We start from the raw sequence: 72089 nt of genomic DNA on the forward strand, positions 1-72089 counted from the left end.
CATACCAGGAAAACTGAAAGAATTCACAGATCCTTTGAAAGAAGTGGCAGGATGCTGTAAACTCCTTGAGACAGGCAACAAACCGTGCATTCCCAAAGAGTGAGCGGGAAAAACCTGCCTCTGAATACATGTTCCCACTGGAGATCCTGAAAACTCAAATCATGAGGAAAGGACTTAACCTTACCTAGAGATTAAACAGATTTAGCATAAAATATAAAAGTTGAAGCAGCAGGGGGAAGAGGCTTGTAGGCACTCTCCTTTTCCAGCTTGAGCCCGGAGAAGCAATCCCTGACTATATCTCACAGAGAACCTTGGGGAAGGCAGCTGGCAAAATTTGTGAGGGGTCACAGGGTGAAAGGAGCTTCCAACTGAACTTTGTAATAATTTTGATGGTGCAAGCTTTCTTGAGCAGGATTTGAGGTTGAACAGGAATTGCCTCAAAGAGTAGAGCAGGAGTTGAGGCAGACAGTGAGGGCAGACAGGAAGGGGCATGGCCTAAAAGTCCTGCTTGCTTTCTCAGTGGAGAAGCTTATAGCCTGGGTCAAACTCTGAGTCCTGTGGACAGGCTGCCTGGAGACAAACTTAGCGCTGTTAGCAGGGCACAGTGGGAAAGATACCAGTCTCATCAACACATGGGAGCTGGGCAAGGCCTATCCCTAACGCCTTTCCACCACTTCCTGAGCCACGGAGGCAGCCATAATTCCCTCTGGAACATAACCCTATTGGCCTAAGAACTATCCCCCATCCCCCACAGTGGCCACAACAAGCCCCACTCAAGGGTCTGAGCTCAGACTCACCTAACCCTGCTCCCACCTGATGGTATTTCTCTACCTGCCCTGGTAGCATATCACAAAATATAAACTCTTGGGAGCTTTATGACCCTTCCCATTGCCTGAGAAACCCAGATACTTACCCTGGTCAACTTAGAGCAAGCTTATATCCGCCTTCTACTATCGTAGCTGGTGCCCTCTTGAAAGCACCACCTCCTGACTGGAGGCCGACCAACTCAGATCATTATAGCAACTCATGACAAAATAAGCCTGATCCCAGGAAGAAGAAGAAAACAGCTAATTCCACTGCCCGCAATATCCTGGCTAACCAGAGGTCCTGAGTGTGTCCATGTAACAACTTCACTGCTAGTGTAACCAGTATTTGAGTAAGCCAGCACACTAAAAATATCTACAACCAAGGACTATCACGGAGTCTGCTTCGCTCCCCTGCCACCTCCACCAGAGCAGGTGCTGGTATCCATGACGGAGAGACCTGAAGATAGATCACATCACAGGACTCTTTGGAGACATTATCCAGTACCAGCCCAGAGCTCAATAGCCCAAATGGGTGGCTAGACAAAGAAGAGCAATCAGAATCACTGCAGTCTGGCTAACAGGAAGCCCTATCCCTAGGGGAAGGGGAAGCACACCACACCAAGGGACCACTTCATGGGACAAAAGAATCTGAACAGTAGCCCTTGAGTTCCAGACTTTTGTGCAGAAATAGTCTACCCAAATGAGAAGGAATCCAAAAAGTTATGCTGGTAATGTGACAAAACAAGGTTCTATAACATCTCCAAAAGGCCACACTACTTAGCAGTGGATCCCAACCAAGAAGAAAGCTCTGAATTGCCAAAGAATTCAGAAGGTTAATTATTAAGCTACTCAAGGAGATAACAGAGAAAGGTGGAGACTAACTTAAATAAATTTAAAAAAAAACACCAGGATATGGATGAAAAATGCTCCAGATATATATATAGATAGATATATAGATATAAATATATCTATATATCTATCTATCTTCTGGTAATGAAAGACAGACTTAGAGAAATACAAAATGCAGTGGAAAGTTTCAACAATAGAATCAAACAAGTAAAAGAAAGAACTTCAGAGCTCAAATATAAGGCTTTTCAAATTAATTCAATTAGACAAAAACAAAGAAGAGGGAATTTTGTAAAATGAACAAAGCCTCCAAGAAATTTGGAATTATGTTAAATGGCCAAATCTAAGAATATTGGTGTTCCTGAGGAAGAAGATAAATCTAAAAGTTTGGAAAACATATTTGAGGGAATAATTGAGGAAAATGTCCCTGGCCTTGCAAGAGATCTAGACATCCAAATACAAGAAGCTCAAAGAACACCTGTGAAATTCATCGCAGAAAGGTAGTAATCCTAGGCACATAATAATCAGGTTATAGAAAGTCAAAACAAAGGAAAGATTGTTAAGAGCTGTGAGACAAAAAGCATTAAGTAACCTACAAAAGAAAACCTATCAGATGAATAACAGATTTCTTAGCAGAAATCCTACAAGCCAAAAGGGATTGGGGTCATATCTTTAGCCTCCTCAAACAAAATAATTGTCAGCCAAGAATTTTGGCTCCAGCAAAACTAAGTTTCATAAATGAAGGAGAGATAAAGTCTTTTTGAGACACACAAATACTGAGAGAACTCACCACTAACAATCTAGTGCTACAAGAAATGCTAAAAGGAGTTCTAAATGTTGAAACAAATCCTCAAAATATACCAAAATAGAACCTATTTAAAGCATGAATCTCGCAGGGCCTAGAAAACAAAACGCAATTAAAAAAAAAAAAAAAAAAAGGTATTTAGGCAACAAGTAGTAAAAATGAATACCAGAGTACCTCACATCACAATACTAACGATGAATGTAAATGACTTAAATGCCCCACTTAAAAGATACAGAATGGCAGAATGGAGAAAAATCTACCAATCAAGTATCTGCTGTCTTCATCTAATGCACATAGACTCACATAAACTTAAGGTAATGAGTGGAAAAAGATATTCCATGAAAATGGAAACCACACCATGAAAATGGAAACCAAAGGTGAATCTTGTACCAGACAAAACAGACTTTAAAGCAACAACAGTTAAAAAAAAAAAAGACAAAGAGGGACATTATATAATAATAAAAGGATCAGTCCAGCAGGAAAACATCACAATCCTAAATATATATGCACCTAACATGGGTGGTCCCAAATTTATAAAACCATTATTACTAGACATATGAAATGAGATAGATGGCAGCACAATAACAGTGGTGGACTTCAATACTCTACTGACAGCACTAGACAGATCACCAAGACAGAAAGCCAACAAAGAAACAATGGACTTAAACTATACCCTACAACAAAATGGACTTAATAAATATTTACAGAGCATTCTATGCAACAGATGCAGAACATACATTCTTTTCACCAGAACATGGAACATTCTCAGAGATAGACCACATTATAGGCCACAAAACAAGTCTGAATAAATCTAAGATAATTGAAATTATATCAAGTACCCTCTCAGACCATAGTGGGATAAAATCAGAAATTAACTCCAAGATGAACCCTCAAGAGCATAAAATACATGGAAATTAAATAATCTGCTCCTGAATGACCATTGGGGTCAACAATGAAATCAAGATGGGTCAACAATGAAATCAAGATGGAAATTTAAAAAGTCTTTGAACTCAACAATAATAGTGACACAACCTAACAAAACCTCTAGGATACAGCAAATGTTGTGCTAAGGAGAAAGTTCATAGCATAAAATGCCTACATAAAACAACCTGAAAGAGCACAAATAGACAGTCTAAGGTCACACCTCAAGGAACTAGAGAAACAAGAAGAAATCAAACACAAACCAAGCAGAAGAAAAGAAATAACAAAGATCACAGCAGAACTAAATGAAACTGAGACAAAAAATATAAAAGATAAATGAAACAAAAAGCTGGTTCTTTGAAAACATAAATAAAATTGATAGACCATTAGCAAGATTAACCAAGAAAAGAAGAGAGAAGAACTAAATAAGTTCAATTAGAAACAAAACAGGAGATATTATAACTGATACCACAGAAATACAAAAGATCATCATTCAAGGCTACTATGAACACCTTTATATGATAAACTAAAAAACCTAGAGGAGATGGATAAATTCCTGAAAATATACAATGCTCCTAGATTAAACTAGGAAGAAATAGAAAGTCTGAACACACCAACAACAAGTAGCAAGATTGAAATGGTAATTTTAAAATTGCCAACGACAAAAGGTCTAGGACCCAATGGATTCACAACTGAATTCTATCAGACATTTAAAGAAGAATTTGTATCAGTCTTATTGACACTATTCCAAAAGATAGAGAAAGAGGGAATCCTCCCTAAATGATTCCTTGAAATCACCCTAATACCCAAACCAGGAAAAGGCATAACAAGAAAACTACAGACCAATATCCCTGATGAACATAAAAAACAAAACAAAAAACAAAAAAAACAAAACACATTATCAAATGAATTTCATATCAGGGAGGCAGGGATGGTTTAACATACACAGTCAATAAATGTGATATACCACATAAATAGAATTAAAAATGAAAATCACAGAATCATCTCAATAGATGCAGGAAAAGCATTTGACAAAATCCAGCATCTCTCTATGATTAAAACCTTCAGCAAAATTGGCATAGAAGGGACCTACCTTAATGTAATAAAAGTCATTTATGACAAACCCATAGCCAATGTAATTCTGAATGTGGAAAAGTTGAACGCATTTTCCCTGAGAACTGGAAGAAGACAAGGATGCCCACTTTCACCACTTCTATTCAGCATAGTGCTGGAAGTCCTAGCCAGATAATCAGACAAGAGAAAGAAATAAAGGGCATCCAAATTGGTAAAGAGAAGTCAAGCTGTCACTGTTCACTGATTATATGATTGCATATCTAGAAAACCCTGAAGACTCATCCAAAAAGCTCCTAGATCTGATAAATGAATTCAGTAAAGTTTTGGGAAACAAAACCAATATTCACAAATCAGTAGCACTGGTATATACCAACAGTGACCAAGCTGAGAATTGAATCAAGAACTCAACCCCTTTTACAACGGCTGGAAAAAAAAAATACTTAGGCATATACCTAACCAAGGACATGAAAGAAAACTACAAAATATTGCTGAAACAAATAATGGATTTCTTTCAAATCCTCCCATGCTCATGGATAAGTAGAGTCAATATTGTGAAATGACCATACTGCCAAAAGCAATCTACAAATTCAATGCAACTGCCATCAAAATACCTTCATCGTTCTGCACAGAACTAGAAAATATAATTCTAAATTCATATGGAACCAAAAAAGAGCCTGCAGAGCCAAAGCAAGACTAAACAAAAAGAACAAATCTGGAGGCATTACATTATCCAACTTCAAATTACACTTCAAGGCCATAATTTCCAAAACAGCATGGTACTGGCATAAAAATAGGCACATAGACCAGTGGGACAGAATAGAGAACCCAGAAATAAAGCCAACTGATCCTCAACAAGGCAAACAAAAACATAAAGTGGGAAAAGGACACCATATTCAACAAATGGTGCTAGGATAACTGGTAAACCACATCTAAAAGAATGAAGCTAGATCCTTATCTCTCATCTTATACAAAAATCAACTCAAGATGGATCAAAGACTTAAATCCAAGACCTGAAACCATAAAAACCTGGAAGATAACTACAGAAAAACTCTTCTAGACATTGGCTTAGGCAAGGAGTTCATGACCAAGAACCCAAAAGCAAATGCAGCAGAAACAGAAACAAATAGATCGGACTTCATTAAACTAAAAAGCTTCTGCACTGCCAAAGAAATAATTGACAGGGTAAACAGACAACCCACAGAGTGGGAAAAAATATTAACAAACTATGCATTTGAGAAAGGACCAGTATTCAGAATCTGTAAGGAACTCAAACAAATCAGCAAGAAAAAAGCAAATAATCCCATAAAAAAGTGGGCAAAGGACATAAGTAGACAATTCTCAAAAGAAGGTACACGAATGGCCAAAAAACATATGAAAAAATGCTCAGCATCACTAGTTATCAGGGAAATGCAAATCCAGATCACAATGAGGTACCACCTTACTTCTGCAAGAATGGCCATAATTTAAAAATTTAAAAATAACAGATGTTGGTGTGGATGTGGAGATTCCTTAAATAACTAAAAGTAGAACTAGTTTGATCCAGGAATCCCAATATTGGGTATCTCCCAGAAGAAAAGAAGTCATTATGTGAAAAAGACACTTGCACACACATTTATAGCAGCACAATTCACAACTGCAAAAATATGGAACCAGCCAAATGTCCATCAACCAAGTGAATAAAGAAAATATGGTATACATACACCACAGAATACTACTCAGCCATAAAAAGAAATGAAATAATGGCATTTGCAGCAACTTGGATGGAGTTGGAGACCATTATTCTAAGCAAAGTAACTCAGGAATGAAAAATCACACATTATATCTTCTCATTTATAAGTGAGAGCTAAGCTATGAGGATGCATAAGCATAAAAATGATATAATGGACTTTGGGGACTTAGGGGGAAGGCTAGAAAGGGGATGAGGGATAAAAGACTATACATTGAGTACACTGTACACTGCTCAGGTGATGGGTGCACCAAAATCTCAGAAATCATCAGTAAAGAACTTTTCTGTGCAGTCAAACACCATCTGTTCTCCCAAAACTATTGAAATTAAAATTAAAATTTTAAAAAAACTTTTGAAAGATGAAAGAAATACAACAAAGCTGGAGGCCTCACACTACCTGAGAAAACAGGATTCCACATTCAAAAAATGAAATTGGACCCTTATCACATACCATATGCAAAAATAAACTAAAAATGGATTACAAATTTGAATGTATGTCTGAACCTGTAAAACTACTAGACAAAATATAGGGAAAAAAGTGTTTTGACGTTGGCCTGGGAAATGATTTTTTGGATATGACCCCAAAAGCATGAGCACCAACAGGAAAGATAGACAAATGGGACTGCATCAAACTAAAAAGTTTCTGCACGGCAAAGAAAACAGTGAACAGAGTGAAAAGATTAGGAGAAATTATTTTCAAACCATACATTTGACGAAGTGTTGATATCCAAAATATATAGAAACTCCAACAACTAATAACAAGAGAAAAAAAAATTTTCAAAAGGGCAAAAGGCTTGATAGATATTTCTAAAAAGAAGACATGCTGGTAGTCAGTAGGGGTATATAAAAGTGCTAAAAATCATGAACCATCAGGAAAATGCAAATCAACGCCAGACTGAGATATCACCTCTTATCTGTTAGAATAATTAGTATCAAGAAAAGAAGGATAACAAATGTTGATGAGGACGAAGAGAAAAAAGAAAACCCTTGCACACTGTTGGTAGATACATAATATGGTATAGCCATAATGGAAAACAGTGTAGAAGTTCCTCCAAAAAATTAAAAATGGAACTACTATATGATGAAGCAATCGAACTTCTGGGCATATATTGAAAGCAAATCAGTATGTCAAAGAGACATCTGCACTCCCATGTTTACTGCAGCATTATTTACATTAGTCAAGATATAGAATCAATCTAAGTGTCAATGGATATACAAAATGGAATATTATTCAGCCATAAAAAGGAAGGAAATCCTGTCATTTACAACAACACAGATGAATGTAGAGAACATCATGCTAAGTGAAATAAGCCAGGCACAGAAACATAAACAGTAACATGATCTCACTTACATGTGGAATATGTAAAAGTCAACCTCATGGAAGCAGAGAGTAGCATTGTGGTACTGGAGGCTAGGGGATGAGGCAAAGGGAAGGATGTTGGTCAGCATGTTCAAAGTTTAGTTATGCAGAATGAAAGTTCCAGAGATCTAATGGACAGCATGGTGACTATAGTTAGTAATACCATATTGTACACTTGAAATTTGCTAAGAGAGTAGATTTTAAATATTCTTCCTATACATACACATACACAAAATGCTAACCATGTGAGGGGATGGATATGCTAACTAGCTTGACTATAGTAATTATTTCACAATGTGAATATATATGAAAACATTACATAGTGCACCATAAATATATACAATTTTTATTTGTTAATTATACTTCAATAAAGCTGGAAGAAAGTAAAAAAGAACAATAATAAACCCTTTACATTTTAACATAAATAATGATTTTTACAAGAAATAATTATGTTTTCCCAAACATAAAAATTAGTTATGAGTGATATGGTCTACAAATTTTGTAATCTCTTTTATGTTTGACCTAGAAGATAGCTGGATTCTCACATCTGTTTATTTCCAATCTGCTGTGATATACTGTGTTAGATAAATACATGAAGATAATTTGGCCTCATGCAGATGTATAGCTGAAAAAGGGAGGAATATTTTAATGGCCTTTTTAAATAATTGTGAGTATTTTTTGATATGACATCAAACTGTTTAAGTACTAGTTTACTAAAGGTTTGCTATAATACAGAAACAGAAATGGTGTCAATGAACTTTTGGTACTCTGTACATTTGGGTGTATGGAAGTGAAAAATTCAGGTCATGTCTTATATTATGAAAATAGCTTTGACATCATGGACTTTCTGAAAGGATCTATTTGAGAACCATAATTGCTACTATAGACCAAAAATAATAATAGTTTTTTACATGCACCTAGCAGGAGTAGGACATCCTCTTAAATTTTGGTCTGAGGAAGACTCATGAAAATTGATTGAGATGAGGCATCATTTAACGAGACCTGCAATCTTAAAGGGTCATATAGGAAGATTGTAAGAAATGGGAAGGGTAACTAGGCAGACAGATTTAGCTTTATAATTCCTCCAGAAACCAAAGTCTTTCTGAACAGAAACCAACTCAAGGATACAGCTTACCCACAGCATCCCTATGCAGCAGAGGGGATTTAAGGAAAAACCTAAAGACAGACATCAAAGGATCCTACCCTGAGCTCACACAGTCCCTGCCCTGCAGTTCACCTCTGTCATTCTCAAGATTTTTGTTGTTTCACATTCAAACAAAACCTGCACCAAACGGTTGCGTAAATTGAGACTCAGACTCGGGATTTATCATAAGACTCTGTTGCTTATGAAAATTGTACCATAGGAAGGAAGGAGGAGTACACATTAGTCAGAGACTGAGGATCACCCTAATGAACCATTTTAGGCTAATCAAGAGAAAACTATAGTTGCTGAAAAAGTTTGAGCTGAGTTATAATGAAAGCTATCCTTGGACCACATTCTGCCATGTATATAAGAAGCCATGAAATAGTTTATTTGACATTCGCTATTAGCTTGATGAAGCCCAAGCTCTCCATTCTTTAAGGTGCTCTGAACACCACCTTACACGAAAGGTTCTTTCAGGATAAATGCAAAAATATTTCAGAGTCATGATGTGGTGCCCTTAGACAAAACATCAGTCAATCAGAAACTGAAACCAATGGCTGATCCCAGGACTGTTTAGAGATCGGACTTAGGTGCTGTCCCTATGGGTACAAGCTGGAAGGCTCACGAGATTCACAGTTCTTTTGAAATGGTTTTTGTCCAGTCTCCAACAAATTGCTCATTTTCTAGTCCAATGATAAAATTTTAGTTTTATTCTTTCTTGGTCCCAGTTTGATGCTATTGACCTATCCTAAAACTATTGAAACACTTTCCTCCATTGCTTCTAGTTCACCACTCTATGGGAATCTACTCTGGCTCCTGCGCTTACACTTTCATGGTATATTTGGTTGATCATTCTTTCCTTACTTATCATTCTCTCCTTACTCCTAAAATACTGTCATCTCCAAGGCCTGCCCTTTAATTTCTACTTCTTTTGCTCTTGCAGAATGATTGTTTTTACTCTTTAAATATGCTGATGATCCTGAAAATCTGCCATTTCTGCACAATTATTATGTGCCAGGAACTGTTTATCTCTTTATACATTTTATTGATTTAAAATTTTACAACAACCTAATGGTTATTTTTAGCATCCCTGTTTTGCATGAGGATCAAAAAAGTGGCATGTCTTGTTCAAGTCACAACTTGGAAGAGCTGGGATTTTATCTTAGATCTGACTACAAAATGGTTGCCTTAAACTTGGCATATGCCACCCAACATATTGCCTACCCAGATTTCCATCTTGAACCTGAGACCAGGTCTTCACACATTTGGAGCACATTAGACATATCAGTAAAAATGCTTTTAAATACAGTCTTTGTCCCTCCTGATTCTCAGAAGATAAAAATCTTGGCAGATGGTTTGATGCATGGATCTTTATATTCAGCTTTCTATTAGAACATCACCAGGATGCTTCCCAGGAACTTTGATTTTAGCCTGAACAAAACTGAATCCACATTCTCCCAAATCTCCCCTTGTAGTTCTTATATTGCTAAAATGTCATCATTCACACAAAGATAGACATTTAGGAGTCATCCAAGAGCCCTTCTCCTCTCTCACTCTTCTTATCCTTTTGGCTCCAACTCCTATAAAATTCATCCCAGAGATGTCTGGACATCCCCACCGGTACTGCCATCATCTGTCACCTCCTAACCAACCTCCTTATTTCTAGTCTCTCCATACTCTAAGTGTGTCCTGCATCTTGCTGCTAAGGCCATTTTAGTTTTTCTAAGAAGTGTCTTTGGGTGACCATGTTAATAATTCTTTTATTATTTTCCACAAGGAAAATGAGGCAGAAAGAGGTTCAATGTCTGGTCAAAATATCATAAAGTGAAAGCATCATGGCAGTTTAATGGCACATTGGCCATTCTTGAATTTTACCTCAGGTATTTCGCCTTTTGAACTATAGTTAGGATTTGAGTAGATACAGGTGATACTTCATACACAGATAGGGAAACGGAGGGATAAATAAATGATTTCTGTTTTTCCCATTTTGAATTTTAATGTTTGAAAGTAGAATTCCTAGAGTAATGTTCTGAAATGAAGAGAAACAAGGAATCAGTCATCTGGACTACATGTTAATTTAAAAATAAATTTTAAATAGTGGGCTTCACTACAAAAGCATAAACATTTGGGGATACATACACATTAATTGGTAATCTAATTGTGTTTTTCAACTTGTGAGGCATGGATCCTGAATGGTTTAGGAATTATATAGCAAGGAGTTGGTGAATCTGAATGTTGCTGTCTCATTGTCTATAAATCGGAAAAAAGGTAACTGATACATCTATGAAAATGATTTTTCAGATGTATAGAATGACAAATGAAATACAAACTTAAAAGTGCAATAAAAGTCATAGTAGGTCGTTTCATTATGAGTTTTTCTATCAGTGGATACCCAATTACAACACTTCTCAAGTAAGCAATTTGTTTGCTATTTTGATGTTGGGAATGGGCCTCACATACCTGAAAAGGTTAAGATGTATTGCTTTTCTGACCAAAAAAAAAAAAAAAAAAAAAAAAAAAAAAAAAAAGCAATGGGGAAAAGACTTCCTATTCAATAAACGGTGCTTGCATAGGTGGCTAGTCATACGCAGAAGATTGAAGCTGGACCCCTTCCTTACACCATATACAAAAATCAACTCAAAATGAGTTAAAGACCTAAATGTGTAACCAAAACCTGAAAACTCTAGGATAAAATCTAGGTAAAACCATTCAGGACATAGGCATGGGCAAAGATTTTATGATGAAAACACCAAAAGCAGTTGCAACAAAAACAAAATTTGACAAATGGGATCTATTTAAACTAAAGAGTTTCTGCACAGCAAAAGAAACTATCAACAGAGTGAAGAGACAACCTACAAAATGGGAGAAAATTTTTTCAATCTATCTGTCTGACAAACGTCTGATATCAGAATCTACAAGGAACTTAAATTTACGAGAGAAAAACAAACAACCCCATTAGAAAGCATGCAAAGGACATGAACAGACACTTCTCAAAAGAAGACATGCCTGCAGCCAACGAACATATGAAAAAAAGCTCGACATCACTGATCATTAAAGAAATGCACATCAAAACCACAGTGAGATACCATCTCACTGCAGTCAGAATGGCTTTTACTAAAAAGTCGAAAAACCTACGATGCTGGCAAAGTTGCAGAGAAAAAGGAACACTTTTACCCTGTTGGAGTATAAATTAGTTCAACCATGAAAAACAGTGTGACAATTCCTGAAAGACCTGGAGGCAGAGATACCATTTGACCCAGCAATCCCATTACTGGGTATATAACCAAAGGAATATAAATCATTCTACTATAAAGATACATGCATGTGTATGTTTATTGTAGCATTCACAATAGCAAAGACATGGAATCAATCTAAATGTCCATCAACAAGAGACTGGATAAAGAAAATGTTGTACATATACACCATGGAATACTATGCAGTCATAAAAAGGAATGAGATCATGTCCTTTGCAAGGATATGGATGGATCTGGAAGCCATTATCCACAGCAAACTAACACAGGAACAGAAAACCAAAGGCCGCATGTTCTCACTTATAAGTGGGAGCTGAATGATAAGAACACATGAACACATGGCAAGGAACAACACAGTAGGGCCTGTTGACAGTGCAGGGGCAGGGAGAACATCAAGAAGAATTGTTTATGGATGCTGGGCTTAATACCTAAGCAGTGGTATGATCTGTACAACCAACCACATGGCACACATTTACCTATGTAACAAACCTGCACGTCCTGTACACGTACCCTTGAACTTAAAAGAAAAGTTGGAGAATAAATAAATATTTAAAAAGATGGATTAAGGACTTAAAAGTAAAACCCAAAACTATAAAAACCCTTGGAAGGCAACCTAGGCAATACCATCCGGGATCTAGTAATGGGCAAAGATTTCATGACAAAGACACCAAAAGCAAACACAACAAAAGTAAAATATTACAAATGAAATCTAATTAAACTTAAGAGCTTCTGCACAGTGAAAGGAACTATCAACAGAGTAAGTAAATAACCTACAGAGTGAGAGAAAATATTTGCCAGCTATGTATTCAACATAGGTCTAATATCCAGCATCTATAAGGAACTGACATTTATAAGAGAAAAACAAGGTTGGGCATGGTGGCTCATGCCTGTAATCCCAGCACTTTGGGACGCCGAGGTGGGCAGATCACCTGAGGTCAGGAGTTCAAGACCAGCCTGACCAACGTGGAGAAACCCCTTATCTACTAAAAATACAAAAAATTAGCCGGGTGTGGTGGTGCATGCCTGTAATCCCAGCTACTTGGGAGGATGAGGCAGGAGAATCACTTGAACCCAGGAGGCAGAGGTTGCAGTGAGCCAAGATTGCACCATTGCACTTCAACCTGGGCAACAAGAGTGAAACTCCGTCTCAAAAAAAAAAAAAAAAAAAGCAACCACCTTAAAAAGTGGGGGCAAAGGACATGAACAGTCACTTTTCAAAAGAAGACATACATGTGGCCAATGAACATATGAAAAAAAGCTCAATATCACTGATCATTAGAGAAATGCAAATCAAAACCACAACGAGATACCATCCCACACCAGTCAGAATGGCTGTTACTAAAAAGAGAAAAAATAACAGATGCCGGTGAGGTTGCAGAGAAAAGGGAATCTTTACACACTGTTGGTGGGAGAGTAAATTAGTTCAACTATTGTGGAAAGCAGTATGGTGATTCCTCAGAGAGCTAAAAGCAGAATTACAATTCGACACAACAATCCCATTACTTGGTGTATACCCAGAGGAATATAAAACAGTCTACCATAAAGACATGTGAATGGGAATGTTCATTGCAGCACTATTCACAATAGCAAAGACATGAAATCAACCTAACTGCCCATCAACAACAGACTGGATAAAGAAAATGTAATACATATACACCATGGAATATTATGCAACCATTAAAAAAGAACGAGATCATGTCTCTTGTAGGAATATGGATGGAGCTGGAGGCTATCATCTATAGAAAACTATCAGAGGAACAGAAAACCAAATACCGCATGTTCTCACTTATAAGGGGGAGCTAAATGATAAGAACTTATGAACACAAAGAAGGAAACAACAGACCCTGGAGTTTACTTGAAGGGGCAGGGTGGGAGGAGGGAGAGGAGCAGAAAAGATAGCTATTGGATTCTGAGCTTAATACCATGATGATATAATAATATGTACAACATGTGTTTATCCATGTAACAAACCTTCACATGTACCCTCAAACCTAAAATAAAAATTAAAAGAGATGATGTATTGCTTTTGTTGATATTTATTTTTTAAACGCACAGTTTTAAAAAAAGGGGTTTCAAATAAAAATCTTAAAATGAAGATGGATGTAGTAGTTTGGAGTTTCTGGAAAGTTCTAGGCTTAAAATACAAATTTAGGAGTTACCAGCATATAATTTTTTTTGTCACAAGATTGGATTAGATTGTTGAGTGAGAAGTGTAGATTTAAAATATATATTGGAGAAGTCTAAGGACTGAGCTTAGGGTTCTTCGATATTAAGAGGTCAAGATGATAAAAGGGAACAAGGAAAGGAGGCTCAGAGAGTGGCTGATGAAAAAAGAGGAAAGTCAAGAGAATGTGCATTCTGGAAACTAAATGAATCAAATATTTAAAGAAAAGAGGTGATTAGCTGTATCAAATGTTGCTAATCAGGCAACTAAGATGAGGACTGAGAATTAGCCATTGGATTTTTCAGTATGGAAGTCCTTGGTGACTCTGACAAGAGTTTTGCTGGAATGTCAGAGAGAAGCCATTTTGGAGTAAGTGTAAGAGACAATATTAAAAAATTGGAAATGGGGAATTTAGACCAAGCACTGGAAGCGTTTTGCTGTGAAGGTAAAGAGAGAAATGGAGTAGAAGTAGAATAGAGAAAGTAGAGCTGCAGAGTTGTAAAGTTAAGAGATTTTTTTTTTGTTATTGTGTTGCTTGGTTTTGTTTTTACTTTTTTAAGATGGGAGAAATACTAGCATGATCACACAATGAGGGGAAGGTTCCTGAGGAGATCCACTTCAGCAGTGTTAATATTAGTGATTAGTCCCTGCCTGGTTTTTTAGCTAGATCATATTCACTCTTTTAGAATTATATGGCTATTTTAATAATTAAGCTTTCAGACTGGTAGGAAAGCTGAATACTGTATCTGTGCACTGCCTCTACCCTATCTTTCTTCAAATTGCTCTTTGTTCAGGTCAAGAAAGACATCCTCATTGACAGATCTAATGGTTAATTTTCTGCTGCTTATCTGCTAAATATGATTCTGACCATCCTCCTACTCATTGCAACTCTTTCTTTCACTGGCTTCCAGGTTATCATGCAATTCTGATTCTCCTTCCCCCGTCTCTGTGTGTTCTTAGTCTGTTTTGCCTGCTCCAGCTCTGCCTGCCCCTCCTGGGTTGGCATCCCCAAGGTCCTGTCTTTGATTCTCCTGTCTCACATACTTCAGGGTTATCAGCTTCCATCCTGGCTTCAATTCCTACTCTATTCATGACTCAATAACCTATGTAATAGTAACAGCATCTAACATTTACTGAACATTTACTATAGTACTCATGCCAGGCACTTTGCTAACTTTTGTACCTGCCTTGTCTCCCCAAATCATACCGAATACTCTTCTGAGAATTACCATCTTCATTCTAAAATGAAGAAGGGTATGCTCAGTAAGGCCCCAAATTTTGTCTAATCCCATGGCAGAACTTTGATTGAACTCATTGTCTATTTGACTTTGAAGCTGTTGTTACATAACTACTTTATTTCATTAGCTTCTAAACCTCTAACTCAGATCTCCTTCATTTTAGACTGTGACATCCAACTACCTACTGGATGTAGCTCAGGCACTTCTGCCTTAGTAGGTATTAAACTAAATTCATATTACTTGTCCCTCATTTCAACCCCTTTTCTACCCTCCAGTTGTCCCTATTTCAACACCTCCTTCTCCGATATTTCTTATCAGGGTTTCTCCTTTAGACCATCCCTTAAGAACACGTTGGATTTTCTCTCTCCATCATCATTTCTGCTGGTCTCCAAGTCACCACAGAGGTGTCTCTACATCCCAGCACAGCTGGCATTCTCCTCTGCTTCCTAATTGATCTCTGAGCTGCTGGGTTACCAACTGCAGTTGGTTCTCCCTACAGCTGTCAAGGTTAGCTTTTCAAAAAGTCAATCTCATCATTCCACTCCACCTAAAAATCTCCCATGGCCCTTGTCATGTACAGAGTCATTTGTGTTCTTAGAGAATTTCTTGTGTTCTTAGAGGATTTATAGATATAAATGGCCTTGCCTTCCTTGCCTGTCAGTCACATCATGAACATATATGAATAATTATATTTTAAGATATATGTAGATACTTCTTATGCTGAAGAAAACAAGTTTCAAAATCTTTACTAAATTTTAAATACATTCATTAAATTAAAAATAAATTATCTACCTGGTGTGGTGACTCACACCTGGAATCCCAGCACTTTGAAAGGCTAAGGCAGGAAGATTGCTTGAGCCCAGGAGTTCAAGACCAGCCTGGGCAACATGACAAAACCCCATCTCTTAAAAAATACAAAAAATTAGCTGGGCATGGTGGCACAGGGCTATAGTCCCAGCTACTGGGGAAGCTGAGTTGGGAGGATCACCTGAGCCTGGGATGTCAAGGCTGCAGTGAGCCAAGATCATGCCACTGCACTCCACCCTGGGTGACAGAGCAAGACCCTGTCTCAAAAAAAAGGAAAAAAAAAATCACTCATTTCTTTCTCAATGGGTAACTAAATGCACAACGATTGTCATATGAGTTTGTTCAATTTTTTTGACATTAAAAAAGATACTCATGCATAACTACATACCGATTTGATTATTTTTAAGTAAAAGCTTTCATTTTAACTAATACTCTTTGACATATCTGTTTTCTGGCTGTGGACCTTGCGGCTAGGTCGTGTTAATTCTGCATAATAAACTTTGGTAATGTATGAGTGACAGAGTGGAAATAGGTAATTGGTGTAGGGGAAGATGGGGATACTGACACTAGAGTCTTTTCGAAACTGGAATGGAATAAATTCCACATTCTAAAAAGCTCAATTAAAGTAAATAAAAATTCCCTGTGGTCTTTTATTAACTTCCAAAAGAGGCATTCCGGTGAAGCCTGAATATACAGTATAGTAATATAATGCTATATGCATCTGGGACTAGACCTCAATATTCTAGCCTCCTAACCTGCCATTGTTAACATGGCTTGAAGGGGCCAGTAGGACCTCACAGCCTAGTAGTAGACTCATACCTCAACTCAGTTTCTAATCTTAAAAGCTGGGACATCAGCTGTGGAAGCTTCAGGAAAAAAAGAATGTATTTTCCTGGGAACCACAAGAAAAGCTTCATCAAATCTTTTATAGTAAAAGGAAAACATTTTACATTTCTTACATTTTCCACTTCAACTCTTCACTTAATAATTCAACAGGTAATTATGTGGTAACAACTCAGACAGGTAGTGTTGGAGTTGATCTGAAAAGTCAGAGTTTACAATCAAAAGGAGGAGGGAGAAATGAAATGTAGAGGAGGATAATAACAAGTAGTAATTATATCCCTCAAAGAAATACAAACAAATCCAGAAGCATCTTCTTTTACATAATGGCAAACTGGGCAAACTCCAAATAGCCAGAGATGAGGTTCCATCTCCTACCCTATGAAATGAAGAACCTAGTAAGAACATATTTTCTTTCATTAAAATTCAGTCCTTTTTTTTCTGTCTGGCTCACAGATGTAGCTTTAATACTTCCCTTTATTTCTGCCACCCAATTCCCTTTCTCCCCGCCTCTTTTGACCGGTGTGAGATGATATCTCATTGTGGTTTTGATTTGCATTTCTCTAATGGTTGGTGATGTTGAACATTTTTTCACATGCTTGTTGGCTGCACCAGTGTCTGTTTTTGAAGTCATTGTTCATGTTATTTGCCCACTTTTTAATGGGGTTGTTTGTTCTTTGCTTGCAAATCTAGTAAGATTTTGCCTTAGGTGAAATCTTCCTGGAAGCAGCAAGCCCTTTCAGAAATGAGGTACTGTGCAGTCTACATTCATATACCAGTTACAAGCAGACTTGGAGGTCGGGGGGAAGATGGGTTGGGGTGGAAGTGGGGTGGGTGGTGGGTGGTGTGAGGGGAGGAGGTCAAAGGGAAAGCTGGAGACAACCGAGCATTGGAGCTTTGTCTGCTGCACCCTGACTGTTCCTCTATAGCCTCTCTCCTCCAGACCTCACAGCATTCGGCTTCACTGAAGGGCCTCAGTCATCCCGGAAAGTTCATATCCCCACTGCCCACCTCCCATCAGGACACAAAGGGATGCTGAGCTGTGCTTGGGGACCCTTTTTTTTCTTTTAATGAGTTTCACAACTACTTTATTTTTTAAACTTTTATTTTAGGTTCAGGGGCACGTGTGCAGGTTTGTTAAATAGGTAAATTGCATGTTGCAATGGAGGGGTGGTTAGTGTACAGATTATTTCATCACCCAGGTAATGAGCATAGTACCTGATAGATAGTTTTTCAATTCTCAACTTCCTCTCACCCTCCACCTTCAAGTAGGCACCAATGCCTATTGTTCCCCTCTTTGTATCCATATGTACTCAACGTTTAACTTCCACCTACAAGTGAGAACATGGGGTATTTGGTTTTCTGTTCCTGTCTGTGTTAGTTTGCTTAGGATAATGGCCTCTGGCTACATCTATGTTGATCCATGTTGCTACAAAGGACATATCTCATTATTTTTATGGCTGTATAGTATTCCATGGTATATATGTACCACATTATCTATATACAGTCTATCATTGATGGACATTTAGGTGGATTCCATGTCTTTGCTCTTGTGAAGAGTGCTGCAATGAATATAGGTGTGCCTATGTCTTTACGGTGGAATGATTTATATTCCTTTGGGTATATACCCAATAATGAGATTGCTGGGTCAGATGGTAATTCTCATATAAGTTCTTTGAGAAATCACCAAACTGCTTTCCACAGTGGTTGAACTAATTTACCTTCCCACCAACAATGTATAAGCATTCGGTTTTCTGTGTAGCCACACCAGCATCTTTGTGGCTGGGCATCGGGACACAAGCCTGTTATCCCAGCACTTTGGAAGGCTGAGGTGGGCAGGTTACTTGAGGTCAGTAGTTCGAGACCAGCCTGGCCAACATGGCGAAACTCCATCTCTACTAAAAACACAAAAATTAGCCAGGTGTGGTGGCGCACACCTGTAGTCCCAGCTACTTAGGAGGCTGAGGGATGACAATTGCCTGAACTCAGAAGGTGGAGGTTTCAGTGAGCTGAGATAGCACCACTGCACTCCAGCCTGGGTGACAGAGTGAGACTTTGTCTAAATAATAATAATAATAACAATAATAGCCATTGTGACTGGTGTGAGATGGTATCTCATTGTAGTTTTGATTTGCATTTCTCTAATGATTAGTGATGTTGAGCATTTGTTCATATGCTTATTGGCCACATAAATGTCTTCTTTTGAAAAATTATCTGTTCATGTTATTTGCCTATTTCTTAATGGGGCTGTTTTTTTTTTGTTCATTGATTTGTTTGAGCTCATTATACATTCTGGATATTAGACCTTTGTTGGATGTCTAGTTTGCTGATATTTTCTTCCATTCTGTAGGTTGTCTGTTTACTCTGTTGATAGTTTCTTTTGTGCAGAGGTCTTTAGTTTAATTAGGTCCCATTTATCAAAGCTTGCTTTTGTTGGGATTGCTTTTGGTGTTGGGACCCTTTTGAATGGAAGAGGTTCAATGTAGAGATGGGATCTTGCTATGTTACCCCAGCTCGTCTCATCCTCTCCTGATTAAGGAGAATCCAGGGGATACTATAGGGACCATGTTGTGTTTTCCCCCCTCATAGCTCCCAAGCTTGCCCCTACCATTGAACAGATACTTCTTGCTAAAAACAAAATGAATAAAAATCCACAGAAAAGTGTAATTTACATAGTTAAATGCATTGCTCAAATGTTATTGTAGGCTGGGTATGGGGGCCCATGCCTATAATTCCAGCACTTTGGGAGGCCAAGGCAGGCAGATTTCTTGAGCCCATGAGTAATCTGCCCTGTATTAATGAGCCCAGTGTGGGCAACATGGCAAAACTCCATCTCTACTAAAAATTAAATTAAAAAAAAAAAAGCCAGGCTTGGTGGTGTGTGGCTGTATTCCCAGCTACTCAGGAGGCTGAGGTGAGAGAATTACTTGAGCCCAGGAGGTTGAGGCTGCTGTGAGCCAGGATCCACACCACTGCACTCCAGCCTGGGAAACAGGAGTCAGACTCTGTCTCAAAAATCCCCCAAAACAACAACAAGAAAACCCAAACTTTATCGTAATTCAAATAATAGAAATGATAGAGAAAAGAATGCCCCCAGAATCCAACCATCTTAGCCAGATACCAACAGTCTTTTTCTTTTTTTAAGTGCAATTTCTACTCTATTCATATCGTTTGCCCAATTTTGAGATATTTTAAATCATGAATCAATGGTTCTCAACTCTGGCTCATCTGAATCTCTAAGAGAGTTTTTACAAGGCATGGATGACCAAGTTCTACCTTGACCTAGAGAATCAGAATCTCAATAACCTGTTTTTAAAATGAACTCCAGGTCAACATTCTGATCCTGGAGACAACATCAGTCACTGTGCAGCAGCTACATCGTGTGGGGTAAATAACTGGGGCTCGTCATCTCACACCAAGAAAATTTAGGACACGGACACACCTGAGGAGTTTAGAAGTGGAGGTTTAATAGGCAAAAGAAAGAGAAAGAAAGAGAAAGGAAAACAGCTCTCTCTCTAGTTAGAGAGAGAGGGAACTTCTGAGAGGAAAAGGCCAGCCAGTGGCAGATGTGCCAGATTTTATAGTCAGGCTTGAGGAGGCAGTGTCTAATTTACACAGGGTTCACAGATTGGTTTTGGTCAGGTATGACGTTTACATAGTCGGGGATGGGGGAAGGCTGGCCACCTCAACATAACCTTATTATGCAAATGAACTCTGCTCTGATTGGCACAACTGCCAGCATCATCTGCAGCTTGATTTTACAGGCTGCTCTTTGTTAGAAAGGAAAATAATTTTGGGCTGCTTTTCATTAAAAGGAAAACCTTACCTTATGTCCGTACCCTCACTATCTGCCTAAGTAATTTCTTCTTAACTCCTGTATCAGCCACATTTAAACAAATTTTTTAATTGAGATAAAGTTCACCATTTTAAAGTGTACAATTCAGTAATAGTACATCACAACGTTGTGTGACTGATATATTATGGTAAGGCATTTTGAATTACATCTGCTGATATTGTGTAAAACTAGAAAGTTACATTTGCAAGAGATAAAATTAAGTGCTAAGAAAGTTAATATTTTCAAACTAGTATTTTCTAATGGCTTTTGTTATTTCCATCCCCAGTTCAGTGAGAGAGAATTGTAGAAACATCTGGAAATAGTTGGGAGTATTCTGTTCACCTCTTCAGGTCTGAAAGAGTGAGTGAGGCTGCCTAGGGTTCTGCGAGAACTCCTTTCTTCATTAAATGCCATGAATTTGGAGGCCAAACATGAATATAGTCCAATGATAACAGGAGCTGTTGTATTTTGAAATTTTATTGTGTTCCAACTACCCTGCCAGTTTGCTAGTCCTCACATTATTCCTAAATCTCCAAACAAGACTACATAGTTCTTATCTTTTTTCCACTTGGCAATTGAAGAAACTGAGAATCTGAGGTGACTTGCTCAAGGTCATACAACTTAAAGGTAATGTAGCTGAGGTTCCCATATTTGATCTGTATGATACCATAGCACAGATCCTCTCTCCCTGAACTCTCCAGACTCCAACTGGGTGTCCAAGAATTCAATTCAGTTCTAACCATCTACCTGGAGTAAGCGTGAATTCCACAGGTTAAGGACTCAGTCCCACAAGACTGCCCTCACTTCAGAAACCAATCTCACGTCCCAGGCCTCCCATGCTTCTGACTGATTGGTTACAAATTGGGGATTCCCAAGACTCCCTCTTCATGTTTGATAATTTGCTAGAACAGCTCACAGAACTCAGGAAGGCACTTTACCTACTATTACCAATTTATCTTAAAGGATAGACTCAGAAACAGCCAAATAGAAAAGATGCATAGTGTAACGTATGGGGGTACACAGAGCTTCCATGCCCTCTCTGGGTGCACCACCCTCCCAGCCCCTGGCTGTGTTCACCAATCCAGAAGCATTCTGAGCCCCATCATTTAGGCGTTTTATGAAGCTTTCATTACATAGGCATGATTTATTAAATCATTGGCCATTGCTGATTACCTCAATCTCCAGCCCCTCTCCCTCCCACGAGGTTGAGGGGTGGGGGAGAAAGTTCCAACCATCTAATCACTTCATTGGTTCCTAGGACAACCAGTCCTTATCCTTCAAGAGTCACACTGTTAGCATAAACTCAGATATGGTTGAAAGGTGCTTGCTATGATAACAAAAGATGCTCCTATCACCCCTGTCACTCAGGAAATTCCAAGGGTTTCAGAATTCTCTCAGGAGTCAGCATGGTGGCAAGTACCTGTCATTCCAGCTACTCAGGATACTGAGGCAGGAGGATTACTTGGGCCCAGGAGTTCAAGACTGCAGTGAACTATGATCACGCCACTGGCGAGACCCTGTCTCTTAAAAATTATTATTATTTTTTAAAGCTTTGTGTTGGAAACCAAAGACAAAGACCAAGTATATATTTCTTACTATCACACTCCCAAAACACAGCTTGAGAGCTTGTGAGCCTAATATTAAGTAGAGAAGCTGATCCAAACACTAAGAGACAAGAGTTCTGGGTGTCTGAACACAATGCATGGAACCAGGGAGGCCAAAACATAAAAGAGGCAGGAGGCAGAATGCTAGCCAGAAGGTAGAGGTTGTGCTTGAAGTTTTGCTTGTTCACCTTGTAAATTCCTCTCCCTTTGGCAGGAAGACTTTGCCCGAAGCAAGCTCCATGTGCTCACTGTGGGGAGGCCAGAATAGCCACTGTCACTTGGTGCGGGCATCAAAAATAGGGTCAAGCTAAAGAGAGTGGTGAAATGTATTAGGAGGCCAGTGGTAGCAGTGCCAGTGGGAAAGTGTTTAGGGCACTCCCTGAAGTTTTTGTGGGTTCTAGGATATCCTCCTGGGTGTTCCTAAGCTGCCTGGCCTCTAGTTATTCAGTTGGCAAGCATTTATTTGGTGCCTTCTATGTGCCAGGCATTGTGCTTGGCTCTGCACTGTGTCAAAAACAGCAGAGACCTGAGAAAAGGTGGAGGAGGAAATGATATCTTTCAGGGAAATGGCTGTTCTGTAAGAGGAAAACAACAATTTACTGATTCACTGTAGCCCATTTCTATACAGTCTGAGCAGGTAAAAGAGCCAAGGTGTCTGGAGGGGTGTATCAGAGTATCTGGTAATTGCATAGATAGTTTTGAATGGTGTCTTGCAAAGTGGGGGCATCCATTGGAATGGGAGGTTGGAGGATAAATGGTTGAATAGTCCATAAAGATGGAGAATCTCTTTAATGATTACGTAGTTTGCTCCAACCTGGGTGGTTGCTGGGAGGATAGAGGTGCAAGAGATCCCTTAGTTTAAATATGACAGGGAGCGCACCTGAAATGGAGGCCATGACAATTGCAGAGGCATTTAGGATTGGCAGTGGTGCTGCTGCCTGGGCTTCTTCTTGTCTTGGTGGTAGGCATCAAAGGTGCGGTCAAGCTAAAGAGAGTCATCAAGTATGTTAGTTTCCTAGGACTGCTGTAATGCTTTACCACAAACCAAGTGGCTTAAAACAACAGAAATTTATTTTCTTGAAATCCTGGAAACCAGAAGTCTCTCATTAGAGTGTCAGCAGAGCCACACTTCCTAAGAAGCATCTAGGGAAGATCCCTTCCTTGCCTTTTCCATCTTCTGGTGGCTCCAGATGTTCCTTGGCTTGTGACTGTATGACTCCAATCTTTGCCTTCACGTGGCCTTCTCTGTTTCCCTTCTGTGTGTCTCTTTAAGAACAGTTGTCCTTGGATTTAAGGCCCACCTGAATAATCCAGCATGGTCTCATCCTGAAGTCCTTCACTTAATTACATCTGCAAAAATGCTTTTTTCCAAGTAAAGTCACATTCATAGGTTCTGGGACATGTGTATATATTTTGGGGGCCACCATTCAACTACTAAACCAACTCCTCCACATACTATGTTCAGAGATACAAATGGACAGAGGTAGCCTCACAGAGAAGCCCGAATTTCAGACTGTTATTTGCTTGCTCTGATAATTTCCTCTCAGTCCTTCTCACCTTTGTCCTGTCATCAGATGTTCTGGACGACAGCCAGATGCCGTGGGGAGATGTGTTTTTCTGTCTATGCTGGGGCCTGATGGCTGAGACATGCTTGGTCTGAAGGATTTCCTGAGGGTGGGGCTGACCCTGCCATACCCTGTAAGTTCAACTTCTAAGCCAGTTACTTAGCAGTGGACAAAAATAAATCATTTTGAAAAGGTGACCCAAAATATTCTCAATAAACAGAATCTATGATTGTTATTTCGAGGTCTGCCACAATTGATCTGGACAGTCTGCATACAGCCTACACCAGGTGCCAGTTTCTTAAAGGAAGCATCCAGATCATAGAGACAGCTTTGGTATCTAACCACTTTTGCTCTCAGTTTTCTGCACTGCAGATATAGCAGTGAGCATCATTTGTATCTGCAACCTCCGAAACCCTTCGGTACCTCCTAGGAAACAGTGGTCCCCATTATGGTGTTAAGCTTTGGAATATTGGGCTGGGTGCTGTTATGATGGCCAAATTAGGGTAAAAGTGAAATAAGTCTTCAGCTGCTGCAAGGATGTACTGATGGCTGGATTCCAGCAAGTCCTTTCCCCCTTTGGTGGGTGCTGTTTAGAGTAGTTATGACTGAGATGCGGTGGATGGGTTGGTCATATCTAACAAGCCTCAGGAATGACAAAATGATTCCCTTCAGAGGACCTTTCACTACAGCAGTGCAGAATGTTTTTGTTTCATCCTGGAGAGATGTTCATAACATTTTATCCAATGAGAAAACCAAATGATTGCAGACTATTTGGACTATAGTAGACTATATAGGATGATATTACATAATGCAATGCCCGGGCCCCATTATGGTATTTTTTCCTCTACTCTGTTTTTCTCCATAGCACTTATCTTCATTTATATATGTAACTTATGTGTCCTGTTAACTTCCTCTCTTCCTCTGCTCCATGAATGTAATAAGCTCCATGCCCTATAACATAATAGATACTCAAAATATATTATTAGTTTAATGAAAAAATTAAGCCTTAACTTTCTCCTCTGACAATCCTAATCATAACCTCCACACAAAGGAAAAGGGGTTAGTCTGGTCTCTAGCCACAAGTCTAACTTTCAGCAGCTAAAAACCCCATTCACTTCTCCTTAACGTGCTCAAGAAGAGCAAAGAGATCAATATTACTGGGATGTAATGAACTAGGGAGAGGGAAGTCAGAGATACAGTTGGAAGACAATGAAGGTGGATTTTGTCAAGCTTTTGGACTAACAATTCGACTCTGATTTTCTGGGAGCCTGTTACTCCAGGGCTCCTGATTCCTAGTTCAGAATCTATAAACAGTATCTATGACTGCACAGGGCATATCTATGTCTGGACAGGGCACAACCTGGAAATGCTTAGGGGAATTCTGTTTGAAGAAAGCTTTTGTTTATTTAACACACATTGTGTTCAGGGACCTGGGCTAGATAATCTTACATTCATTGTTTTATTTAACACTGTAAAATTATACATTCCTCGCCCATGAAAATGTCCAGTTCATCTGTCTTTTTCACTCCAATACTTCTCTCCCATAGCCTGCGACCAAGACTCTAATCATCAGCTCCTGTTATTGCTCTCAAAAAATTAGGTCACTTACGGCTTTACTTATTTCCCTTCCAACTTAAAATATTCAAGCTCTATTAGCTAGTTTAGATTGGGTTATGTTGCGGTTACAAATGATCCCAAGTCTCAGACACTTACAACCAGAAAAGTTTGTTTGCACACTCCAGCTACGTATTGATCATGGTAGGTTGTGACCCTTCTCTACATAATTTTCATTCTGGGTCCTTGGTTGGGGGAGTTCCTCCTACCTGGAATACTGGCAGAGGAAAACAGCTGGTGTTGAGCTACATCATGGTTCTTAAAATTTCTGCTCACAAGTGACACCTGTCACTTCTGCTCACGTTTCATCGGCAATAGCAAGTCACCTGGCTATGCTGACATCAATGGGCTAGATATAGCATAATCCTTTCCCAGGGAGGGGCACTGCATATTTTTGAGCAATAATAGAACATACCAAAAGTGCATCCCTGTGGAGGCACACTCACTGTACCTGTCCTCCCCAGCCCTCTTATCCTTCTTCCACACACACTGTGCCAAACACAGAACCTGGATCCATTCCCCCGACCTCTTGACTCTGGCTCTCAGACTGCCCCAAGTTCTTGGAGGCTCTGCCCTCTCTGACGGCGCCAGTCCACATTCATGCTTGGTTTTCCTCCTTTACTGGACCACCATGATGCCCCTCCATCTTTTCTTTTTCCCCTCATTAACTCTGATATTTGTCTGTTATTTTCAAGTTCACCCTCACACCATCCCAAACCTTTCAGTACCTGCAGAAGATGAGCCTCCTGCTTTTTATGGAAAACAGGGGCCTATAAGTATGAATTCTTCTAAAACTTGTAAACCCTTCTCTGCATTCCTTTTCCCCTCTCTGCTCTGCTTTTCTCCACAGCACTTATTTATCCTCATTGACATACTTAGCTTATAAATCTTGTATGTTGGTTAACATTAGGCATCAACTTGATTGGATTGAGAGCTGCCTAGAGTATTGTTCCTGAGTGTGTTTGTGAGGGTGTTGCCAGAGGAGACTGACATTTGAGTTGGTGGACTGGGAAGGAAGACCCACCCTCAAGGTGGCTGGGCACCAGCCAGTCAGCTGCCAGAGCAGCTAGAACAAAGCAGGCTGAAGAAGGTGGGATAACCTTGCTAGCTGAGGCTTCTGGCTTAGAAGCCTCTTTTTTTCTTCTTCCCGTGCAGTAAGCTTGCTTCCGTTCCTCCTGCCTTTGGACATCAGACTCCAGGTTCTTCCGCCTTTGGACTCTAGGACTTGCAACAGCGGCTTCCCTGAGGCTGTCATGCCCTCAGCCTCAGACTGAAGGTTGCACTGCTGGCTTCCCTGGTTTTGAGGCTTTTCGACTTGGACTGAGCCAAATGAATATATACATAATCCATGTTTAATTGTGGGACTTTGCCTTGTAATTGTGTGAGACAATTCTCTCTAATAAACTCCCTTTTACATATATGTGTATCCTATTGGTTCTGATCCTCTGGAGAACCCTAATACATCTTGTTTATTTTTTCTCCGCTGCCTTTTCCTCTTCTTCTAGGCTTACCTAGACCACCATCATTCCTTCCCCCTTTCCTATTCTAAAGTAAAAGTTGTTTTTTCTCACTTAATGCGTGGTATTCTGCCCATTTCCCATGGCTTCCCTCAGTCCTGCTCTGTTTATTTTTCTTGCTCTCTTAAGAGGAAATTCCTGCCTCTTCCTTGGCTTTTTCCAATTGGTCTACGTACTGGTTTCTGTTGTTCTTAGAGACACACTGAGATGTTTCATGTCTCACTGTCACTTCTTAGAAGGGCTCTCTCTACCTGATCTGCCTGCTGAGCAACCTCTTGCGGAGACATGGGTACTCCTGAGTCATTGAACCTGAGCTGTTTGGTGTTGGCATGTTAATTTATCTTCTTACACCACTTCCCACTTCCTTAACATCAAAAGACAAGAATAATTATTATTTTCCATGGTTGATGTGAAGAGTACAAATAACTTACACAAAATGTATTGCAGTTAGGAGAGAATAAATGGCAGTGAATGCCCTTATTAATGTTATTCTATCAGTATCAGCTCAGATACCATCTGTTCTGTGTGCTCGACTCTGAATCGTATCTAGTTCTTCCCCGGGTTCATTGTGATCTATTCTTAACTGCTTTAAAACAGTAATTATTCTGATTCTAATTAGTGATCCTTCCCAGTAAAATTTTAATTTTTTAGATCTCTTTCTCCCACCCCTGCCCCAGCCTTAGCAGTATTTTCTTAGTTCTTTTTTGTGGGTATAGGTTAAATCACTGGTCATCTTTTATTTGTGGCTAAATAAATGTTTTGCTGGAAAAGTAAAGAGTTCCCAGTTCCATGAGATCTATAGTTCTACAAAATGAATATACACATAATCCATGTAAATATTTCACTTTTAAAACAATTTTAAAATATTTAGATAAAATTTAATTTGTGCATGTGTGTATGTGTGTGAGACCAGAGATGGTGCGGGGAGGAGGGGGGTCTCACTATGTTGAGCAGGCTAGTCTTGAACTCCTGGCCTCAAGCCACCCTCTTGCCTTGGCCTTCCAAAGTGCTGGAATTGCAGGCGTGACGTGAACCATTGCACCCAAACTCACTTTTTGTTTTTGTCTCATGCATCCGTGTGAAGACACCACCAAACAGGCTTTGTGTGAGCAACAAGGCTATTTATTTCACCTGGGTGCAGGCGGGCTGAGTCCGAAAAGAGAGTCAGCAAAGGGTGGTGGATTATTGTTAGTTCTTATAGGTTTTGGGATAGGGGGTGGAGTTAGGAACAATGTTTTGCGGGCAGCGGGTGGATCTCACAAAGTACATTCTTAAGGGTGGGGAGAATTACAAAGAACCTTCTTAAGGATGGGGGAGAGATTTGTAAAATGTAGATAGAAGACCTACTTTCCCACATTGCTTTCCCACATTACTTTCCCACATTGCTCTCAGGTTTAAAATACACCAATTAGGATACAGCAAAGTCTGTTTGATACTGAAAACTTTCCAGCAAGAATGATCCTTAGAACAAGTCATCTCTCATCTTTGCTCTTGCCTGTAACTACTAAGCGACTACTCCATCTTCTGCGCTTAGGGATTTAAAATTGTTGGCATTTTTGATTTAGCCGGGAATGCGTTGTATGGGGATATCAAACCTGCAGGCTCCCCGAGCATTGACTGTAGTCTGATCATAGTAGGTTGTGCACATATAATTTTACTATTTCTCAATTTATTTCAGTGCTGATGTAATTAGCAAAATACGATTTAAGAGTGTTATGATACTCTTTTAAATCGTGATGTCTTTTCTTCATCAAAGAGATACTTAAAAGCACATAATCATCTTATGGAGGCAGGCTGACAAAATACTTTTTGAGATTCTAAAAGGAATCTTTGTACTTAAAATGCTTAAGGACCACTGATGTATTTTGGCTTCATGTATCAATCAGATTTAGATTTTATTTTATTGTTTTAGAGATGGGGGTCTCCCTTTGTCGCCCAGGCTGGAGTGGAGCTCACCGCAGCCTCAAACTCCTGGGCTCAAGCTATCCCTCTGCCTCAGCCTCCTGAGTTGCTGGGACTACAAGGGTGTGCCACCATTTTTTGTAGAGATGTCATCTCGCTGTGTTTCCCAAGCTGGTCTTGAACTCCTGGTTTCAAGTGATCCTCTTGCCTTGGCTTCTCAACGTGTTGAGATTACAGGCGTGAGCCACCACTCCTGGCCCCGATTTATTAATAGATTTTATAAGGACATTTTAGGCCTCACGCATCAGTTTCTTAGAACAAGCTTTTCTCTGCACCGCATACTAAATCAGACGGTAGTGCGACAAATAAACGGTGATGATTTCCCTAAGAACAAATCAAGTACAGAAAACTCCCTAATTGTCAGAACAGCAGGTAGTCTGGACGGATCTCTGAGGCTATCCTTAAACAGGTGCACTGAGACGCAAGGTGCTGGAAACAAAAGAGCTCCTCCTTGCGCCCTGCCGCCGCCCCACTCAATCCTGCTCCGCCCTGGCCACCCCGCGGCCCCGCCCCTATGCGCGCTGGTTGGTCCTCGCAGGCATGATGAAACTTCCCGCACGCATTACAGGAGCCAGGTCGGTATAAGCGCCAGCGTCTTGCCGCCCAGCACGCTGTCCGCTGCCCGCCCCCCGCTCACCGTATCTCCTTGACTTGCTTACGCCCAGGTGAGCCGGACCCTGCGCTCCGCGCCGTGCGCCCAGCGCCAGCACCCTCCTTGTGTGCCCTGCGGCTGCTCCGGGAGGAGGGGGAGGAGGATTCGCTCTTAAGCCCGGCACCCGGCAAACGCAGTTCGGGGGCGCCTGCTGATGCTGCGGCTCCTGCGGTAGAGAGGGCGGGGCGGACGCCTAGCGATTGTTGCGCAACTGGCAGCTAGCGGAAGGACCTCTCTGTCCTGGTCCCCTGAGGCGTCAAGAGGGAACCGCGACCGGGAGGCCGGGCTGCCCCGGAGAGAAGGCAGCGGCGGTCTGAGCCCCTGTAAATGTTACATGTGTACTTTTTTTACTATGTGGCGTCGAAGCCTGTGGACATTTTCGCAGTCCAGGCCCCTGCGGCGGACGGGTCCGAGCGTGCTGGTGGCCAGGGCGCAGTCAGGCGTCGCGTGGTCCTGATCTAGGAAGAAGAGACTCTGGCTTTATTACCGCCTTGGTGTCTGTGCTTTCCCCTTCAACTGCCCCCGTCCTCACCTGGACCCCTCACCTTCCTCCTTTCCTCTCACCCCACCACCCCTGCCAGTCCCCACCCCTCTCTGTAGACTGCAAGACTTAACAAGTGACTTGCTGAGCAAACCCTGCCGAGAAGAGGTCTGTTTAGGGACACAGGCGGCCAAGTACAGAAAAAGGCAGAAGAAGTAGCGTGCCTTTTTCAGTGGATGTCATTTTACAGGGCTGGCTTCAGATGATTGTTACAGCTTTAAATAAAAGGACAGTTTTCTTCTCGGCCGGTGGCCTACATTATTTCTTCACTGTCCATTGCCCTGGGCACTTGACTAATAATTTAACAGCAGTTTTGTTTGTTTGTTTGTTTTTAAATTTTAAATCATGATTCATAGCATTGCTGTAAGAGTAATTAGAGGTAAAATAGGGCTTGAACCTGTCTGTAGTTGGTTACTTACTGACATCTTAACATAAAAGTAAGGTGAGAGGGTGAAGTTTTAAGTAACATAAAGTGGAATAGAAATTAAATGCCCTGAAACTGCCATGTCCGGTTCGGTAGGCGCTAGCTACCTGTAGCTGTTGAGCACTTGAAATGCTCGCTAGTCCTCATTGAGGTGTGTTGTGTTAAATATACTGGATTTTGTCGTTAGAGTAGGAAGAACAGTGTAGAATATCTGCTTGATAATTTTTTATATTGATTACATAGATGTTAAAATGATACTATTTGGGACATATTGAGTTAAGTATATTTAAAATTAATTTCACCTGTTTCTTTTAATGGGGCTACTAGTATATTTAACATTACATACGTGGCTCACATATTTATTGGACAGCACTGCTCTAGAAGTTTAAGAAGAAATAAGGAAAATATTGAGAACAGGTCGCGGTAGTAGGAACTTTGCCCTCTTATAAGACCGATTCCAATAAAAATAATAGGTTATAGTTTTAATTGGCCTTTTCCTACTAGAAAAAATAAGTGTACTTTACATGCCCCTTTGTTCTCCCTCTTTCCCCTCCAGTTTAGTGGTTAGCATGTATTTATTATAGCAGGATTAATACAGGGATTCACTAAGCGGCATTAAGAAAACTTAGGTAAATGATTCCCTGACGACCACACTTGATTTTCAAAGCACTTTTATAACCCATTTTTAACTGGTATAGAGTCAAAGGCAGATGGCTTATTAGTAGTCATCTCATTGAAATCTTATGGAATTTTTCCAGTAAATCTCAAATAATTTGTTATAGGCTATTTGGGCTATTTGGTCAAGTGCATGGAAGGGACAGCATAGGACATGTGGTACTTCATTTCCAAATTGCTTGAGATGATTTTCATTATAACCATATATTATTTGGTTCTGGTTTTCTGGAAAAGCCAGCTAAACCTTTGGTGCTTTTAGATATAAATGAAATATCACTAAAGGATTGCTCAAAGTGACTTACGCAACTTGAATATATATTTTTTCCTTAGGGTGTTTATCCCAAATTATCTGAGCATTTGCTGCAATTTGCAGTTTTTTTAAAAAAAAAACACCAAAATAGTTATTTTTCAAGTTAGAGATGTTTTAATAAAAACAGTCATTTTGAGCTGGCAGCAGCCAAATAAAACAGCGCTTTATTTCACAGTTGAGAATTTGAAATTGGAAAGTAATTAACATATGTAAGGATGACTTACTTGCTTCCTGGCTTATAGGGATGAGCCAAGTTTTTATTAGGGATGTTGTTGCAGTATATGTCCCACCTAATTTGCTTCCTTACTGAACAATGCAACTTTGAGACAGAAATATTTGAGAACATTTTTGTCACTTAGGACATTTTGATAGTGAACATTTTGTATCTTCTATTAACTTAAAATGTTTTATTTGTTATAAAGCCAGGATATCTGATATCAAATTAAATTATTTTCTTTTCCCTTTAGATTTTCTTCAATCACATCTGAATAAATCACTTAGAGGTAACCTAGATGTAATATAATGAAATGCTTAAAAGAGCTGTGTATCTTAGTATTACACTTACAGCAGTATGATTTTCTGTTGTACCCATTATATTGTACCTGCAGCTAGTTCAGATAAAGAGAGGGCATTTAACTGTCAAGACAACCTGAGAGGAGACTCTAGTAATCTGGAAAGTCTCTTGGATCTTTGAGGGATTTTGGGATGGAGAGAGTGGGGCTGGGATCTTTGGCTAGGCTAGAGCCAGCCTGGATTTGTATCTATTATCTTGGAAGCAAACTTAGAATGCAGAGACAGATGTGGCCTGGATGCTGCCAGCTCTAGCCAACCACTAAATCCTAAGGTGGGAGAGATGCAGGCTTTGACTAGGTGCTAAGCTGCTGTAGCCCACTGAATGTAGAGGTCACTATATTTTCTGAATACCTGTAAGTAAATTAAATCATTCTCTCCTCCTATGTGCCTGCCAACCTAATGGGGAATCGCTATAGAAAAGATGGTTTAAATTTTAGTCTTTGAAGTGGTTTATGCATGTTTCTGGAATCAAGATTTAATGCAGACTTGGATTGGATATTGAATATTTTTGATTTATCTGCTTTTATCTCCATAGAGAGCTTATAGCTTCATTGCACCATGTGTGGCATTTGGGCCCTGTTTGGCAGTGACGACTGCCTTTCTGTTCAGTGTCTGAGTGCTATGAAGATTGCACACAGAGGGCCAGATGCATTCCGTTTTGAGAATGTCAATGGATACACCAACTGCTGCTTTGGATTTCACCGATTGGCAGTAGTTGATCCGCTGTTTGGAATGCAGCCAATTCGAGTGAAGAAATATCCGTATTTGTGGCTCTGTTACAATGGTGAAATCTACAACTATAAGAAGGTAAGGAGAAAGAAACCAGATATCTGGATGCAATTAAACTTAAGAGTTTGTTGGTCACGATGATATTACATATTCTGTATCATTCTTTTTACTTTGCAAGGCACTCTATGTTCGTTATCTCATTTGCTCTAAGTATGTAAATAGGGAACTGATGAATAAAAAGGTGAGTGAAATGACATGGTCACAAAAGAAGTGATAAAAATGAGAATTACAGTTCAGTTTCTTTGACTCTTAGAATTTTTTTCTCCTTCTCCCCAGCTTTTCATTTTGAAAAAATTTCTAACATATACAAAAGAACAGAACAGCGAGCACCTAGATTGAATAGTCATTAATGTTTTGCCATATTTGCTTGAGTTTTCTTTTACACACACACACAAACACACACACACATTTTTGCTGAATCATTTGAGAGTACAGTACAGATATTATGATACTCCTAAATATATAAGCATTTATCTTCTAAGAATAAGGACATTCTTCTACATAACATCAATGCCATTATTAAACCTAAGAGTCCATAATACCACCTAATATCCAGTTTATTCTTAAATGAAATTTCCCTAAGTGTCCCAATAATTTTTTTTTTTTGAGACAGAGTCTCACTCTGTCACCCAGGCTGGAGTGCAGTGGCGCGATCTCAGCTCACTGCAACCTCTGCCTCCCAGGTTCAAGCAATTCTCCTCCCTCAACCTCCCAAGTAGCTGGGACTACAGACACCTGCCACCATGCCCAGCTAATTTTTTGTATTTTAGTAAAGACGGGGTTTCACCATGTTGCCCAGGGTAGTCTGGAACTCCTGAGCTCAGGCAATCTGCCCACCTTGGCCACTCAAAGTGTTACCAAAAATATCTTTATAGCTGGTTTTTGTTTGTTTTGAGCTAGATTTCATTCAAGGTTCATGCATTTGGTTGTGATGTTTCTTGGTGTTTTTTGAGACTTCTTGATAGATACCCTGTCATGCATTGATAGAGATTTATATCCTAATCACATTTTGGACATTTTTATCTCTGAACAAAAGCTTTTGTCATTGTTGCCTGCTCATAGGAACACTCTTAATAACAGTCTTCTCGTTTAAAAAGTTTTAAAATAGTTATTCAGGAGATTCCTTTTACACATTTCTTTATTCCTTTATTAAGGGCCTACTATGCCCCAGACATCATTTTTCTAGGTGATTGGAGATGAAATGGTGAAAAGGAAAGGCAAGAATGGACCTTCCTGCTAGTGGGAGGTGGAAGAAGAGAGTATTACAACTTTTTTCTTTCTGAGTCAAATCAGTGCCACATACGTGAGAATGCCAGGTGGTGCTATGGCATTGTCAGCTTGGCTTTCCCCTTAAATGAAATAGGAAACGCCCTGCTTCACTTGAACAGTGTTGTTTCTTTTTATTAAAAAGTTACAAGAAGTTAAATATTTTGAAAATAATTAATTTCTATTCTGAATTAGCCAACTGTTTTATTTGTAAAAGTAGAGAAGTTTGTTCCATAAGCATCGAAGCTTATGTAGGTGGGGCAGCTAGCAAACTGTCTAATGAACAGAATGTATATTTTAGGCTTATATAAAGTATTCAAAAATCCGCCCCCCCCCCACACCTCCTTTTTGGTAAAAATAAAGTTTACCACTACAATAAAATACAGTCAGAGGTGTGCTGGGAGTAGAGGGAGACTGAATGAAAAACAGGAGAAATGGGGTCAAGGCTAGAGCAAAGAGCAGGTCCTCTCCCTGCAGGGGAGTATCAGGGGCCTGCAGCCAAGTCAGATGACAGCATGACTTCAGGAGGTAAGATTTGAGGGCTTTTATCTGAGATGCAGCATTGGAGTTTGGTTTCAGGGGAGTAGGAAGTGATACATCCATTACCCAAAGGACCCTTCTCCCTTTTAAATAAATTGCCTGCAAAGTTTAGGCCAAATTGGTGGGCAAGGTAGATTTTGGAAGCTGTTACTTGCTAATATCAGTGAATGCTTTATAGTCACGAACCCTTCAGGCAGTTCAGCCCAGAACAGTCAGCAGAAGACTGTTTCCAGACCCCACCTGCTAGTTACAGATCATCCCTGATAGAGCAGAGAGGGGTGACCAGGTAGTGACTTTACAGTCACTGGAGGCAAAGCCCATTTTTGGACAGTTCAGTGAGGGCTTATAGACAAAAGATTCACAAATGATGGAGTGAGCTGGATGGAGTGTGAAGCATATTTATGGGTCATGCACATACATAATAGGTTTACTTTTTGAAATTTGAAAGCATGTTTTAAGCTTATCTAGGATTTCCACCTGATTTAAACCTCTTCTTTCTCTAATATCAGCCAAAAACCTGAGTACAAGGTTCAAAAAGGAATACATCAAGGACTTTTCATCCTCATAGTTTGCCAGTGACGGTGGAGAGTGTCAGAATTGGGGAGTAGCCTAATCAAACCTTCCTACTCTGCATGCAGTGGCAGACAGTCCCTTTGCTGTTCCTTTGGGGCATGCAGACTAATAAAACGCCACCATCATTTTGTCTATAAGTAAGGAGTAGCTTTAATGCTACTGCAGTGGTGGAAGCCCTGGGCATTGTCGTCCACCCCTGGGGACCAGCAGCTTTGTTTTGGATCATGTATCTGTTATTGTGATGTAGCCATTTATTTTTCATGGAATGGTGCCCAATGATGTTTGTCCCTTTGCTTTACATTTTTATAGCGAGGACTTTGAAGCTGAACTGGAGGAACTTCTTAGCCAATACTATCTTCTCAAACCAAAAATTTTTAGTTGCAGAAGACATGTCTTTTAGTGTCATGGCAACCAGGCAACCTGTTATCTTAACTTACATTTAGAGGTTGAGCATCCCTAATCTGAAAATCTGAAATTTGAAATGCTCCAAAATCTGAAACTTTTTGAGCGCTGACATGATACTACATGTGCATTTTGATGTCACAGTCAAAATGCAGGTGTAAAACACACAGTTTATTTGGCATGCCCTAGGGAAAAAAGACCCTTTCAGCCCCCTTCAGCTGCAGTATAACTTTTCTACACATGCCCAGATTTCCCCGTGCAAGCATGCCCACAAAGGGTAATAGAATGGCACATGTGCAAGCTGGACACACCAATGGCAGGATCCAGGATCCCCACAGATAGGACCTCTGCGCATTACCCATTGTGTATTTTTGCTTATTTTCTGCTCTGTGGTGTTAAGATACTGAAAATGTCAAAAAGACCTGTAGATATTTCTTTGAGCAGCAATGGCAAGGAAAAGTAGAAACATAACACAGAAAGTCAAGCTATAGGAGAAATTGGACTGTAGTGTAAAGGTTTAGATTACATGATGAAAATGTGTGATAGAGATATTGAAAGGCTAGAGCTACCTGCATTCATAACAGAACAAGAGGTCATGTCAGTTTATAAGATCAAAGAGAGACTTCCAAGACAGAAGCCGTTGTTAATGAGGCAGATGACTCTGGAGAAACACTTAAAAAAGTCATTTGGCCGAGTACCTCCTCAACCTCAGAGGACCCGCAAAAAAGTCATTTGGCCGAGTGCCTCCTCAACCTCAGAGGACCCGCTTCCTAGTTGCTCAGCTGCTTCTGATATTTCTTCTCACCTAAAAAAGGAAAAAAAAAAAGATACAGTGTACAGTAACCTTTTAATCAAAACACAGCATTGTCGGTGGAGTCTGAAAGCCTGCCATTGTTTGTACAGCTGTTTAACTGCTGATACAGGTATTCTGGTGATACTACTATGCTACTTATTATTTTCTTACTGTATTAATGGTAGGTCATATTTTTTACTTATGTATGAATAAGTGTATAAAAATGATGGTTCTTTAGTAGCGAAAATTCAGAGTCAGGAATGATGGTCAATGATGGCAAACAGCCACAGATTTTCCACATGGTAGCTGAGATAGTGACACCTTTGCTTTCTGATGGTTCCATGTACACAAACTTTGTTTCATGCACAGAATTATTTGAAATATTATATAAAATTACCTTTAGGCTATGTGTATAAGCTATATGAAACATAAATGAATTTCATGTTTAGACTTGGGTCTCATCCCCAAGATATCTCACATATATGCAAATATTCCAAAATCCAAAACACAACACTTCTGGTTCCAAACATTTCAGATAAGGGAGACTCAATCTGAATATATATGTATTACATACATAGTATGTATATAATATGCATTTCCATCCCTCCACAGGTTACTGTTCTGGCACATTCCCATTATATTCTGTTTATCAGACTGCAACTAAAATTTTCATGGGTTCAGCTTTATGTTGAACAGAATTTGCAGATTATGAGTTGAAGCAAACCCTAGTTTGATAATGCTGTGATTCTCTTAAATCACCAAAGTGCATGAAAGGATTATAGAGCTCAGAAATACTGAAGCAACTTTGTGATAAAAAATTATTAGTGAATGTACAAGGAATCTAACATTTTGGTTTTGCTATTGCCTCGTAAGATGCAACACCATTTTGAATTTGAATACCAGACCAACGTGGATGGTGAGATAATCCTTCATCTTTATGACAAAGGAGGAATTGAGCAAACAATTTGTATGTTGGATGGTGTGTTTGCATTTGTTTTACTGGATACTGCCAATAAGAAAGTGTTCCTGGGCAGAGATACATACGGAGTCAGACCTTTGTTTAAAGCAATGACAGAAGATGGATTTTTGGCTGTATGTTCAGAAGCTAAAGGTAATAATAAATTTTTCTGTAGACTTTCATTATTGTCTTGGTTGTATGTTTTCTTTTAAATTATATTTGAAAATCTCTTAGAGAGCAATCCAGAATTTTACAAGTGACTAATTAAGTTATGAGTCTTTAACCTTTTTTTAAAAAAAACAGAGAAGTTGTACTCTCCTTTTCAGCACTTAAATTCTGTAATACTTGAAGGATGATTCTTTAGTGCAGTCATTTATTTTTTGCTATGCTAATATGCTCTATGTCTAGCTTGATCCTAAGTGCAGTTTTAAGTTTTCTTGTGTCATACTATAATGGTAGGGTTGACTCTGCGATTATTGCACTGTGGTACTTTGCTGCAGTTATAGCACAGCAAATATTAGGATTTCTAAAACAGCTTTATTGATAATTCACATACCATGTAATTCACCCACTTGAAGTATACAGTTTGGTGGTTTTTAGTGTGTTCACAGATGTTGGTAACCGACATTCCAGTCAGTTTTAGAATTGTTTTTCCACCTCAAAAAAAAAAAAAAAAAAATCAAATCCTATGCCCTTTAGCTTAGTTTTTGCTGGCAGGATCAACTAGGTTTTTTGTTTTTGTTTTTGTTTTTGGAGATGGGGTCTTGCTCAGTCGCCCAGCTCAGGCTGGAGTGCAGTGGTTTGAACATAGCTTAGTGCAGCCTTGAACTCCTGGGCTCAAGCGATTCTCCCACCTCAGCCTCCCTAGTAGCTAGGAGTATAGGCATGCACCACAACACCCTGCCTCCTGTGCCCTTTAGCTTTGAATTCCATCTCTCCATATCCATTATCTGCACCCCCGCAGTTGTAGCCCCGGCAATCACCAATCTTTCTGCCTCTGGATTCCCTATTCTGTATGTTTCATATGAATGGGATTATATATCATATGGGCTGTTGTGACTGGATTCTTTCACTTGGCATAGTGCTTTCAAGATTTGTCTATGCCGTAACATGTATCAGTACTTACTTTTTATGGCCAAATGATACTCCATTACGTGGATACACTGCATTTTGTTTATCCACTTGTCAGTTGATGGACATTTAGGACATTGTTTACCCCTTTTGGCTATTACGAATAATGCTGCTATAAACATTGGTATACAAGTTTTTGTGTAGACATTTCTCTTGGGTGTATATCTAGGAGTAGAATTGCTGGCACACATGATAACTATGTTCAGTTGAAGAACTACCAGATTATTTTTCGAAATGGCTGCATTATTTTTTATTCCCTCCAGCAGTGTATTAAAATTTCAGTTTCTCCACATCTTCACAAACACTTACTGTGTGACTTTGTAATTCTAGCCATCCTAGGGTATGTGAAGTAGTATTTCATTGTGATTTTGATTTGTATTTTCCTATTGACAGTGATGTCCAGCGTCTTATCTTATGCTTATTGGCCATTTGTGTATCTTCTTTGGAGAAATACTTGTTCAGATCCTTTGCCATTTTTTTTCCTGCTAGGGATCATTTTATTTGAAGAACATAATAGACTTTTTTTTTTTTGAGCAGTTTTATAAAAAATTGAGAGGAAAATGCAGAGTTCACATATGCTCCCCCTCCAGTGCCCCCGCCCAGTTTTCCCAACTCTTAACATCTTGCGTTACTGTGCTACATTTATTAGATTTGATGAACTGATACTTATAACTGAAGTTCATAGTTTATGTAAGGGTTCACTCTTTGTGTTTTATAGATTTTTGGATTTGACAAATGTTTAATGCCATGTACCCACCATTACAGTATTATGTAGAACAGTTTCATTGCCCTAAAAATCTCCTGTGCTCCACTTACTGATTCCTTCCTGTCCTCTTCCTCCTAAACCCTGCCCCAGTCATTACTGATCTTTTTACTTTCTCTTTCACTTTGCCTTTCCCAGAATGTCATATAATAGTTGTAATCATATAGTATGTAGCCTTTTCAGACTGGCTTCTTTCACCTAGCGGTATACATGTAGGGTTCTTCCGTGTTTTTTCATGGCTTGATAGCTCATTTTTTAAATTGCTGAATAATATTCCATTTGTTTGCATGCACTGCAGTTTGTTTATCCGTTCTTGAATTATACATCTCTAATTGGGTTACTTTGTCTTTTTGTTACTGAATTGTAATAGTTTCTTATGTATTGTAGGTAGAAATCCCTTCTGTTCATCAGGGTTGCAGGATACAAGATCAATATACAAAAATCAATGGTGTTTGACACACTTTAACTGAATACTACATACTTAAAATGAGCAATCTGAAAATTAAATTAAGAAAGCAACTTCATTTATAATAGCATCAAAAAGAATAAAATACTTAGAAATAAATTTAAGAAGTGTAAAACTTGTAACTGAAAACTATAAAACATGGTTGAAAGAAATGAAAGAAGATCTAAATAAATGGAAAAGTATCCCATGATCATGAATCGAAGGCTTAACATTATTAAGATGGCAGTCCTCCCTAAACTGATTTACGGATTCAACTTGATCCCTATCAGAATCCCAGATGAGTTCTTTGTAAAATCTACAAGCTGGCTCTGAAATTCATATGGAATTGCAAGGGACTAAGAATAGCCAAAACAATCCTTTGAAAATGAGGAACAAAGTAGGAGAACTCATACTTACTGATTTTAAAACTTACTACAAGACAATGGTAATAAGGACAGTATAATACTGGCAGAAGGATAGATGTATAGACGAGTGGGATTGAATTGAGAGTCAGAAATGAACACATACATATATAATCAACTTATTTTTGACAAGGGTGCCAAGAGTATTCAGTGGAGAAAGAAGTTCGAAAACTGGCACAGTGGCAACCAGATATGTAAACATATGCAAAACCTGGAGTTGAACCTTTACCCAACATCATATACAAAAACTATGGATACAAAAAAATGCATCAAATGAATCCATTTTGAACTAATCCACATAAATGTAAGGGCTAAAACTATAAAATCCTGAGAAGTAAACATAGAAGTAAGTTGTCATGACCCTGGATTTGGCAAATCTTTCTGAAGTATGAGACCAGAAACAATAATACAAATTGTTGAATTGGACTTCATCAAAATTAAACAGTTTTGCATGTCTAATGGACACCTTCAAGAAAGTGAAAAGACAGCCCGCAAGTTGGAAGAAAATACTTGCAAATCATGTATAGCACTTTTTGATGGTAAAGTTGAGGAAGACATTTATTTTTTATCCCTTACCTACACAGTAGTAACATCCTAAAATCTCTCTCCCTGCCTCTTTTTGCCGTTCTTTAAATCCTTTCTCACTTAATTTTCAGATTTAATATTATCCAAAGCAGGGATAATGAGATCAGTCAAAGGGGGTACTTAGGACGCTAGTCACAGTGTTTGTACTGATACCGCAACTGGCTTATTTTCAGGCATATATATGTATGTCAGTTGCCAGGACTGCTGGGCAAGCCTGGTAAAGAGAACAGCGGGGAAAAGCAGCCTCCTGCTCCCCTGGGCCTTCTTTGAGCCTGATGATCACTTGATACGGAACTAGAATCACATACACTTTACCCTCTGAAATTCCTTGATTGTTGTTTTCTATATCCTTGACACTATACTTTTCCAGACCAAATTATCTCATCTGGAATACTGCAATAGTTTTCCTTTCTCAATGCTTTTAGAATAACCTGTCGAAAACTCATCTGATTATAGTGCTGCCTGCTTAAAACCTTTTAATTACTCCCCATTCCCTATCTGGGCTGCGTAGCTCACTTGAGCTCTGCTAGCTGGTGAGGGAATCTGGGTCCTTTTTCTGGTATTTGAATTCAGTGCTACACAGGTTACTGGCTGGGTAGACAGTCTCAAATTGTAAATCATGGGTATTCCATGTAGATAGTCTGTTACAATCTACAATAAAACGTTGATGTTTGTGTCAAAGATCATGGTGTTGTGAGGTTGGGTACTGTCTGTGAGAATTTATTGAAGAAATTTAAGTTATGTGGTTTTATTCACATATAGTGTATAACAACTAGTTAAGGGATAGATGTCTTCTTATCTGACTTTAAAGTAGCTAAGAGTGGATCATTGTACTTGTTTAAGGTCTGGGAACCATGGCTATTTTCTTTTTTTTTTTTTTTTTTTTTGAGATGGAGTCTCGCTCTGTCGCCCAGGCTGGAGTGCAGTGGCCGGATCTCAGCTCATTGCAAGTTCCGCCTCCCGGGTTTACTCCATTCTCCTGCCACAGCCTCCCGAGTAGCTGGGACTACAGGCGCCCGCCACCTCGCCCAGCTAGTTTTTTTGTATTTTTTAGTAGAGACGGGATTTCACCATGTTAGCCAGGATGGTCTCGATCTCCTGACCTCGTGATCCACCCGTCTCGGCCTCCCAAAGTGCTGGGATTACAGACTTGAGCCACCGCGCCCGGCCGGCTATTTTCTGAAAATAACTCAGTGATGACAAATGACTACCAGACTATCATAACATTAGGACTCCAGTTCATCCCTTTGCTTCATAAGTATGTCTTTTCCTTTTGTATATATTTGCTTTGGTATAAAAAATAGATTTTCTTGATTAGAAATCTAAGAAGAAGAAATTGAACACTGGAGGTTTTTCTATTTCTTTGAATTACTAAAAGTTAGTGTAATTTGGCAGTATATCCCTATGCCATTATGATCTCTCCAGTAAGTAGATGGTAGGGCTTAGGAAAATAGGAATTTTTTTTTCCCTATTTTGGTTGTTTAATGGCCATGTGTTTGTATTAAAAAGGGAAAATAAATAGGAATGTAGAGGATGTTAACTAATCGTGACAGTTATTGGGAAGGGTTACCTAATTTGAATAAAGGTATCTTTTTGAATTTGTAGGTCTTGTTACATTGAAACACTCCACGACTCCCTTTTTAAAAGTGGAGCCTTTTCTTCCTGGACACTATGAAGTTTTGGATTTAAAGCCAAATGGCAAAGTTGCTTCTGTGGAAATGGTTAAATATCATCACTGTCGGGATGAACCCCTGCACGCCCTCTATGACAATGTGGACAAACTCTTTCCAGGTAGCAGACACCCATCTACCTATTCCCCATCCTTCTCCAAGGGAAAAAAAATTATAAGTTGTACTCTCCCATCATTTGAATGATTTTAGTTTCAAAACCTACTTCCTGTTTTGTTTGGAGGGAACACATTGCTATTTGGCACACTCCACCACTGAGTAAATACCATCATGATAGATGTTGATGATTGTGTATTTCATTTCAATAACTGATCCAGCCCAAGATTTTCTGGAACTATTTGGCTTACTTGCTGTGTTTATAGGTTTTGAGATAGAAACTGTGAAGAACAACCTCAGGATCCTTTTTAATAATGCTGTAAAGAAACGTTTGATGACAGACAGAAGGATTGGCTGCCTTTTATCAGGTGAAATCAATTAAAAAACCTAATTATATTTTGTGTGTGTTTAATTGAAATGATTTGTAGCCATCCCTTTTGTTTTTACTATAAAATATTTTCTGTATGATTTAATCTTTCCTTCCTTATAGGATGGAAACACTTTTTTATAAGCTGCATTTAATAGTCATAGTCATACTCCAACTTGAGTTACAGTATAGCTATGTTATTGGTGTTAAGAGTGAGCCAGTGGATGTTTGGAATTCTGTGTAGTGATTTTTAACCAATTCAAATACTACTATTATCACAGTTTGTATATTTTTCTCTTACTGAAGTTGATTTCAGTTTATAAAACTTGCGGATTTTAAATGGTAAAACTATGATCTTGGTGTTTATCAGGAATATACATCTTCTGTCCCTGTCTTATGCAAGGCACATAACTAGGACACTTCTCCTTCCTCTTTTGCATGTAGGGGGCTTGGACTCCAGCTTGGTTGCTGCCACCCTGTTGAAGCAGCTGAAAGAGGCCCAAGTACAGTATCCTCTCCAGACATTTGCAATTGGCATGGAAGACAGCCCGGATTTACTGGCTGCTAGAAAGGTAAGGTGCTGTCTCTGTCCCTTGTGTAGTTAGAGTAGACTTATTATTAGAATGAAAATGGAGTCAATAATGGATGATTCTACTTCTGCTGCTGTATTGACTGGGACAATTGTTTTAAATTAAATGTATTAAAATAGAATGAAATGGCTGTTGAATATGCACTGTGTTGTACACTGTCCTCTGTGTACTTTTATCTGTTATGACCCATGCAGTTCTCACAAAGACCCTATGATGATAATTATGCTCTTTTGAAAGTAAAGGTATCTGGGCACGGTGGCTTACACCTGTAATCCCAGCACTTTACGAGGCTGGGGGAGGTAGATTACTTGAGGTCAGGAGTTTGAAACCAGCATGAGCAACATAATGAAACTCCATCTCTACAAAAACTGCAAAAATCGCCAGGCTTGGTGGCGCCTGCCTGTAGTCTTAGCCTCTTGGGTGATAGACCCTGGGTGATAGAGCAAGACCTTGTCTGAAAAAAAAAAATAAAGGCGTAAGTCAGGTGCAGTGGCACACACCTGTAGTCCCAGATACTTGGGAGGCTGTGGTGGGATGTCTGAGCTCAGGAGTTCAAATCTAGGCTGGGCAACATAGCAAGATGCCGTCTTGAAAAATTTTTAAAAAAGGTTTTTTGTTTGTTCATTTGTTTTTTAAAAAAGAATGTAAAGGCATGGTATTGTGGCTAACACTGCAGGCTTTGGAACCTGACTTGTGATTTGAAATCCTGGCTCTACTTATTGATATAACAAAAATAATAGTGTCTGCTATGGGGAAATTTTAAGGTGAAATGATATAATTCATGTAAAGTAAGTAGGATAGAACTTAGCATGTAGTAAGTACTTAATGAGTGTTAGCTTTTATTATTATTTTAAAAAGTACTGTATTTAGAATACCGTGGGCAGAGGGCAGCTTGTCTGTATTCAGTGAGTAGGAGACCTAGTTCCCACTATGGAGAACTTTCATAGCATGAATGAGAAAAAGCTAGAGAGCAGTCTCAATGCAAAGTGATCAATGCCGAGAGAATCCAAAATAGCCAAGGAAAGTAGAATGAGGGGAGGGGCCATTCTGTATAAGAATAACATCCTGGATATAAAATTAGGCATTTCAGAAGGACCAAAAAAGACCAAGCTTAGTGGGACCATGTTGGAGTAGAGAGAGATGAGGTGGGTTAGGTAAAATAGGTAGGGAAGGAGGTGCCAACTGGGAGAATGGCTGAAGCCTTGGCACCAGAGAAGCTGAGGGGAGACTTACTTCTTGATAGTGTAGTTGAAGCAGGCGAGGAAACAGTGCTGGATGGGGCTTGTATGTGGTGGGCTGTAAAATCATTTTTCTTTTTTTCCCACCATTGTTAATTCATAAAGCTTTGTGAACTCCCGTCCTGTTTGATTTTCAAGGGAAGTTATTTTCTTTAACAAATAAATGGGTATTTCTTTATATAATAAGGTGGCAAATCATATCGGAAGTGAACATTATGAAGTCCTTTTTAACTCTGAGGAAGGCATTCAGGCTCTGGATGAAGTCATATTTTCCTTGGAAACTTATGACATTACAACAGTTCGTGCTTCAGTAGGTAAGGTATTATGATATTATTAAATAAAAAACGTTTTTTAATACTGAAAAAAATGTAAGGTTTAAAAAATTTATTTCAAGCCATAGTTCAAAAATGTTATTTAAGAATGAATGCAAATTAAATCCCTATGTTACTGATTATTTAAGACCACTTAAGAATTCTCTGAATCTCTTTTGGAGTGAAGGGAACAATAAATACATAGTTCAACCTCCACATTGTTGGTATCACTGCTGGTGTTTCCCCAGGGAGCAGATACATATTTTCTGCCCTCTGCCTCCCATTTCTCTTAGAGTTTCTCGGGCTACAGTCTGTATACAGTGAGGCAATAGGTCTATTTGGTAATGCATTTTTGATAAGAAATACTCATTTTAGATATATTTTGGTAAATATTCCATCACACGACTTACCAGTCACTAGCTATCATTGCTTTGCAAACAATATTAATTTTATTTTGTAGATAATGTATCTACTGAGATTGGAAGTATACCCCAAATTAGACTGATCCAATGTTAATGAACCTTTGTATGCTACTGCCTCCCTTGAGAGACTTGCCTTGGAGGGCAAAAATATCTTCGGTATGACGATGGTTTATGACCCTCCAAAACATCACGATAAATAAGCAGATAGACAGGATAGCTCTGGTATTGGATTTCATGGGGCTGGGGTGGGGTTAGGAAAATAAGTGTCTATCACCTCAGCTACAGAGGTAATAAAAACAAGGCTGAGAAGAAACACTGGTTTAGAGGGATGCGGTGCAGGACCAAGGAGGCAAGTTTTATAACTTATATAGTCTCCCCAGCTTTATGTGAAATCTGGTAAATGGGGAGTGGCAGGGGAAAGTACCTAACAAAATTAACACTAAACCACCAAAACGGTTATTCTTATTTTTGTGTCATAATACCACTATGAAAGGCATGATTTTTAGGTATTTGAGTCATTGTTCAGCTTAACATAGTTTTGAGGTGAACATTCTTGGTCTAAAAACATTAGAATTTTAAAACCTGTTTATAAAATGACAGAATGGTTCTGGGTTATTTTATTTTACAGTAGTGCTTTTGGATTAAGTACATATAAATGGCTTGTAAATACAAGGTCATTATTGTGGAAACTACTTTATACTAATATGAAGTCCAGTATGGTAGTAACGCTTTCAGTTATTTCCAAAAATCAAATCAAAGGCATTTTTGGTGGAAGGTTATGTTGACATTAAAGTTAATTTCTCTATCTCATTTAAGGTATGTATTTAATTTCCAAGTATATTCGGAAGAACACAGATAACGTGGTGATCTTCTCTGGAGAAGGATCAGATGAACTTACGCAGGGTTACATATATTTTCACAAGGTAAGCACTCTGAAGTGGAGGAATATTCGTGCTATATTAAGAAAACTATGAAATGTTTGACTATTTCTATCATCTTTCAGTATGACAGTAATAGCTTTGAGTATCTCGTGAAGTTACAAAAGGGAACCTGATAATGTTTGCTTTCTATCTCTTGAGGAAGAAAGAAATTTTAATGTGTAAGATGATTTTTATTCTTTAAAACTAGTTACAGCTGGGTATGATGGCTCATGCTTTTACCCCCAAGCTGCTAAGGAGGCTGAGGTGGGAGGATCACCTGAACCCAGGAGATTGAGGCTGCAGTGAGCTGTGATTGCGCCACTGCACTCCTGCCTGGTTGACAGAGCAAGATCCTGTCTCTTTAAAAAAAAAAAAAAAAGCTAAAAATAAATAAATAAAACTAGTTAAGCTTGAGAATCACTTTTCTGCCATTTCTTAGCATCCTGTGGAATTATGACTGTTGCCCAGTGTGTTCATTTTATTCTAATATTAGCAGTTTGGTAGGAAGGAAGGCATGTTTTGTAAAGCACTGCTTACCTCTGTTCAGTTATTTACTCCCTTCCCTAAATTTGTTTAACTTTTTGTCTTATCCAACTTTAGGATTGGAGAGGGAGAAAGAAAAACTGCTTTGTGTGCCAAAAGCAAAACTCTTGGTGTTTTTGTTTGTGAAATAGGCTCCTTCTCCTGAAGAAGCCGAGGAGGAGAGTGAGAGACTTCTGAGGGAACTCTATTTGTTTGATGTCCTCCGCGCTGATCGAACTACTGCTGCCCACGGGTAATACTTTTAGAGGCTACTGTAAAACAAAAACAAAAAAACACCAAAAAAAAGAAAACCAAACCAAAATAGAAAAAAGCTCAATACCCTGAAATAAAAATCAATAGCTGATTGGCTATATGTTGCATATCGTTGGCTATATGTTACAAAGTGTGACTTTTATAGAGAAAATGAAGCTGTTTCTTAACTTTGTCCCAAAAGAATTAGGCCACATTTCAAAGTGTTGTTGTGGTATATGGAGAGAAGTCGTCTTCCATAGGTTGTTTGAGTTGGAGTTTTCACCTTTAAAAGGTAAGAACATTCTGCTCACATCTGAACAACCAAGATGGAAGAGGGAAGGCTGCTGCAGCAGCTACTGTTAAGTGTTTTAAAGAGAAGTAAAGATTGTAAACATCACGTGACAAGTACTGAGTGCCCACCATGCCTATTCGGTGCTGTAGTGACCCTGAGGGGATAGGGTAGTGAAGATGCAAGGGGTTTGATTACATTATAATGAACCAGGTTGCTTTGGTATCATTTCTGGTTGTCTAGAGTTATGTTGAAGAACTGAAGACTTTTACTGTACAGGATAAACAACTGTCATTAAATGTTTTAGTTGCCTCTGCTGAATCACACCTAGATCAGGATATAATTAAACATGGGTTTAGGGAATGAACTGAATCTGGTTATTATCCTCTCTACTTGTCCTATCTAGAGTCACTAGGCTTCGGCGGTGATACGGAATTTGATGAAATATAGTGGGACTCTGGTTTAAATTGCATATTGTATGTGAATTGTTAATCAGTGGTAAAAAAAATACTGTATTGTCATCACAATTGTTAGGAGAGATGGTCTCACCTAGAAAACACTGAGTAAGAAAGGTTCAGGCGAGGTATTTTCTTAATGATTGGGTCACTCATGATTTGTAACTTTTTCTGCTTTTTGAAATATGCATTCAACTATTCCTAGAAGGGAAAGTAAAAGTAATAGTCTCAGTTAGTTTTACTCCCTCGATGACATGGTATATATATATTATTTTAAATGAAGATTTTTTTTTTTTGGTATTTATTCATTAGTGTAGAGCAGTCATTAGAAGGCTTGTATGTGACTGTATGACCTTAACATTTCTTAGGATCTGGTTGAATTGATGGGAAAACTGAATCAGAACCTAAACTGACAGGCACTAAATACCCATTTTAATTTAGATTTTCTTCTTTTCTCCTTTAAGCCTTGAACTGAGAGTCCCATTTCTAGATCATCGATTTTCTTCTTATTACTTGTCTCTGCCACCAGAAATGAGAACTCCAAAGGTGGGTAAATCAACTCAAGATAAAAACTGTCCATTGCCATCAGATTATATTTGTAATTTTTAACTGATGCTCCTTTTTTTTTTTCATATCAGAATGGGATAGAAAAACATCTCCTGAGAGAGACATTTGAGGAGTCCAATCTGATACCCAAAGAGATTCTCTGGCGACCAAAAGAAGCCTTCAGTGATGGAATAACTTCAGTTAAGAATTCCTGGTTTAAGATTTTACAGGAATACGTTGAACATCAGGTATAATGTCTTTAAAAACGTTTTCAGGAATGCGACAGTTTGGATGCAGAGCTGTCATTGCTGTTCATTCTGTATTTAGTTTGAATGCTTTGTCCCTGTCAGAGAGATTCACAGTCTCTGTAAACACTTATCTCTTTTACAGGAATTACATAAGAATTAAGTAGCATGAAGGATTATAAAGCAGCATCTGGAATTGAAAAAGAGAGGAGACTTACTACTTATCATCACTGATCTTCATTTATCAGATTTTTGGGCACCTGCTGGGTGCCAGATCTTGTTAGGCACAAATAACTAAAACAGAGCCACTACGTATTAAAAATATGCATATGAGTGTTCTTTAAAAGGCACTGCAGCTATCCTTATTATGAATACTTTAGCATTTTCTAAGTGATGGGTGATTCAAAGGGTCTCATACAATTTACAGTCATATCTTATCTGAATGTTTTCTGTTTTGTGAGACCAGAGTAAACAAGCATTTCCTGCCATTTTAAAAAACTGTTTTGCTCCTATATGCTTATTCTTACAGGTTGATGATGCAATGATGGCAAATGCAGCCCAGAAATTTCCCTTCAATACTCCTAAAACCAAAGAAGGATATTACTACCGTCAAATCTTTGAACGCCATTACCCAGGCCGGGCTGACTGGCTGAGCCATTACTGGATGCCCAAGTGGATCAATGCCACTGACCCTTCTGCCCGCACACTGACCCACTACAAGTCAGCTGCCAAAGCTTAGGTGGTCTTTATGCTGTAATGTGAAAGCAAATATTTCTTCTTGTTGTATGGGGACTATGGGTAGATAGGAGAACAATGAGAGTCAACTCAGGCTAACTTGGGTGTGAAAAAAATAAAAGTCCTAAATCTAAAACATTGTTATAGTCATTTATGTTCATACAGTGTCTTCATGAGAGGTAACTAAAAATTTTTTGCTGTGTCACAGTAAAGTGGAGCGTAAGCTAGGAAAAGGGAAAAGGATCTGATGTCTGCAAGAACTCACAGCCCTCTCCTGGCAGATCTGCTTTAGATGACATTTGCGTCTTGTGCCTGTGTGGCTTCCTTCCAGTCCTTGCCTCATTTAGGGACGTCATCAAAGGACTACACTATTTTGGTTCTGCCTACATTCCTAACAGCTGCCTAATTAGACTTGAGACTTGAGTCTTCTATAGGAGTTCATGACAGCTGTATTTTGCAAGATAGTAGTTCATTTTTTTCTCTTTTATGTGGAGCCAAAGCCACTTCTGGAGACTTGTCCTAGAGCAGGGGTCAGGCTTTTTAAAAATGTTTTATTTGTTTTTAATAAAGAACCAGATAGTAAATATTTTAGGCTTTGTGGACCTCTTTTGGGACTGTTCAGCTCTGCCATTATAGTGCAAAAGCAGTTACTTAGACAATATGTAAATAAACGAGCATGGGCCGGGCGCGGTGGCTCAAGCCTGTAATCCCAGCACTTTGGGAGGCCGAGACGGGCAGATCACAAGGTCAGGAGATCGAGACCATCCTGGCTAACACAGTGAAACCCTGTCTCTACTAAAAAATGCAAAAAAACTAGCCGGGCGAGGTGGCGGGCGCCTGTAGTCCCAGCTACTCCGCGGCTGAGGTAGGAGAATGGAGTAAACCCGGGAGGCGGAGCTTGCAGTGAGCTGAGATCCGGCCACTGCACTCCAGCCCGGGCGACAGAACGGGACTTCGTCTCAAAATAAATAAATAAATAAATGAGCATGGCTATGTTCTATTAAAAGTTACTTATAAAAGCAGATGGTGGGCCAGATATAGCCTGTGGGCCATAGTTTGTTGATTGCTGTTCTAGAGGAACAACCAAACTAACTAAGCATTTCTGGTAAAAGTCTAAACCTACTTGAAAGAGAAAGTGTAATAACACATTCAAAGAACAGGTAGAAATGTCTGTTCATATCCTTTGCCCACTTTTGGATGGGGTTGTTTGTTTTTTTCTTGTAAATTTGTTTGAGTTCTTTGTAGGTTCTGGATATTAGCCCTTTGTCAGATGAGTAGATTGCAAAAATTTTCTCCCATTCTGTAGGTTGCCTGCTCACTCTGATGGTAGTTTCTTTTGCTGTGCAGAAGCTCTTTAGTTTGATGAGATCCCATTTGTCAATTTTGGCTTTTGCTGCCGTTGCTTTTGGTGTTTTAGACATGAAGTCTTTGCCCATGCCTATGTCCTGAATGGTACTACCTAGGTTTTCCTCTAGGATTTTTATGGTATTAGGTCTAACATTTAAGTCTCTAATCCATCTTGAATTAATTTTCGTATAAGGAGTAAGGAAAGGATCCAGTTTCAGCTTTCTACTTATGGCTAGCCAGTTTTCCCAGCACCATTTATTAAATAGGGAATCCTTTCCCCATTTCTTGTTTCTCTCAGGTTTGTCAAAGATCAGATGGCTGTAGATGTGTGGTATTATTTCTGAGGACTCTGTTCTGTTCCATTGGTCTATATCTCTGTTTTGGTACCAGTACCATGCTGTTTTGGTTACTGTAGCCTTGTAGTATAGTTTGAAGTCAGGTAGCGTGATGCCTCCAGCTTTGTTCTTTTGACTTAGGATTGTCTTGGAGATGCGGGCTCTTTTTTGGTTCCATATGAACTTTAAAGCAGTTTTTTCCAATTCTGTGAAGAAGCTCATTGGTAGCTTGATGGGGATGGCATTGAATCTATAAATTACCTTGGGCAGTATGGCCATTTTCACGATATTGATTCTTCCTATCCATGAGCATGGTATGTTCTTCCATTTGTTTGTGTCCTCTTTGATTTCACTGAGCAGTGGTTTGTAGTTCTCCTTGAAGAGGTCCTTTACATCCCTTGTAAGTTGGATTCCTAGGTATTTTATTCTCTTTGAAGCAATTGTGAATGGAAGTTCATTCCTGATTTGGCTCTCTGTTTGACTGTCACTGGTGTATAAGAATGCAAAAGAAGACATTCATACAGCCAACAGACACATGAAAAAATGCTCATCATCACTGGCCATCAGAGAAATGCAAATCAAAACCACAATGAGATACCATCTCACACCAGTTAGAATGGCGATCATTCAAAAGTCAGGAAACAACAGGTGCTGGAGAGGATGTGGAGAAATAGGAACACTTTTACACTGTTGGTGGGATTGTAAACTAGTTCAACCATTATGGAAAACAGTATGGCGATTCCTCAAGGATCTAGAACTAGATGTACCATATGACCCAGCCATCCCATTACTGGGTATATACCCAAAGGATTATAAATTATGCTGCTATAAGGACACATGCACACATATGTTTATTGCAGCACTATTCACAATAGCAAAGACTTGGAATCAACCCAAATGTCCATCAGTGACAGATTGGATTAAGAAAATGTGGCACATATACACCATGGAATACTATGCAGCCATAAAAAAGGATGAGTTTGTGTCCTTTGTAGGGACATGGATGCAGCTGGATACCATCATTCTTAGCAAACTATCACAAGAACAGAAAACCAAACACCGCATGTTCTCACTCGTAGGTGGGAACTGAACAATGAGATCACTTGGACTCGGGAAGGGGAACATCACACACCGGGGCCTATCATGGGGAGGGGGGAGGGGGGAGGGATTGCATTGGGAGTTATACCTGATGTAAATGACGAGTTGATGGGTGCAGCACACCAACATGGCACAAGTATACATATGTAGCAAACCTGCACGTTGTGCACATGTACCCTACAACTTGAAGTTTAATAATAATAAATAAATTAAAAAAAAAAAAAACAAAAAAAAACAAAGAACAGGTAGAAGATTTTCATTTGAATGCTCATCGGTTGTTCAGGGACAACAATTCGAAATGCATTATAAAGGTGAATTTAGCTCTTAAAAACTTTTGAAAAGGGAATTGCTGGTGTACAGATAATACAAGGATGCTTAATGCAGGAAATTAAGCAGAAAATTGTCTGGTAAGTTGGAAGAAGGGTGTATTTTAGGCTAGCTGTAGGCCTTTATGATTAAAGAATATCGCTAAGAAACTGAGGAAATGTCATTCATACTAGATGACTTTTTTGTTTGTTTTGTTCTGTTTTGTTTTAGACAGTCTTGCTCTGTCACCCAGGCTGGAGTGCAGTAGCGTGATCTCAGCTCACTGTAACCTCCACCTCCTGGGTTCAAGCAATTCTTGTGCCTCAACCTCCCAAGTAGCTGGATTACAGGCAGGTGCCACTGTGTCTGGTCAATTTTTGTATATTTAGTAGAAATGGGGTTTCACCATGTTGGCCAGGCTGGTCTCGAACTTCTGGCCTCAAGTGATCTACCCACCTTGGCCTCCCAAATTGCTGGGACTACAGGTGTCAACCACTGTACCCAGGCCTAGTAGATGACTTTTAATAATAATCTTGTGTTTGTAGGTGCTTAAGTTGCCTAAACCTAGAATGATTTGATTCTAGGCATATTTATTCCTGGTAAAGCCTCAGACAGCCAAGCTAAGTGACATCGAAAATACTTGGGAAACTTCGTTGAGAATGATTACACAATGTACATGACAAGATTAATGTATGACATAAACCCCAAACTGCCAGTTTTCCAGGGAGTGGGGTTTGGCTTTAGATTTTTAACTTTAGTGACTGAGATCTGGCATATTTAGTTGCCACCCAGAAGTTTGATAGTAAAGATACTTATTTAAGCCAATTTCATAGCAGCAAACTATAGGTCAATTATAATGGTAGCATCTTTCTGGATTTCAAACTACACCTAAGGCTTGCAGAAGGTTATTGGCACAAAGAATAAAGCTAGCTTTTTCTCTCTTTTGCAATTTAAATTGTAGAAGATTTGAAGAAATGGTGGCCTTTGGGTTGTTGTGCACATGACTTACTAGCTCACTTATTGGCCAAGCCTGTTTTCCTGGATATTGGTAATTTAGTGCCAAGGAGGCACTAATCTACACAGCATCTCTAACAACCAATAGTCCAATTCTTTTGAGCATAAACTAAAAGATTATTAGCTGATGTCATTCTGCCATTTCAGTCTGATGTGAGCACTGTCGTGAACGACCTGCCCTTCAGAGGTTTATTTCACTTTCTCTTAAAATCTGCTAAAAGGTACCATATAGTTTGACAGAATGATATAGTTCTATTTAAAAAAAAAAAAAAAAAGTAAAATCCACCTAAAATCTACTTGTAAAGTTTTAACGTTTTCTTGAAGATCTTTTGCTATAAAGGGACAATTGTACATGTGTGGTAGATGATCTTGGTTAACATAAGGCCTGAAAGTTTCATAAGTCCTTTACAAGGAAAAATACAAAAAGGAATTAATCCTAAGCCTATGATAGCCCAGTCTCCAAAGGATTATACTTTGTGGGAAATTTGCTTGTATTAGACTGTGGTACGAACATCTTGAGGCCACAGAGTCAGAGCATGCTCCTGAATGCCTCCTGTCTTGGAATTGCCTTAGTTTGGTAAAGAATCTTTGATAAAGGATCCTTGGAGCAGGTCCCTAGGAAGGGAAAGTCTGGCCACAAAGAAGCAAAGTGGAAGCTGGGCAGGGAGGCAGTTATATGTGGTTCTAGACTATGTGGTGAAAAAATCAATACCAAGCATGCAATTAGCAGCTTTTCTAAGTACTTTTATTGTGTCAGCTCATTCTAATCTTAGGAAGTGTGGCAGATTTTATTTTCTAAAAGTGGCCATAGCAGTGTTCCTGGTGCCATGTACTCTTCCAGAGCCTGGCTGCCCCTCTGAAGAAGCAGCCTATTTCTTCTCTCCTTGAGCCTGGGCAAGATTTTGCAATTGCCTTATAGTAAAATACAGTGGAAGTGATGCTGCGTGACTTCTGAAACCAGGTCACAAAAAGTGATGTAGCTTCTGCTTTCTGTCTTTTGATGTATAAGGAAACCCAGGCCACATGGAGAGGCTGCATGTGAGTTTGGGCTGACCGCCCTAGCAAAGGGCTCAGTCGACAGCCAACAACAGTTACCAACTGCCAGCTGTGTCAGGGAGTGAGGTTCCAGATGGTTCCAGCTGCTAATCTTTGAGTCTCTACCTGGAGCCCACACATGGAAAGGAGAGAGGAGCCATCCCTGCTGTGTGCTCTGTCCAAGTTCTTCATTCACAAATCTGTGAGCATAATAAAAACCTGTTGGACACCAGTAAGTTCTGTGGTTTCTTACACAGGCATGGTAACTGAAACAGATAAACAGTGTTATCCCCATTTTACACATATTAAATACATTGCTCATTTGGCTAATTAGTAAGTGGTGGAACCTTAAATGAGCCAGGAAGGTTGACTGCAGAGCCTTTGAGTTGTTCTTTTCTAAATATTGTCTTGTAATGTCAGCCTGAAACCATAGTCTGGGTCTCTGGTGTGAGTTGGGAGACTAAGGAAAAGGGCTTTTATTGGGAGTAAGAACTGGGATTGCAGGGAATCTCCCAGGGATTGCGCTGAGGCTAATTTTTTTCTGTAATGACATAGGCTAGGTGATACTGAAAAAACAATCCCAAAATTTCAGTGCATTACCACAAAAGGGTTTTTTTTTTTTTTTTTTTTTTTTTTTTTCCCTCAAACTGTATGTCCACCTTGGCCTATGGAGGGCTCTGCACATTGTTGAGGGGGTTATAAGCACTCTGGAACCCAGGCTGATGGAGGCACAACCTTGACATAATTCCACCATCAGCAAGGCAGGGGATAAAGTGGTGAATTAGTTACTGAAACTTAAAGCTTCCACTCTGAAGTGACACATCACTTTTGTTCACATTATGTATAAGTCATGTGGCCACACCTAACTTCAAGGGAGCATGTACCAAAAAGGAAAATAAAATATCTGGAGAATAGCACTAGTGACTCCCCAGATCTGCTCTTCGGTACCAAAATATTGAATTCACTCTCCTGTAAAAGAAATATATTCACCCCCTTTGGAGGGTTACACCTGAGGAATTCCACTATGCAAGGACTCCAAGCCCAGAGTTTAGGATCTTTGGGTGATGTACTTATGTAGAAATCTATTTCAGGGCTGGAGATGGTACTTCATGAACTAAGAAAAAAGTGATCTGCTCCCCATCTGTCCACTATATAATTCAGCAGGAATAGAATAACTGCAACAACAACAAAACATATTTAAAAAGGATAAAACAGAAGAAATATAGCAAACCCTACTCAAGAACAATTTTGACATCCTGCTGTCAGTCATTTGAGGGCCTCCAACTCCAGCAGAAAATTACCCTTCAGAGGTCACCAGCAGCCAAGACATCAATGTGTTGGCAGAAGGAGGCAGATTGAAAGAACTGGGAGAACCAGTATCTGAGCACAGGTGAGAAACAGAACAGTTTGAAGGGGAAGAGTTGATTTCTAGCAATAAAGCCAATTTGGCACATACTATTATAATTGTGGTTATACAGAGTGAGTGTTAACATTAATTGGTTACCCTTCCTGAGTGCCAAGGACTGCTCTAAAAGGTATAATCAGTCTTCACAACAGCTTGTGAAGTTTGTTCCTTTGAGCTCATCCATGTTTTGTGGATAAGGAAAGCAACATACAGAGGTGTTACATTGCATGCCTGAGGTCACATAGCTAACACATAATAGAAGTGGGATATTGGATCCCAGGTTTCAGGGTTTTAGAGACCTTATGCTTAACCCCTACTCTGTTACTTTTCAAAGGGATAGACTATAGAATATAATTATGTACATGGAAAAAAATATAATTCCATATTTTTTTCTCTACTTCTGTCTTGTTAATGGGAGTATATGGTCTATTTTATGGGTAGATCATAAGTTATTTAGGACATCTACAAATGTAAGCATAAGATACTATTTTAATTTTTAAAATTTGTCATGAGCATGTATGTGTGCACATCAGTGGAATAATTTAGATCTTCTGTGACTTAGATGTGATTTTGATCTTTGTGAGTTTTTACCTGATTTCAGGCCCTACCTAGTCAATAAATTGATACCAATAAATTAATTTATAGTCTTCTTTGCAACTTGGTGAATTTTTAATAATACTAGGAAGAAAACTATACCTAGAAATTGCCAGTATATTTTAGAAATTGGTTGTGGCAGTACAAAATATTTACTATCTGAGGGCTACAATATAAAACAAAACCACAGGGTGGCAGCCACAACACATATTTTTCTCTGGAGGCAATTTTATGCCTTTTCTGAAAGGTACTGGTGTGGGGAAAGTATTTTATGCTAAATTGAAGAGATGACATCTTTATTTCATAAAATCATCCAAGCACAGAAGCTCTATAATTCACTGTAAGTAATTAGCGAGCAGTTTTAATAATTTGCTATAAGTAGTTAGTGAGCAGTTTTAACTTGTAGACATCATATGACTGTTGTACAGGCCACTATGAACTTGTATATGTATTGTTTTTGTGAACCTTTTATCTCCCTCTTCTTTGATCCCCTAGCCTAAACACACCTGCACAATGTGTATTCTTACATAAGTGAGATCCTTTATACTCTGGAAGGTAAGAAAAGATGTGAACAACCTCAAATTTGTAATTTGCTTTTTGAGTGTAGCAAAAATCTACATAAACTCATTTTCATAATCACCCACTCTACTAAACCCTGACTTGTCTCAGTTTATGCAAATGTAGCTAAAAGACAAAATGTGTATTGAGCACTTAGTTTACACATAATACCAGCTAACGTGTACTGATGACTTATGCTGCACCTAACACTGGTGTATGACCATATTCAGTCTCTATGACAATTCTGGGAGGCAACCACTGTTGGTACCATCCCCATTTTATGGTTGAAGAAACAATGTACAAACAGCCCAAACACTGAACAAGAAGATGGTCAATTTGTGGCCAATGGAATTGCCTGTCAATTATAATGGATACCACAGAAAAGAGTTCTATATTATAAGGCAATTTTTGTATGTAGACAGATGATTCATAGAACTTGGTGAGCCCCCATTACAATGACCTTCCTTCTGTACAAGAAGTGCCTTTAGTTCCTACCAGCAAAGCTGTATCCTCTATCCATTAACTTTATGCTTCACAGAATTGAACTCACAGGCAGTGGTTGTAGTAGAAATGTTGGAAGTTATGGAGCAGCAGGTTTGAAAGTGGAGGGGCAGGGAAGAACCCAGCATGTGTGTTGGTCCATTTCAGGGAGTGAGAAGAAAACACAGTTAAAAAGAATGATTGAGGCCGGGCACGGTGGCTCACGCCTGTAATCCCAGCACTTTGGGAGGCCAAGGCGGGCGGATCAACTGAGGTTAGGAGTTGGCAACCAGCCTGACCAACATGGAGAAACCCCGTCTCTACTAAAAATACAAAATTAGCCAGGCCTGGTGGTGCACACCTGTAATCCCAGCTACTCTGGAGACTGAGGCAGGAGAATCGCTTGAACCCAGGAGGCGGAGGTTGTGGTGAGCCGAGATCACGCCGTTGCATTCCAGCCTGGGCAAAAAGAGCAAAACACCATCTCAAAAAAAAAAAAAAAAGAATGATTCATTATTGCATAAAGTGACTGGGTTTCTGGGGCTCTGTACCAACTGACCAGATCAAATTCAATGAACTGCTAGCTTTAGAGCTTTGCTTAATACACCAAAGGCAACCTTACTGCAATCCTATTACATTATCCTGTGAACAAGGATAATGTAAGACATTATCTGTTGTATTTGGCACAGGAGTTATCTAGGTTGTATGCTCCCAAATGACCACAAGGTGGGGCAAGATGATACTCAACTGACTGTCCCACAAACAGGGTAATTTTCCTGTTGGTTTTAACATCTGAATCTTGTGCATCTGTTAATTTGTAGTTTAGCACTTTTTGTGGTCATAGATTAAACCAAAACCCCAGCTAATGACCTTGTACACATCTTTGTCATACTGTGCCATGTGATACGTAATGTCACAGACCTTGGATTGCATTGCAAAGCCACCTTTCTTCCATCTTCCTGACACTATTCCCCGTGCTCCACCCTGACTTGGATTCACCTTGGCTAGTGGTGGGGGAGGTGGTCTCCCTAGCTGAGATAGTGGATACAGGAGGAAGCAAGGGTTGAGGAGGGCCACTGAGGAAGGGGGGGAAATGTGAGTTCTTCTTTGCATAGTAATATGGTTTAGATGCTTGTCCCCTCCAAAATTATGTTGAAATGTGACCTCCAATATTGGAGGTGAGCCTAGTGGGATGTATTTGGGTCATGGGGTCAGATCTCTTATGAACGGCTTAGTGCCATCCCCTTGTTGATGAGTGAGTTCTTGCTCAGTCAGTTCACATGAGATCTGGTTGTTTAAAAGAATCTAGACTCTCCCCCCGCCCCCTGCCCCCACTGTTTGCTCCCTCTCTGGACATGTGACCTGCCTGCTCTTCCTTTGTCTTCTGCCATGAGCGAAAGCTCCCTGAGGTCTCCCCAGAAGCCTAGCAGATGCTGGTGCCATGCTTGTACATCCTGCAGAACTGTCAGCCAAATAAACCTCTTTTCTTTATAAGTTACCTAGTGTCAGGTATTCCTTTGTAGCAATGTGAAAGGACTTAGAACACAGAAAAGTTTGTGATGACAGCAGTGGACATATGGACCATGTGATATGTAATGTCATATGTTATCACCCAACCAGAAATCACACACTGATATGCTGCAAGGGGCCAGGCAGGTGGACATGTGAAGCCTCCTGAGCAGAGGTGGGGAGCTGTGGCCAAAGGCAAAGAAAGCCCAGGCACAGCCTGCTCCTCAGATCCAGCCTTTTGATGCCATGTGGCAACACTGGTGGTCTTTTATTGTGAGAGAATCCAGAAATCCAGATTTTTGTGGGGGGGGAGAACCCTGATTTTAAAATATCGATTAAAATGATTATTTTTATTATTATTATTTTTTGAGATGGAGTTTTTCTCTTATTGCTCAGGCTGGAATGCAACGATGTGATTTCTGCTCACTGCAATCTCTGCCACCCAGGTTCAAGCGATTCTCCTGCCTCAGCCTCCCGAGTAGCTGGGATTACAGGCATGTGCCACCACACCTGGCTAATATTGTATTTTTAGTAGAGATGGGGTTTCTCCATGTTGGTCAGGCTGGTCTTGAACTCCTGACCTCAGGTGATCTGCCCACCTCAGCCTCCCAAAAAATATCAGTTAAAATGTTTAAGAATTTTCAGGTCAAACAAACCATGTCCTATGTGCTGAAATTAATCTAGATAGATTAATCTACACATACTCTGTATAACTCACAGAATCAGTAGCCCTCCCTTGACTCCTCTTCTTAATATAAAGACCATAACATTGTTAAACACCAGCAGGAATTTTGTGCAGTTTTATTTCACTTCTGCATTGTGGCATTCCTTCAATAAACCTGTGTTGAGCGCCTTCTTGTTGGGAATTACTCTACTCCATGGAGAATAAGGGCTGTACGTATAGGGAAGGAAAATATCTTTTCCTCATCCATCCTAGGTTCATGGCTGAGGCTCCTATAACAAAATACAGATTAACAAGAAAAAGGCATACACATTTATTTATTTGTTTATTTATTTAGGAGGCAGAGTCTTGCTCTGTCACTCAGGCTGGAGTGCAGTGGCGTAATTTCGGCTCACTGGAACCTCCACCTCCCAGATTCAAGCGATTCTCCTGCCTCCACCTCCCAGGTAGCTGAGACTACAGGCACGTGCCACTATGTCCAGCTAATTTTTTTTGTATTGTGGTAGAGATGGGGTTTCACCATGTTGCCCGGGCTGGTCTTGGACTCCTGAGCTCAGGCAATCTGCCCGCCTTGGCCTCCCAAAGTGCTAGGGTTACAGGTGTGAGCCACTGTGCCCTACTGGGGGAACTTGCCCCCAATATTTTAACATAGGTTCTTTCTATTTTCCGTAAGTATTGGCTGGCTGAGAAATAAAGAGAGACAGTACAAAGAGAGGAATTTTACAGCTGGACCACCAGGGGTGACATCACATATTGGTAGGACTGTGATGCCTGCCTGAGTCTCAGACCAGCAAGTTTTTAATTAAGGGTTTCAAAAGGGGAGGAGGTGTAAGAACAGGGAGTAGGTACAAAGATCACATGCTTCAAAGGGCAAAAAGCAGAACTACTACTAAGGGTCTAACAAAGATCACATGCTTCTGAGGAAACAGGACAAAGGGAAAAAGCAGAACCACTGATAAGGGTCCAACAAAGATCCCAGGGCAAAGGGCAAAAACAGAACCATTGATAAGGGTCTATGTTCAGTGGTGCATATATTGTCTTGACAAACATCTTAACAGAAAACAGGGTTCGAGAGCAGAGAATTGGTCCGACCACAAATTTACCAGGGCAGAGTTTTTCCAGCCCTAGTAAGCCTGAGGGTTCTGCAGGAGACCAGAGCATATCTCAGTCCTTATCTCAACTGCACAAGACAGACATTCCCAGAGCAGCTGTTTATAGACCTCACCCCAGGAATGCATTCCTTCCCCAGGGTATTAATATTCCTTTCTAGTAAAAGAACTTAGCAATATCTTTCCTACTTGCATGTCCATTTATAGGCTCTCTGAAAGAAAAAGAATATGGCTCTTTTTGCCCATCCCCGCAGGCAGTCAGACCTTATGGTTGTCTTCCCTTGGTCCATAAAAATCGCTATTATTCTGTTCTTTTTCATGGTGCACTGATTTCATACTGTTCAAACACACATGTTTTACAATCAATTTGTATGGTTAACACAATTATCACAGTGGTCCTGAGGTGATGTACATCCTCAGCTTACGGAGATAACAGGATTAAGAGATTACAGTAAAGACAGGCATAAGAAATTATAAAAGTATTATTTGGGAACTGATAAATGTCTATGAAATCTTCACAATTTATGTTCCTCAGCTGCGGCTCCAGCTGGTCCCTCTGTTCAGGGTCCCTGACTTCCTGCAATGGTGCCCAGCCAAATTTATTTAATATAAATTTTTTGTGACATGAGAAACTTCATAAGAAATGAAGACCCAAAGAAATGGTTAAGCCAGTATATTTTTATGTTAGATTTGATGAACAGTGGACAGTTGAGAAATGTGGTAAGACAAAGAGGGCATGATCTGATGGCAACAAACAGGGAAACTTAAAGTGCTGTTTGCTCAGATTCCTTTGTGATCCTTCATCTTTAGAGATAAGGACATGCCTTTCCTCTGGGTGTAGAGGACACCTCTTCCATAAGGGTCTTATGTCCTACTTCAGGGAAAGGTGTAAAAAGAAATCCTTCCTAGGTTTTATGATCTACTCCAGGGAAGAAGGGGGGCAGGGGAAACTCAGAGACTTCCCTGTTTCTGCCAGTTTTCAGTGTGCCAAGGTGTTATATTTTGGGATAGCATGTCCTGAACCCCATCCTATGTATCTGCCCTGTCATATATAGGTGTCTTGATTCTCTTGTCTCTGACAAAATTTTTAATTCCCAGTGGTCATGAACCGTAGTGCTTTAGTTTTAAATATAGTATGAAGCTTAATTTGGAATCATGAGAGTAAAAAACTCTGAATAAAGATATTAATTGATTTATGTACCATTTGTACTTATTCAAAAGACATCTATGTCTCTATTTTGCAGAAAGAGACACAAAGATGTTTTTATTCTGTGGAACAACTGATAGAGTAATAGAAATAGAGTCAATCTCAATTCTCCCATCGTTCTTATTTGCCCCTAGAACTAAAACTTCATCAGATGGTTTGGTGTTAAACGTGACAAATATATCAGCACCTTAGACTCATATCTGATGTCCTGTTAGGCACCTCCACATGTCCTCTGGTGTTATCACAAATTTTGCTGTTCAACTCAGATCTCACATTCCCACACCCCAATTTCTCTTATATTCCCTATCTCAGCTGGGAGACTACCTTCCTCACCACCAGCCAGGTGAGCCACAGATCAGGAAGGAACACTGGGCATGGCATACTTTAATGTCAGGAACATGGAAGAAAGTTGGCTTTGCAATGCAATGCAGGGTCTGAGAAAGACACAAACAGTGCAGCCTTGGACCATACTGACTTCCAGTCATACAAATCATTCATATTTTTCAATGTTGACATTAGGACAATGTATTTGTCAAGGTGGTAGGATGGGACATATTTTATTGAGCAGTTGTGTTTGCTTATTTATAACTTTTGCTCATTTAGATATGCAATATGTGGGATTCCATTTGTACTCTTGTACCAGTACCCACAACTGTTAGTAAGGTCAGAGTGATGCTGGTGGTGAAGGTGACAATTTCTTACCTGGACCCTGTGGCACTATGGATGTGAGATTCCTGCTTGTTGGGAGAGATGTCTGAGGCTTCAGACATCTTTGCCAGATTCTAAGAGATAACCAGAGAAAAAAGAAGATCATAATAGGAGTAGGGTTACCTGCCAGCCCTCCTCTGCCCCTCCTGAGGTTAAAAGGCTTGCCATACACCTCTGCCTAGTGGCAGAAATGAGTGGATGAGCGAGGATGGCTGGCATGGATTCACAAATGGAACAGGAGACTGTGAAAATGTGTGTGACCCAAGAGATATTTTGGGACTTGCTTACTTCTAAGAGAACATTTGCAGTCTAGCAAAAATGGGGCATTGGGAATGGGGACTAGACATGAAAGACTTGGAGATAGTGGGGAGAAAGGGGTAACATGGAGTAGAGAAGACAGGTACAAACAGGATGGTTTTCAATGGCCTCAGAAAAGTTCTTTTGCCCCATCCAGAAGGTATAGTGAGATCAATGCCTTCTTAAGGCATGGGGAATGAAAAAGTCAGTGGGGGAGAGACACTGATTTATTACTGAGTGCAGGGGGCACCTGATATTCAATCCCATCTCTTACATCTGTGTTATTTAGGTTTTTTCACTAAAAACCCTGGTAAAGAACTGCTTGAAGTGTGTGTGTGTGCGCGTGTGTGTTTCTTAGGCAAGATGCCCATCAATGGAGGAAATAGATTACCTGAAATCTCCACTGTGTCTCTCCACAAGAGCAGGCATTAGAGACCCATCCCACCAAAAAAAATGACAGATCTGTATTATTGATTTAAAGACAAGAAGCCTAATGGGATCACAGGTCTGGAATAAAGAGTTGACCAACCTCCCTCTCTGCCTCTATGGTCCCCACAGTGGTGCATGTCACCTAAGGCAGGGTGCAAGGTAATCTGTTGAAATGCAGGGGAAACTGAACTTCTATTTTTCCTTTTTTTCCTTTAAAATTTCTATTTTTGTACATCATTTACAAAATGTATGACATGTCAGTATATTAATAATTAAACATATATCATGCTCTAAATTTTTTACTGATGGTGTGGACAAATGTTGGAAGATCATAGCACTCATAGATAAAGTTCACACTCCCTTCGTACAGCTTATAAGAAGTCCTTACATGATTAGGTTAAATGCCTATCTCTCCAGCTCATAACTCACCATGCTTTGTTTGCATGCTCAGGCAACTCCAAATGGTCTGCAGTTCTGCCACACACCAAGAAGTGAGGAAAGCAGTCTGGGTGCAGTGGCTCATGCCTGTAATCCCAGCACTTTGGGAGGGCAAGGCAGGCAGATCACCTGAGGTCAGGAGTTTGAGACCAGCCTGGCCACCATGGCAAAACCCCATCTCTAATAAAAACACAAAAAAATTAGCCAGGTGTGGTGGTGCACGCCTGTAATCCCAGCTACTTGGGGAGACTGAGGCATAAGAATCACTTGAACCTGGAGGCGGAGGTTGCAGTGAGCCGAGTTTGAGCCACTGCACTCCAGCCTGGGCGACAGAGGGAGACTCCGTCTCAAAAAACCCAAAAAACCAAACGAACAAAAAAAGAAGGGAGGAAAGCAGAAAATAGGATAGAGGAAAAGTTAAGCAAAGATGAAGTTTCTGCTGTAGCTCAGCCTTAACCTGCTCCCACAGAGTTTGAATGGCATAACAAATTTGTCGTCGGGCCAGGTTTTGCAGGCCTGTATGTCAGCCCTCACCTGCAAATGCCTTTGGAGGAAGTCAGAGTCTTCCAGAAACTTCCGGGTGAATAGCAATTCTTCAGAGAAGGCTGCAGTTGTGAGCCATTTGTGGCTATCATTCACAGCAGCTGGCGAACTTGGAGTACCAATCTGGTAAGGGTTTGGGGTGGATGAAGCACCAACAGCATTACTGCATTTTGCCACACTGATTTCTACAAATGTGTAATAAGCTTTACAGGAATGGTAACCATGCAGGAAAACTGTTGTTTTATTCTTCATCAACATGCTAATTGTAAGTTTGGTAACTTTTTTAGTCTTGTGTGTTTTCCGCTTTAAATACAGTTTTATTTTTGGTTATCCAGCCCTTCTAAAACCTAATTTATTTTCGAAATACCTTAGTTTCTGAATCTTTCTTTGCACCTAGATAATTTCTATTAATCTTTGAGACTTACCTTAGATGTCAGTTTCTCTGGGAAGCCTCCTTCAATCCTCTAAAGCTGAAATACTTTCCTGCTACTCTGTTCTCATAAAATCTGATATAGTCTGGTTTTCATGACACTATAACAAAGTTGTAGAATTATCTAGCTATGTGTCTGAGTCAGTCAGGGTTGGTCAGGAAAACAGAAGGCACTCCATGTTTTGCGGGCAGAAGGGGTTATTAGGAATTAGGGGCTTGCTTGACTGTTGGAAAAGCTGGGGAGTATTGAAGGCCAGGCAAGCCAGTGGGAAGGAAGCGGACACTGGATATGTCATCCTGAGGCAACAGGGCAGCGGATTCTCAGGAACTTCCCAGCAAGCTGCTGCAAGTCTTAGGAATCTCTGAGAGGCCCCCCGACTGCCTCCCAGTGCAGCAGCCACAAGGATGGGTTCTCAAGAGCTCCCCAGGAAGCCACTCTGAATCTCTCATTTGCTTCAGGCAGGATGCAGTTGCCTCTAGAGAATAAAACTTCTCTTTTTCTTCTGTCTTCCAAATCTTGAGGGACTTCCATGGGAAACTCCACGTCCTACGTAAATGGATTATGGGAGAAGACCTTAAAAGGGATGATGGTGGTGTCTAGTTGACAACAGATGATTCAGCATAGTATCTCATGGTAAATGTCAAGAGACAAAATTGCAACAAGGTTAGTTAAATGATCAAATTGGCTTTTATTTGTGATTCATGAGTCAGGTAGCATCTCATCTAAAAAATAGAGTGGTGCTCTATAGGGCTTGATGGAAGAGTCAGTTTTTAAAAGCTTGAGCAGGAACAAGGAAACAGCATAATACAAAAAGCAGATTGGTTAACAGCAGGTTACTTTCCTTGTAAGGGTTAAAGCGGAGGGGACTTTCTTATCGTATTGGCTAAAACTGGCCTGTTTGGGGATTTGGCTATTATTTCTTTTTCTTTCTTAATTTCTCAGAAGGTCAGATTAACAACTTAGTTTCAGTTTGGTGATGTGGACCTTTAGCACGGGTTACTCCATTTTGGTTTGGTCTGTTGGGGCCTAGTGCAGGAGCTTAGTTCAAACCAATGGCCTTCTAGAAATTTTACTTAACAGAGTATGAGCTTTTCACCAGCTGGAGAATGTATCTTTCTCATGTTGTGTTCCCAGAGTCTAGTGTAGTTCCTGGAAAATAAAGGTGTTCAATAAATGTTCATTAAATAACAGAATAAGTGATGAGAGGACAATAGCTCCCCGAAACCAGATAATTTCAGTTATGTTATAAACGATGTTATCAGAGATCAGTAGTTAATCTCCAGAAGAGCCTCATGTTTAGTAATTTGTCGTAGAGGTAACGGCAATTCAGGTTGATATTTTTTCTACGCTGACCAAAACTGTCACACTTCTGAAAGCTAAAATCCTAGGTAGAAGGAAATCTTTGCAATTCAGGGCACTGAAGCTGTTGAGGCATGCTAGGCCAATCTGCAATATTATTACCTCTTTTCTTTTTCTTAAATTTCTTCCAGCTCTCAGGAACCATGTGTATATTAAGTGAGCTGCCACGAGGTGGCACTCTTGCTTGTTTGTTGTAGTAGGCCACTGCCTTCTAAACAAGGGATGTGATGGAGCCAGAAATGTTAAGTCTTAAAGCAACTAAACTGTCCCTGAAATTGTAACATTGTCGTTAGTTGAAGATACACATATTGCTTCAAATAAGAATTAAAGCGAACGCAAAAGTGAAAGAGAAAATCAGAGCCTAAGGTCGTTGTCTATAATGCTTTCACCATCTGAGTTACTTGTCAACTGGCACTAGAATCTTGTTCTCTGAGGTGTCCCCAGGGGCTCTTCTCCTTAGTTACTCTGTCCCAGCTTCTTGTGTAAGGTGGGATGATTCAGTAGTTTATTATCTCATCTTACTTTTGAAGTCTGTGAGGGACTCAATCCTCTTCTTCTTCCTCCTTCTTCCTTCTTCTTTCTTCTTCTCCTCCTCCTCCTTCTTTTTTCCTTGCTTTCTTGCTTTCTTGCTTGCTTACATCCTTCCTTCCTTCCTTCCTTCCTTCCTTCCTTCCTTCCTTCCTTCCTTCCTTCCTTCCTTCCTTCCTTCCTTCCTCCTTCTCCTCCTCCTCTTCCTCCTCCTCCGCCTCCTCCTCCTCCCCCCTTCTTCTCCTTCTTGTTTGTTTTTGAGACAGTACCTCCCTCTGTCATCCAGGCTGGAGTGCAGTGGTGCGATCACGGCTCACTGCAGCCTTGACCTCCATCCAGGGCTCACGCAATTCTCCCACCTCAGCCTCCTGAGTAGCTGGAACCACAGGCATGCACCACCAAACCTGGCTAATTATTTTATTTTTTATAGAGACAGGGTTCCCCTATATTGCCCAGGCTTGTCTTGAACTCCTGGGCTGAAGCTATCCTCCTGCTTCAGCCTCCCAAAACGCTGGGATTATAGGCATGAGCCACCACATGTGGCCTGGAATCACTTTTCTATGGGAGAAAAATCCCAGCAGGTGAGTAGGCTTTTAAATTAGCTCAAATTACGGCTCAGAAAGTGTTGATCATGACTAATAGAGGCACACTTGCTGTAGCATGACTGAAATCCTTCCCTTTAAGATCCACAAATTTCTTTTCAACCAAATTAAAGCTTTCTGTAGGACTTACACTTTTTTTTGAAATCACAAAAGTAATCCATGCTCATTGTATAAAACCACCAAAATAAATATAAACAAAGAGAAGAAAGAAAAACATAATTAATCTCAGTCTCAATAACCAATAGCATTTTAGGGAATGTCCTTTATTGCCAATTTATTTATATATGTGATTGACTTGGTACACTCTTAGCACATACTCTGTTCCAGGCACCATACCAGGTCTTGAGTTTGCAAAGAAGAATAAGATTTTCTCTACAAGACAAATATAGCCCCTCTCTCTGATTATATAAACACATGCATATATCAGTTTTACAAAGGTCATATTTTACAAACAGTGGGCCCTCTGTGTCTGCCGTTCTGCGTTCGTGAGTTCAATCAACCACAGATCAAAAATATTTGGAAAATTTTTTTACAGTACAATAGAAAGTAATGCAAATAAAAAGCAATATAGTATAACAACTACTTACATGGAAATTGCAATGTATTAGGTATTATAAGTAATTTAGAGAAGATTTGATGTATCTGAGAGATTGCGTGAAGGTTAGATGCAAATACTATGCTAGTTTATATCAGGGATTTCAGCATCCTTGAATTTTGATATCCACTGGGATCCCGGGACCAATCTCCATGGGTGTGGAGCCTTGCTTTTCCCCATTAATGATATACTAAGAACAGTTTTCCATGTCACTAAATAATTTTCAAAGACATTATTTTAAATTCATACTATTTTATTTTCTACATATACCATAGTTTATTCATTAAAATTTCATATTCTTGAAAATATATGTGTATCTATTCTTTTATTACAAAAAATAATGATTAATGGCTGTGAACATATAGTCAGAATGAATAAGATCTAGTATTTAATAGCACAACAGTGTGACTACAGTCAATAATAATTTATTGTACATTTCAAATTAACTAAGAATATAATTGGATTGTTTGTAACACAAAGAAAGGATACATGCTTGAGATGATGGACACTTCCATTTGCCCTGATTTAATTATTACACATCATATGCCTGTATCAAAGTATCATATATACTCCATAAATACATACACCTACTATGTACCCACAAAATAAGAAAAAGAGACTCAGTGAGCATATTGTAGCCAATTTTTTGCCCACAACCACAATTATATTCCTAGTGTAAATTGCCAAAGTTGGGGTTGATGGATTAAATGACTTGCAAAATTTTAAGACTTTGCTAGCTATGGCTAAATTTCCTTCATAAGGGCAACATCAATTTTGTCCCTATTCTTGCACTTCTGTGAATCCTCAGCAATACTGAGTATTTTCATTTAAATTTATTGTCACTGTAGGTAAAACATATAAATATATTTATATTTCATTGTTGTTTAAATGTATATTATTTATCCCTGATTACTAATGAAGTTAAATATAGTTTTTTATGTTATTAGCCATTTTTCTTATTGTTTGCTTGCTAATTCCTCAGTTCATTTTTTTAATGGACATTAGTTTTTTCTCATTGCTATGTAGGGATTTTTTGTATATTTAAGTTATTAACCCCTGCAATTGTGTTTCTAGTTTCATATTTGTATTTTATTTTGTATTCTGTTTTTGTTACACAGAATTTAACATTTCATATTTTTATTTTATTTCATCTTATTTTTTGATAAGTATTTTTCCTTTAAACTTTCTAATTTTAGATTAGAAAATCATTTAGGCATCATTTAGAAAGAGGTAGAAGCAAGAATGAACACTTTAATTTGCTCATTGGAAATTATCCTCTAGAATTAGCTCTCTTTTCTTTGATTTAGAGTTTCTCAAAGAATACTTGACCATACAATAGGGTAATTACTAAATCCTTCAACTTCTTTTGGGAAGCCTTCCCAAAGGTTGTTAATTGGGAGAGAGGGCAGCACTGTTTCCTTGGGGGCCATTCTGAAATCTATGGGAGTGTTTGTGGTTCCCACACATATATGACTGGGACAATCTACTGGCACTTAGTGGGTGGGATCCAGGAATGCTAAACGTCCTGTAATGTACAGAACAATGAAGAATTGTTACTCCCGACTGCCAATAGCAGCTCCCATTGAGACAAACTGTTAGACTATTCAAAGACATCTTTTAAAAATACTGTTTCTTGAAAACATTGTATCAAAACACATTTCCAGCTGAGATGTGGTAGTATTTTTTCCACAGTGTATTTATATATGTAAACATAATGGATTGGAATACATCAAACCTTTGCTTTAATAAGGTTTAAATTACTTTATCCAATCTGTCAAGATAACATAGGCTTGAGTAGAGAATGGATACTAGACAGGTGACTGGTTATCAATTTGAGTTATCAGGTAAGTTAAATTACTGATTTGCTCAGAAAGAGTTGCAGAGGGGGTTGGAATTAATTAATTGGACTTGTAAACTGAGAGTAGTTATAATCTTAGTGATGCTAAAAAAAATGCTATTGGGCATACCTCTCTTTCCCATTTCATCATACTCTCGTTCTGTATTCTTTAGTAAAGCTTGTGACCTCATGGTTGCCAATGCAACTGCTTTTGCTCAGTATTATTTTTCTGATTGCTCTGGGTGCTGTTTGTGCCAATGCAAATGTAGAGGGCAGGAAGTAGTCAAGTGCGTTTTTATCTGTTAGTGCATTGTTCCCTGGAAATATAATTATTTTGTTCACCTGAAGCTGCCTTTGATCAAACAAGTTGGTATAAACCAGAGGATTTTTTTCTGTTGCCTGCAGATGGCAGTGATTATTAACTTGTCATTCCAAATACAAGGTGTTGGTTTTACCCAGGAGTCTAAAGTGCTATGTTAATTGCAGGGTTTATTGTGTTCTAATAAAAATTAGTAAGAGTCACACCCTGTCTTTGGGGGAGAGGACTGAATTTACATGCTTGATATAATGTCGTTTAAAATAATAGTTAACAAGACATGTAACACAGAAGAGTTATGAAATTAACTTCACTTGAGTATGCAAAATATTGAATAGTGACGAGGATTTAACAACAAAATTTGATTATTGTGAACAAATCAAGTAACATGTCTTGGAAAATTAGATTCAAAAATATACTTAGAATATGATAAACTTTGTTCTCTAAGTTTTAGCTCCAGAACAGGATGTAGCAGTCAGTAATGGTTGATTGTTCTTTGCAGACACTGTCAAGATACATTCTGGAATACAGACAACAAATGATGCAGTCCAAATGGAAGGATCATCAAAAAGGTAATGGAAATCAAACTACAAACACTACCTTTCTGTTATGTAAGTTCTTGGATAGTGTATGCAAATCTGAGGAAGATATAGTGGAGTTGTAGAAGTCTAGGAAGGGTCCACTAAAATGGTCCAAAGAAATGAACAGGAACCATGTTAAGGCAGACTCAGAAGATGAGTCTGCACCAAACAATAAAGGGGAAATGGGAATGTGATCAGAATAATTTTTCCATGGTCATTGGGCATTGTTTTACCTTCTAAAGAGGTTAATATATGCTTTCAGATGTGTACATTCATGGAATTGGCATATCGATAGTGTGTAGAAGATAAAATTGCAAACATGTAGAAGGTGATGCATCTAAATAAGGTGTTTTCCAGTAAGTTTCTAAAGGGAGAAAATGAAAGTTTTGGAGATACATCCCATCTTCGGAGGCTGAAGTAACTGAGTGAAGATAGCTCTGCCTTTCTGCAAATGACTGTGGGTTATGGAGACAGGTCACTTGAGCTAGAAGAACTCAAACCCAGTGCCAGGGATTATGTTTAAATTTTTATCAGAATTACAATTCAGTTTGGAAAGGTAAATGCAAACCATTGTACTATCATGAGTCTAGAAAATTAGTAGATTGAATTGACTCTTCAATTCACATATTGAATAGTCTTATTGGAGGTGTTCAGAGGAAGCTGGACAGATCTTATGGGAGATACTAGAAAAGACTTATGCATTTGATGTGACCAGATTAGATTTGTGATTCTGTGACTTACTCTTTTGAAAGGACTCTTAAGAGAGGAAAATGAAGATCAATCTTATGAGTAGTATGAACCTAAATATAAAATGTTTTGATTTAGCAATAGACAATGGAGCTGCAAGTTCTCTTTATTTCTTTTATTTCCCTGTCTCCAAATTGAAATTACCTCATTTGTTTATTCAGTAGATATTTGTAAAGCTCCTACTCTGAGCCAGCACTGTAGGCCAACAGTAGATTCTCAATACATGTTAATTTAGTGGACAAATTATAACTAGTAGGAGAACAAGGAAGATCAAAGCATAGTTTCTCTCCTCACATGGGCAGAAAAAATAATGAGGAAGAGTAGAACAGAGTTGAAGAAATGGGCTATAGATCTACTGAGAAAATAACCATAATGTGAAGTGCTAAAAGTTTCCCTAAGTAA

General features: G+C 39.3%; 1 protein-coding gene across 5 annotated transcripts; it reads left to right on the forward strand.

Annotated features, from left to right (window-relative positions):
* Nucleotides 1-29637: 29637 nt before the first annotated feature.
* On the forward strand, nt 29638-49733 carry ASNS (asparagine synthetase (glutamine-hydrolyzing)). Of its 5 annotated transcripts, none has more exons than XM_007982085.2 (13): nt 29641-29744; nt 32149-32184; nt 32790-33061; nt 37491-37728; nt 42527-42712; nt 42972-43073; nt 43517-43644; nt 45088-45214; nt 46450-46556; nt 47228-47328; nt 48536-48617; nt 48710-48865; nt 49392-49733. In XM_007982085.2, exons 3-13 carry the CDS (start codon nt 32813-32815, stop codon nt 49599-49601), a joined length of 1686 nt encoding a protein of 561 aa, XP_007980276.1. In that variant the 5' UTR covers nt 29641-29744; nt 32149-32184; nt 32790-32812; the 3' UTR covers nt 49602-49733. The 5 variants fall into 5 exon arrangements, with proteins under 5 accessions (XP_007980278.1, XP_007980275.1, XP_007980276.1 ...); XM_007982086.3 differs by lacking the exon at nt 29641-29744 and adding an exon at nt 29930-30380; XM_038004650.2 differs by lacking the exon at nt 29641-29744 and adding an exon at nt 29981-30054.
* The last annotated feature ends 22356 nt before the right edge of the window (nt 49734-72089 follow it).

Source organism: Chlorocebus sabaeus, chromosome 21 (assembly GCF_047675955.1).
Source record: "Chlorocebus sabaeus isolate Y175 chromosome 21, mChlSab1.0.hap1, whole genome shotgun sequence".
NCBI lineage: Eukaryota > Metazoa > Chordata > Mammalia > Primates > Cercopithecidae > Chlorocebus > Chlorocebus sabaeus.

Excerpts from the sequence above, each read along its gene's own strand:
- ASNS (XM_007982084.3), top strand. The coding sequence starts at position 32,813 with ATGTGTGGCATTTGGGCCCTGTTTGGCAGTGACGACTGCCTTTCTGTT. Across the intron at positions 48,618-48,709 it reads CAGAAATGAGAACTCCAAAG|AATGGGATAGAAAAACATCT; the intron begins GTGGGTAAATCA and ends TTTTCATATCAG. Across the intron at positions 48,866-49,391 it reads AGGAATACGTTGAACATCAG|GTTGATGATGCAATGATGGC; the intron begins GTATAATGTCTT and ends TTATTCTTACAG.